A 72,089-nucleotide genomic window follows, 5' to 3' on the forward strand; every position below is an offset into this window, starting at 1 on the left:
CAGTTCCATGCTAAGCATTTCATTGGCTTCGGCGGGACTAGATACAACCACCGCTTACTCAAAGTTGTTTCCCTTCGCGCTTCCTTCATCCCATTTTCCTCTCTTCCCTGTATTGTCCACTTCCATAGCAATCACCTCATTATCTTCCATTTTCCTTTTCCCATATCCAGTGATTTGATTTTTGTACCCTCATTTACACCCCTCACTAGCTTCTTCCATTTGCCGGGAACTTGCACTTCTGGGTTACAAGAATGTTCTTTAGTTCCATTGTCCACCTCTTCATTGCCAGACCCCACCTGTAGCTGTTCTGCTGAATCAACCTGCTTTGAGGGGTCCTTAATTCCTTGTAAATGACCCAGCATGCTATTGAAAATTAACGTGCATTGGACTTCTTTACCGTGTGTGTTGGCCTTCGCATTTGGGCCTTGACCTGTGGGCTCACATATGATTTCTCCATGTTCCTTCTCATTGGGCGTTACTTGACACCCTCCCAACACTTGTTTCCCACCCGTAACCGCATCAACTTTTGACACCTCCCTTCAATCCTTTAATGAATCACGGGATTGATTGTCAATCTATTCTGGAGACGTAATCCCTGAAACATCGGTCTCTTGGTAAACTGAATGCCGAATATTATGCATGTTGTCGTGATCTTGATTCAACGCCAGATTCAGCTTCCGGGCCGCTCACGTGCCGGCCATCGGTGATGGTTGTTCATGACCATGGTGATATTCTCTCCCTTTTTCCTGGACTGCATGCCATGCATGTCCCTTTTCCCATGCCGTTGGTTTGTTCTTGAGTGGTGAAGCACGAAGCAAATCCCCATATTATCTTGTTGGTGACCCCAGGCCTTTTTCATTTCTCCCATATTCATCCTCCAGGTGCCCCAATTTTCCACAAACATAGCAAAAACTGGGTAATCTCTTATAACTCAATCTACCCCAGACCTCCTTCGCTTCACTACCAGTTGTGAGTAATACAGTCCTCAGCAGTTTTGTTATGCCCACCTCCACTCTGATGCGTAAGAACCGAGCCCAACCACCAGCTTCAAGTGTCGTATCCACTGCCTTGAGCGTGCCTAATTTTTCTCCAATCCGATTTGCGATTCCTGGTTTCTCATACCTAAAGGCTGTATTGAAACTATATTCCTCAGGCTTTTAATCCACCATCATAATCCTGAAACAGTATTAGTTGTTTGTCAAAGCTCCAGGGCGCTCCTTCATCAACTTTCTTCATGTCTGCATGCTACGAAAACTAAAGAGAAATAGGTTATCCTCCAAATCTAATATACCCACACCTCTTGCCAGCCTCCATATTAGTTTCATGGTACCCTTCAACGCTTCCTTATTGTATGAACGATTAGTCAACAATCTCCCAACCATCCATGCCTTTTTACCGTCGTACTCCTTACCTGGATAGGTTGTGTGTGCTTCAATTCCATCTTTCTCCTCTTCGATTAACACCGTCTCCACCATAGCCTCAATATCATCATCCATATCCCACAATCAACAAACGATAATCTTCGTAACCCTTACTATACCTCGTACTCAGATCTCGAAGGCCACCCTAGCTAGTGACAATCTTGAGACGACTTTCTTGTAAATCTACAAGACTTACTAAACTCCTAGAGAGATAGAACTCTCTGTACATATAGAATTTATTCCAAACGAAAGGTGTCCAAGTAAAAATGTCAAACTCACAAGTTTCTTAATATCGGGAACAGATACAAGAGAGATACTAAGGGAAAAAGACAAGTGAGCTACCAAAAATAAGTCATGAAATTCATTTAGATTATTATGGTATTAATAGCATAAAATCATGTTAAAATTTAATTTTCTTATTATATGTTAATTAAATAAAAGAATACAGTGACCAACGATAGCAAAGAAAACAAACCCTGTCGAAGGAAAGACCGGGATATAACTTATAAGTTATGATTGAAGAAATCATGAAGAAGAGAGATCAAGTCATTTGGCATGTTGAAATCAGGAACATTATTTAACCCAAAAGGAAGCCTGATAATATGTGACATGTAGTTTTGTAGCCTTTCGACATCAATACCTCAGTTAATATTGCCTCCCGGTTTGGTAATAACTTCACACGTTTATCCAGTAAAATCATTAAACATTTCTCAATGTTAATGTAAACAGTCCCTTTCTCTACAATTTCATGAAAGACAATAGAACATGCCCATATAATGTCCTAGAAAATACTAATATAGCCCACTAAATGGCCTTACTTCCTTGAGAAGAGCTACACTTATAATCTTTGATCTTCCTTGTGAAGAAAGAGTCTACACTTTCACAAGGCTCCACAACTTACTAAGTTGAATGTTTGATTAAAAAAGAGATGAGACTGGTGATGTCTGACAGGCTGCAAAACTACATGTCGCATATCATCATTATTAATGTAAGTTTAATTAAAAAAAATTAATTGAGATGGTGCTTTCACTAGGGAAAGTGGAGAGGTCGCAATTGGTGTCATAGCAAGAGATATATAGGTAATTCATTAGTTGAATTCATTGCTATACACATTTAGGCAAAAGCATTAATAGAGGGATTTCTATTGGCAAAAATGAAAGAATTCAAGGGTGATCTTTGAATCTGACTCGAAGTGCCTATTACTGAGTTGCAAGAGTAGAGTAACAGAAATCATATGTGGAGGTTGAATTTGAATAATAGCACAATGTAAATCTTTGCTACTCAAGTTCCAACTAATGTGTTTCAGGAAATACAGCAAATAACTATGTTATTTGCATGTTAATGAAATTCAATAAGCAACAAACTATAAAATCACTCGAAAAAACAATGATAAATTAGTATGCTTATAGAAACAATTGACAATTGACTCAAAAATAGAAAGAAAGGAACTTCGTCAAACTAATTTAATTCAATTGATAGATAAATTATCTAATTAATTTCGGTTAATTATTAAAAATGATTTTGAAAATATTCCAATTTTTTATTAATACAATTCAATAATTTGAATTAATCGAAATTTTAATTATAAACTAAAATACATGAAATTTTACAAGTTGCTAGAGTTTTGATATTAAATTATTTTGTTGGATAATTTTATTGTTAGAAATATAAGAAATTAAGAGTTTAAAATAAATTTAACTTAAATATATTTTATTTTTTAATGAATTTAAAAATTAATTGAAGTAATCAAATTAAATTCAATCGATTAGATTTTTGAAATTAATAAATTAGTTCAATTAACTAAAATAAAATTATATAATTCGATTAATTTAATTTTTAATAATTTAATTTGAAATTAACTAAATCAACAACCTAATAATAAGAATAAAGTTTTAAAACCTAATAATTTCATATTGGAGTTTATGAAAATAAAGTATATGAATTTCACTTAATTTTACGACATATTTTTTTATTTTTTTATTAAAAATAAAAAATAATAAAATCCCTACTCCTGGATATGAGAATCGAATAATTAGAAGATTTTTCAATGAGAAATATGCAAATAATACGTGGCAACAAATGTAAGTAGCTACCACCCACATAAGATTGCGTTAGAGAGGAGAAAGAGCTAGGAAATCCTGATAACGTTTGTCAGGTCGCAAACATTCATATCCAGAAACCAGCCACATACGCTTCTCCACGGGTCAACGTGACAATCACTATCATCAGATTTTCCACCCTTATTAACATAGGCAAACCATTTTTGAACCGCAGAAGAAATAAACCCTACATTCTGGTCAGTGTAGAAGCAGAAGCATTAAGTGCTAGCAACCAACCAAAAACAAAATGGCTGCCTCAGTTATCGCTTCTTCAGTTACCCTCAAACCATCTTTCAGTGTTGAGAAATTTCGAGTAAGAGGTGTCCCTTCCCTTGCCAGGGCTCCTCCTCCTTTTTTCAAGGTTAAAGCCTAGGGTGGCAAGATTAAGACTGACAAGCGTTATGGTTAATTACTATCTGTTTTCATTTACTATTATTATTATTATTTAAAACTGTCGAATATTAAACATTTTACAAATAAATAACGCAGACTATTAACAGTTACAACATATTTTTATTTACTTTCTATAACATTTTTATTACATGTAATTATAAAATATGAAGAACGAGAGAATATTCGAACCTTAAACTTTAATCTTCTTGATGAATGGTCAGAGTCTTTAGACAAATTTGGATTTTATTTACTTATAAAATGACTTAATTATATATAAATTTTAACAATGAATTATGAATGGCTTTGCAGGAATTAATGGTGGTATGAACTTGAGGGATGGTCTTGATGCTTCTGGAAGGAAGGCTAAGGTTGGTATTTTATTACTTTTCTTTGCGTGCAGAAAACCTAATTTGATTTTTTTTTCTTGTTATTGACTATTTAATCTTGAAATTTGGTGTAGGGAAAGGGTGTTTACCAGTTTGTTGACAAATATGGTGCTAACGTTGATGGGTACAGGTATCATATTTTCTCCTTTTAATGCTTATGCTTGTCATAATTCACATAACATGCATATACATGTTCATATGTGTGTGTATATATATATATATATATATACAATGTTTATATGTATATATGTATATATACCTGTTCATGTGGATATACATGTTCACAAGATTTTTATAAATTCATTAGATCTTGTATAAATAATCTCACTTAAATCGATTTGAAAAAGAGATATATTGAACAAAAATTTAAAAATTTCGCATTGCTTAGTAAAAAAAAAAAATCTATATTTAAATATTGAAATGTTGTAAAACCAGAGTACTCAAATTGCCATGGAAGTTCTAATATCTTTTTCTGGTGATTGGAACACAGCCCTATCTACGACACCAGAGACTGGTCTCCCAGCCGTGATGTTTATGTCGGCGGTACGTATCTTTAAACACCATACTTCAGTCACAAGGCTGTGATCTCATTTAATTCCCACACTCAAGAGTGAATTTGGTTTGTTTTTGGACCAAGTGTGCGATCTAAACATCGTTGCAGGAACAACTGGATTGGCAATCTGGGCAGTTACCTTAGCCAGACTTCTTGCCAGAGTGCTCCTCTCGTTTACAACACAAGTGCTTTGGCACAGTAGATTTCTCCATTGTAATCCTTTACCTTGTTGAATTATAGCCTGTCCAATGTAATTGTTGTAATCAAAATACCTTCAATACCAACTTTGCATATCTATGACGTTTATTATTAACTTTTTAATGCGCTTTGTTTTGCATTTTTCAGTTCTTTTCTTTACAAAAATAGAACTGTCTTTAACACATAAATGACCATCGAGAGTAACCGTAGATATTACAGTTGAAGAAGGTAAAGGCGAAAAAGCCCAGAAATAAAGAATTCCGCTCGTTCTTACAAGCATAAAAGAATAAAGGTGTATACAAACAAAAACATTCGATGAATAGTTCCTAACCATGTTGAATTTGTGTTTAGTTTGTTAAGTTAAAACATTCACCGAATAATTCCTAAATAAATTGAGTTTCTATTAGTTTATTAAATTTGACAAATGATCATTAATAATAGTTTAGGATTTGTTAATTAAATAAATAAATTACAAATATAATAAAATGTATTCATATTTAATTTATTTACATTCAAAATGTTGAAAAAAAAAACATATTGGACAAACAATTCGTAAACAAGCTTGATTTTTTTTATTAAGCTTAATAAATTATTATGAACAACATTTCAAAGTTAAACAAACATATTACAAACATAACAAAATTCAGTTATATTTATTTGTTTACCCCCTTAAAAAAAAAGTATAACCACTGATTGCATTGCAACTTTCTTTCATCAAACCCAACTCCAAAGATAATATGAAAACAAACTTCAAACAGAGGTATTTTTCACCATCAATGGTAATACACAACTCTATTCCTTAACAATTGTATTCAAGGGGCTAATTTAAGATCCAATTGAAGTAATTGAAGATGGACTTAAAATCCAATACAAGATCAACTATAGCAGATAATTGACGGACTCCAAGTTAATTTTAACTTCCAGTTAGATATAGTGATGAGAAGGTTATTTACGTCATTTCATAGTAAAATACATGAAAACTCCAAGTTTATAACACCAACAAATGAAAACTCTCCACCCTCAAATCTAATGAGCAAAGGCAAAACTAAAATTTGGTTACCTCTGTATTCAACTTCCATATACATTTCCCTGCTTTTCCGTTGAATATTAACCTTGATGGTAAAGATTGGTTCAATCCTATCATATCTCTTCATAAATATTTTCATCTTGAGGAGGCAGTGACAAGCTCTTTACATGAGTTGAGCTGAAATGTTCAGTTCCATCAGCCATCATCGACCGAACTATCTGCAGATATGAATAAAAGACTGTGGTGACTGTGTTAAAAGCAGCTGAAAGAATTGTTAGTAGCACTTAGTAGTCAACTATAATTTACAAAAGAACCGTACACCAAAAGAGTAAAACTACAAATAAATGGGGTAGAATTGAATAAACCGACAACCAAATCAATCTCCATTCTAGCACACATATGGAATCACCTATTTTGACTAGGCTATAGAATGCATTTGTCCCCATCAATTTTGGGTTGGCAGTGATGGTTCAAAATTCTACTTATTTAAGGAAATTAGTCTTACAATTTATTTGGATAAAGAGGAGTGAAGACAAAAGAAGTGAAATGGTGCACTGTTGCAGAAATTCTCTTGTTTTGATGGCAAACTCAGGAGAAAAGTCAAGTTAAGAGAAGAGACTGCAAACCTCTATCACTAACAAATCAAGGGAGGAGGGAAAGCTTAAAGAGAAGAGAAGCAAAGAAGAGAACTCAGATCTGAGAGAGTAAAGTGAAAGGGGAAAAGGGGGGGTCGAAGAAAAAGAAACCAGAAGAAAAAAAAATGTAAGAAAGGGATTATTCATTATATTTTAAACTCTATTTTACTATCTTCTGAATTTTGATAAAGGGGTTACCGGGTTAGCATGCTCCTCCTCAACTAGTCATATATCAAAGAATAAGCAGTTTGGAGCTTCATTTATTATCAATAGATTAAAGTGGACTAAGATTCAATTAATAGCATAACAGAATACATATATGTAGGGTGGAAGTAACCGAACCTTCTCTATTTCATCACGAAGAACAGGGTTGTCTCTCAAATATTGTAGTGCTCTGTCTCTTCCTTGCCCCAACCTTTACAAATATAAAGAAAAGAGGACCATAGTAAGTCTAGCTTCTCTAACTCTGAGACAGCACAGAACATTTATGATGCTAGTGCAAGAAACAAGTGTAGTCTTTGCAAAACTGTGAAACAATTGAACATGAAAAATTGCTGAGAGATTTTAAGACTGTTTGTAACACACCTGGCCCACTTATCAACCTAAAAATAGCCTCATAAAGTAGCTGAACCTACCAACCTGAAATTTCCAATTAAAACCCCAAGAAGCAAGAATTTTGGCTAGTAGACAATATTTAATGTGTATGCATACAAGTTTATCATATAGCATCAACTGAAAAATTGAACTAACCAGCCTAAAACAGATGCATAGCATGCAGTAACATAGGTTTTGTAGATGAGTGTCAGTTTCAGCAGTCCATGAATTAGATTTTGTAGAAAACGCAACATGGTACCAAGAACTCAAAATTAACTATTGCCAAGCATATTTCAAAAGGGATCTGGCCCAAATGTCTTTAGCAGAGTCCACCAGATGTAAGGAGTGAAAAACACATAAGAACAAATTGAGAAACTTTTTGATCGATATGAAACTGAGTGGCTATTTTTAATTTTAAAACTGTTAACCTCAAGTACTAATACTTGCTTTTCAAATTTAAGGAGCATAGTGCCAAGTTTACTGATTTCATTTTCACCATGACAGCTCAGACTATACAAAGATCCTGGTAGAACAGTTAACACTCAATGTACTTTTTGAAGGTCCCAGCTTGGGAAATCCGGAAGGTTCTCCTCCTATTCTGGGGCAGCACATTCCATTTTCACCATTGCCTTTTATGACAGAAAAGATGTGTTTTCCACAACATATAACCCTTGGCATGAGGTATGATAAATGATTCTTTCCTACTGGCTTCACAATGATATTAATTTCATTCTTTCTTCACTATCTCTCTCTGTTTCTCTTCTTTTTTTGGTGGGTGTGGGGTTGGGGGGGGGGGGGGGGGGTGGAGGGGGAGAAAATGGTCAAACTAAGTATTTTCGGTCACCAAGGCTACATTTTTTTCTATCCTTATACAGAAAGCCAAATAGATAAAAGTGTTGTGTAGTGGCACATATTTCTTAACAGTCTCGGTGAACAAAACTTTTGACAGCACCAATTTTTATACAAGGTAACTAATACTAATTATGCTCTGAAAAATTAAGTTAAAAGCAAAATGCATCAATTTAAAGAAACCAAGAGTACTCCACAACAATTGTATTTGCAATTTGCTTATGTTTAAGGCCTACAAACAACACTTGATGCCAACAGCTACACAGGCTAAATTACTAGCAAACATGCAAATACTTAAGAGTGGTTCAAATAATTTGATACAGTAATACTTAAAAATTTTGGAGCTTGAAGAAGACCAAAGATAGAAACAAAAAACCAAGTTAGTAATTATGAGGAAACATACTCAAATAATAACTACCCTACTGCCACCCGGTATTATAACAATGTTAATATCAAGTATATATTACTAAGTCTAACTCTTAGCGATCAGCTTTTGAAATTAAAAACAACAGAAAACAGAAAGAGAAAAAAAAAAAGAGATCTAAATTGCTCTTAACGGTTGAGGTAGCAAACACAAATTTGAAAGCAAACCTATGTTCCCCGTAGCTGTACCAAGAGCCCTTCTTTACAACAACATCCATCATTTCCGCACAATCCAAAATGCATCCCTGTAGATTCTTTTAATGTCAAAATAAAGAGAGTTTGCAAATTTGGATTAATGTATTATTTGATTGCATTACTAACCAGTTTGCTCACTCCCTCTCCAAATATGATTTCAAATTCTGCTTGCTTGTACGGCCTTGAGACCTGCAGCAACAATCAATTTGGGTAGAGCCATACATTTTCACCAGAAATATGCAGTGCTATCACATCATTATGACCACGGATATGATTTGGCTCCTATTCTAATGGTATAGCAAATATTTGTTAATAGTCCAAGATAAATTAAGTTTTTTTTTTTTTTTCAGAAAACTTTATTCCCACATGATTTGATAAATAACAACAAAAAGCATCAGATTTTATTATTTGTGTTCCTTTTTTTTCCCTCTTTTGGGGCTATTGCTTACAACCGCCTAGACTGTTGGTAAAGTGCTAGACTCTTAGTTCTACTGACCGAGGTTCAAATCCCGGCAGCCTAAAATGCCAAAAATAAATGTTTTTGGGCTATCCCATATCTCTTCCAATTTGCTTGGGATCAAAGGAGGTCTTTCTTGCATTTTGTGATGAAATTGGTACCATCAGGCCTACCAGAAAGTAATATAATAAATGCTTGCTTCAAAAACATAAAAGCAATGTAACAATTTCTATTGGTCTTTTGGCAGACATTATCAAATTCCAATTTAAGCCTAATAAGAAGAATCAAGTATATTACAACTTCCTAATATCTTCAAATTTGCTGATATAATTCTTATTTACCTTACTCTTCTGCACTCTTACACGAACATGAAGCCCAATATCCTCATCACCTTTAACCTAGAATAAGATGAATTATGTTATAATGATGATTAGGTATTGAGTAATAAAATGAAAATCTGTAGTGGACAATCAAGTAGCTACTGTGCTTACAGACTTTATCTTCCCGGTAGTTCGTATTTCAAGACGAACTGAGGCAAAGAACTTTAATGCAATTCCTCCACTAGTCACTTCTGGGTTCCCATAATATACTCCAATCTTGCAAAGTCAGCAAAAGCTATACTATCAATTGAAAGAAAGAAAAAATAAACAAAAAAAGAAAATTGAAAAGCACCATGTTATTCTAGTCTAGAAACATAGAGAGATGCAACAAAAGCAACATGCATATAAAGATGTTCCAAAAAAATAATTTGGATTAGACACACCAATGCCCTCTCTATTGCAGCTGCAATTGCTTTTACTTCATCTGTCACCAAGAAGACAACTTATGCTCAGTCAAAAGTACCTTATATCTTATTTGATTAAGAAAAATTAGTGTACAACCAGCTTTAGAGGCATTTCCTGACATCTTGCGTAGAGCCTGGCTCATAAGACGTGCTTGCAATCCCATTTGCTGCATCCCGATCTCACCCTATGCAATAAAATGTAACAAGAAAGAATGAAGACATGGAAGGGCCCATAGATCTGATCAAAGAACATACGAGCAAAGAAGTACACAAAAGGAAAAGAGAAGAAAAGAACAGGGTATATAACATACTTATTCCTGATGGTTTTTACCCAAAATAACAGTTCAGGATAATATATTTTACAAATGACATGTAGCCATTACCTATTACATCAAATTCAACAATCTGGTCTATAATGCTAATGTCCAATATAGACTCTAATATAGGTGGCAGTGTGCCATGAATTAGGAGTCTAGTATTCCTAAAATATTGCAAAGAAAAGATGGGTATATACTGGGAGTTAAATATTAGAAAAATAAAAAGAAAGGAATATCAGTCAGTTACAAGATATGCAGAAGCATAAGGCCAAGTAAATTCTCTTCTGCACTCACTAGCTTTTCACCTCTTGCTATCTATCTAGAAAATTAATCTTTTTCTTCACTGTTACAGCATTGCTGGTAAATCTCTATGCCAGCAATGATACTGTGATCATTTGTCCATCCTTCCTCTCTTTCTCTCTTCCTAATTTGTACCCTTTCTTACTCATTATGTCATTCAGATTACTAATTTGAGTTGACAAACTCTTTATCAACTGAAAGAAGTATCTAGAAACTCCAAAGAATTAAGGAACCAATTTCTAGAGGAAGATACAAAATGGAGAATCTTTTTTCCATTTTTATCCTCTTTCAAATCTATGCCATATTGATCGTTCATTCCAAACCCAAGAATTCAAGATTGGTCCTCACACAATTTACCACAAACCTTGCCTTCAGAATTCCAATGCTTTTTCAACATGTTTGATCCTCTTTCAAACCAAGGTCTCTCTAAATGTTTTGATTTTTCATCATAGTATTGTTGGTAGCAGTTATGATTTATTGGCTTGTTCTATTTATCTTTAGGTTATAGTTTTCATCTTCAACCAGTTGCACCCTAGGTGTTCAATCGCACTTGTTCTCGAGTTCCTTTTATGGTGCTCTGTTTGTTAGATAGGTGTTAGCCTCCCTTCCAGATATGTATTCTCCATTTATTACCCTACTTGATCTGAATGTCTCATTATTCTTCAATCAAATAATAGATTAATAGCAAAGAAAAAAATATTAAATAAATAAGATGTGCAGTTCCTAATGGGAGGAGAGTCTTTTGACTTGAAACTGATGGATTATAAGGAGTATGTGGGGGATCCTTATTGTAGTTTTTTGGCTGGAAAGTCACTCAGTAGCCCACAAGACTAGAAATGTAATTTACTTTCAAAAGGGAGGAAAGGAAAAAAAAGTAAGAAGTGAGCATACTTCAATCTCTGCTCGTGGGGTGAGAGCTGACACTGAATCAATGCAAATTAAATCTATGGCACCGGATCTGCACATACGATCTGCAACTGAAACATAACAACTTCATTAGTCTTATTTGTTGAGCTTATAAGTATAACAAAATTTTTATAAGCATCATAAATGTAAGTGCCGCATCAGTTACAGCCTTCATCAATCATATCCACTTCCCATACAATTGCATAAAAAAGGGACAGGATATATTACTTTCTAATGCCATTTCCCCATTATCCGGCTGGCAGACAATCAAATTCTCGACATCCACTCCCAATGCTTTTGAATATGCTGGATCAAAAGCATGCTCTGCATCAACAAGCATTGCATTGCCACCAAGTTTCTGCATGATTAAAATAAAAACACTGCATATCATTGACCTTCTTGTAACATAACAAATTAGATAACCAACTGCCTAAGAAAGGCCAGAAACTATCAACCTGCACTTCAGCAATGGCGTGGAGTGCTAGGGTGGTTTTTCCACTACTTTCAGGTCCATATACCTGCCAAGTAATACAGCAAATATTATGAGGCCATTCAAAGCAGATTTTAATATGATATTGAAATTAAAACATGGTGTGTCATGAAACACCACGCTGGAAGACCTAAGAAAGAACAGGGGTGTTAAAGGAAATAAATTTAGAACCATGATTTACCAAAACATTGTCATTTTTGGATGTTCTCTTATTTTCTATGTCAATAGAATTTTTTTTCTGTCATGAAAAACTTGTTTCCAAAATGTTTTATCATCATGTTAGTAAGTTTCGTTTTTCTAGACATCATAGTTATGGTTGAGTCTGAACTCTGAAGACTAGTTTACAACCTTGCTTAAAAGGTTTACACTTATTCTTTTAAGCTTTTACTCTCTGCACTAATATCCTAATTTGTGCACTGAATTAGCTGTTTTGCTACTTCAAGTCAACCACACTCCCTAATTTCAGATGTCCTAAGCAGTACTCAATCATAGGATAGATGTAAATTGACAAACAAAATTCAAAAGATGAGGGAAAATGAGAGGATGTGTTTCAATATCTATTTCCACTTAAAAATGTATCCAATATGAAAAATGAAAAGTTGCAGCAACATACTTATGGCCTAAGGGGCCTTCACTGCCATTAAATAAGATGATGAACAGAAACTTTTAGAAGTAATGTCTAACCATAGTTTGTCAATTATCATTCTATTTATTATTTTCTTAATGAAATACATGAGACTTTAACACTAAAATCTGATATCACTTAAAAGTTACATTTTCCTTTTCATTATCGTCGAAAGGTACATCAAACTGTTAAAAACTACCAAATAGACATTCAAAAGGCCAAAGAGCAAAACCAGATAATGTTCATTAAATAATTAACTAAAATCAAATAAATGAAGAAGCATGGGATAGAATGAGAAACTGATACCTCAACAATTCTTCCTTTGGGAAGGCCACCACCTAAGGCTAAATCTAGCGTCAAACAACCACTTGGAAAAGTTTCACTATAAGGACAAATTGTTACCAAATGAAGTCAAAACAACTACAATTCCAGTTCAAACTCTATAACAAAGTGCTCTTGTAGAATCTCAACATAATATTTAAACCAATAGCAAGCAGGAAAAAAAAAAAAATTCCCCATCTTAACAAGAACTTAAGGAACAAAATCCAAACTGAAAGTACTGAAGTAAATAACTAAGAGAGCTTGATAACCACGGATATAATGTTACAGTAAGTTAGAACACATACACCAGTGCTCCACCCGCGCTCCCCAGTCTTGTAACACTTCCTTTCCCAAAGGACCTATTTATATCATTCATTGCAGTCTCCAATGCTTTTTGCTGGAATGCAAAAATATGTAAATAACATTAAGCATCCAAAAAATAATAAATTTCGCAAAGCGGCTTTTGTGTATTTCATTGTAAACTTCGCTATATTATAGAAACCAACATCATAAGCGAGAAACAATGAACAAAGGGCTAAAATAAAAATACTATACAACTGCTCTATTACATTTTTTAACATTCAATTCTTCAAAAATCGCTTTTAAAGGTAAAAGGAACAAACCCAAACAGAAGAAAAGGAAATTACAGCCAAGTTTTGAAATGGGCAATTTTTAGATGCTAAGCGAAAACAACCCACAAAAAGGATTTGCTTCAAATAATCAGACTCCTTAAAATGTGAGTCTTCTTCAATGTAATCCCAGAAGCATAGCAATGAAAAAGAAGGCTTTCAAATCAGAAATAAAAGTTAAAAGAAAAAGCATAAAAGAGGGGTTACTCTGTCGAGGAAACGGGAGTCAGAGTCAGGAGAGAGAGTGCCATTAACTCTGGGTTCGAATTCACAGTGCACTTTTCTGAGTGGTTTCTTGGTGGCTGCTAAGGGGGAGCGGGAGGAAGAGAGAGGTTGGCGTCGTTGAAAATGGTTTAGGAGAGGCAAAGAGTGGTGGTGGTGGAGTCTCAGTTTTAATGGGAATACTAAAGAAGAAGAATCCAGGCAATTCATGGCTAACAAAGTTGAAAGATTGAAGAAGACGAAGCTGGCGGATTCTTCAGCTCCGGTTTTTGAAAACAATTATATGTTGTTTCCATCTACTACCTTCCAATGTGAGCAAGTTTTTTTTTCTTTTAAACATATAAGCGATAACCGGACCAGGGTTTGAATCTGCAGAATTGCCGATTTTCGGTCTAGATGCAAAGTTTTTTTTTTACAACTTTTTTTTTGATAAAAAATTTTAAATTTTTAATTAAGAAATTATCATAAAAAACAGTAATTTTTTTAAGAGGTTGTAATTTAAAAAAAATTATAAGTAGTGATGGCAACGGATCAGGGTAAGGCGAGTTTTTTGCTCACTCGAACTAAACTCGATTTTAAACATATAAAACATGTATCCGTATTCGATCCGATAATTTTTTTATTTTTTTAATATTCGAATCCAACTCGATCCGACATTATATAAATCGAATCCGATCCGATTTGAAATTAATAAAATATTTATTTTTAATATAAATATAAAATTAAAAAAAATAATTTTTTTATATATATATGGTCGGATAGGATCGGGTTTACCTAAAATCTGACCTCAATCCGAACTCGAAATTTTTTTATGTCACTCGACCCGATACCCGATTTAAAAAAAAATCAATCTTAAAGAGATCGAATTGGATCGAAACTCATCAATTTCGAATATTTTTACCTTTTCTAATTATAAACATTAAAATTTAAATTTCATTAATAAAGTTAAATTTTTAAAAAATAAAAAATATTTAAAATTATAATATTCAGTTTAAATCAATTTTTTTAGTTCTTTCCATTTAGATTCAAATATTAAATATTTTTTTGTTTGGATTGATTTTAAAATTTTTTATTTGTATTAAAGTCAAATTTTTAAAATCTATAATATTATGCATTAATCAAATATTTGTTTACTTGTACCAAAATTTATTAGATATAATATTTTAAATATAATTATATGAACTAATTAAATTATTGATATAATAAATTCTTTTGTCAATAAAAAAAGTAATTTTCTTTTGAATATATTCTACTCTATATAAAAAAAGATCCTGAAGGTTCCTTAAACTTCATATACACGTCTGGTTTTTCTTTCTTTTCCACAAGTTTTTTCCTTCCCACGGTATTGGTGACTAAGCAAAAGTGGAGACAAGATGTCACCAACGAAGTCTTACCTATTCCCCTAACTACATTCTCCCATTCACTTTTTTTCTTTCTCCTCTTTTTCTCTTTCTACATCTTCATTTTTACTTTGCAACCAGTTTTAAGATTTCTCGATTTCTTTTCTTGGATTCTCGATTTCATTTCCCAACCTCAATGGATCAAGATTTTTCTTTTTTTAAGCTTTTCACTGATCTAACTTTTTATTAGTTTGGTTCTTTTCCAGTCCGTTTCCTCAAAGAGTATCGCCTTTTCTAGCAAGGGCTTTAAGGGTTTCGAAGCCGAGGAGGTCACGAACTTTGTGAACACATTGTCATAAGTTCCTCTCCTTCAAACAACAACTTTAACAACAACGATGATGTCTTAGAGACCAAAATTTCTTCATGCCTACGTTGTTCCTTCTTCTTTTGGTAATCTTTCTTTCACTTTCTAAAACTGATTTTTTTCTTTTCTTTTGGTTTTTTAGGTTTACATGGAATGTGGTTTTCTTAAGTTTCTGTTGTTCAAGACACAAAACCAAAACCATCTTTTTTTTATTTTTTTGATGTTTTCTTGGTTTCTTAATAAGTATAAGCCACTTAATTGTGAAGGAAAAAAAGATTAAGAACACAAAATTCTTCTTTAAATGATAAGAAAATGAAAGAAAGGTTTGAAATTGTTCAAGATTCAAGAATTAAACTCAAAAAGCGATTTTCTTTTTCATTTTCCTTTGTATCAATTTTTTAAGAAAAGAGATGGTCAAGAATCAAGCTTTTCTATGATTTTCAAGTAACAGACAACTTCAGTTATAAATGGTTTTTACTTTTGGGTATTTGAAAGCAATTCTTTTTCACTTATTCCCCTATTTTTTAACAAAACACGAGCCATTTACTTAAAAACTATTTTAAATGTTTTCTTAATTTTTTTGGCTTTGTTTTTATCATCGGTTCTCAATGATGTAGAACTTCAGAAATATATGATAGGTTTTATACAAGCTATAGTTATTGTTGTTGATGTTACAGTTTTTGCAGCCAACAAACGAAGAGTTTTAGTTTTGTTGAAGTTCATTTCTCACACAACAAGGAATTTTTTTAGAGTTTTTACCATGGCAAGGCTAGTGTTATTCTGCCCGTGATTGGTTGGATATTGTCCTTTTTTATTGAACCTGCATTTTAGTCGATGATTTAATAACATTCCCTTACACAAAGCATTTTTTGCAATGTCTTTTTTATCTTGGGTTTGGGTTTTGTTAAATTTGTTTATTGCACATTTCAAAGCTTTTTATGTTTTTGTTGCATTTTCAAGAATTATCTATCATATTTCAACTTTCGACATGGAGTAATTTTTTATACAATTAGACCCATTTCTATCCTTGCTTCGTATTAAATATCGAGATGTATACTGAATGTTTTTCATTAATGTCAAGTCAGCTATTGAAGGTAAAAAGAGAGCTTTGTGAGAGTTTTGATTGATATGATTATGTTTTCACTGTTACATTATGTAATTGATTAATCTTAATTTTATGATTTGTGTTTGTTTTAATCCATAATGGCTCAATTATTCGAGCATCTGATTATAATGCATCTAAAAACATAAAAGAAAACTAACGTGCCTTTATATTCATCTAGATATTTTGTATATGGGATCCTTTTTTATGGAAAATTCAAGAATTGCAAAAGCCACTAAATTAACTTTAAAGTGTTTCCATAAGTCATTATTTGGAAATTTAAATGATTCAACATGTCTTTGTGATTTACCAACAAGCAATAAACCCATTAATGGCCCTAGCATCTTGATTAACCTCTTAGGCAAAAACAGGTGGCAGCCATTTGCAACTTGGATCATAAAGCTTCTTAGCAAATGCTTAACTAAAGGAACTCTATATGTGGAAGGGCTCATCAATACATTAATTGTATGTGCTGTATGCTATCTTTTATGCTATAGAGATGCTAATTTGCACATGATGGGTATATGTATATTTAATAATTAAATTCTTGAATGCATTTTTACATCTTGGTTCATTTAGATTTGGTCACATAGGTTTCTAATAACCTCTTGTCATAATGGCTGACAAATTAAATATTATGGAAGGCATGTTTTGACTTTGCATGTTTCATTGGGTCAACGATGAGCTATGACATTGTTCTTCATGAGAATTTAATCCAATCAATAACCACTATACTAAGTGAGGGCTAAAAGGGACTCCTTGCATTTAGGTGTGCATTTTGATTTTTTTTTACTAGAAATTTATTCCCAAAGAAGGAATAATCCAAATATGTAGGAACCAAGTGCAATAATTATAAAATTATGAGCTATAGAGTGACTTCTAATTCTTAGGACTATAACCTTATCTTGGTAAAGTTTTAATTAGGATTATTAAGATCCTTTTTAATGCTATTTAATTAGGTAAACATTTTAGTATTTTTCATGTCAATACAATATTTTCATGCATGTTTCTCTATAGTTACTTTTCCTAATGCTTCATTCAATGTTTCTTTTAATATAATTATAGTATTACATATTTAATTCTTGGACATTATATGTGGCTTTGATTTTCAGAGTAAATCTTGATAATATTAATTACAGTTCACCACTTTAGTAAGGATGTCCTTAAGTATTTTAGTTTCACCCACCAACTTTATCTTAGTGGAAACTTTTATTTGAATGATTAGTCATTCAAAAGATTACAATTATTTAGATTTTTATTTAAACTTGTGGCTTTGAATTCCTTGAAACAAGTTATCATAAAAACTACTAATTAATAGCAAGTTTTAATAAAGAACTTTTATCATGATTGAAGTTAAGGCATAAAAATGTTATGTCTTTTATTTTTTGAAGTAGTACATTATGTCATCGACTTCATGTTCATGTAGATTTGCCTTTGATCATATGAGATTTATCAATAAAATGTTTTTCTTTGTATTTCCTTTTTTTTAAGGGCTTCATTTTATTGCTTTAAAGAGATTAAAAGATCCTAAAATTTTTATGACTTTGTAAAGTACTAGATGGACTGGTATTAGAGGATTTGGTTATTATATTTTATTATGTGCTTTCTAGCAATTTGATGCAAGAAAACAAATTATTGTTTGAATTTGACTGTTAAACAAAAGAAATTTGTCACAGAGAATTGGCTACCTAAACTTAGAACTGTAGTTTGGAATGCTCAAAAGTGCTTAGAGGGTTGCAAATATATGAGGGGCTTGGTAAGTAATCACCCTTATTTTTTTACCAGCCATGTCCATATCTCTCTTACTATGCATTCTACTTTTCTGCAATTTTATATGCAATCTATCTAAACATTACTCATAAAAAAATGAAGAAAATGGTTGATTTGTTAGGGGTGTGAATTAGAATTATGGGTGGGGACATGAGATAAGGAGTTGTGATAGACTGCTAGTTTGATTAGAGAGTATGATTTTTTTTCCACAACTATGCTTTTTTATTCGTTTATATTCAGTTATTTTTTTTAGAAAGAATGAGAATGGATTGAACATTCTACCATAGCTTGAAGAAAAGTGAGAGTAACTTACATCAACTGTTGTAGATTGGGTCACAGTTGATGGACAAAATGTTGCTGCTAGGCATACTTTTATAAAGCAATTTCTTGCATTTTATGATAACTAGGTTTTGTGAACTAAATCTTTGAATCAATGATGCTGTGAAATCTATCTAGAGTTTTTTTTTTTAATGTAAAAACACCTATAAAGGCTTGTATGTAATATAGTTTGAAGTCAATGAATTTCTCGAAAAGAAAACTCTATAAAAAATTCAACAAACCTTTTTTTTATTGTAAAGTGATTTTGCCAATATTTGAAATGATTATTGACTTAAAACAGAATATATAGATAGTGTTGATTTGGGTTTATTATCTTTTCTTCTTTTATGCAATATTGTACCATACATCGTTAATGGAGCTTTTAAATTCTACAAGTAGAGTTAAAATATTGTCAAGTTTTGTTATTTATTATATTAATTTATCAATTATTTAATATATTTTAATGAAATATCTGACAATTCTCGAACTTTGTTGATAGAGTTTAAATTTAATATAAGTATTTATATTATTGATATGTATATGATTTATCTTATATTTTTGTTTTTGATTATTGAATTATGTGATTTAATGCAAAGATGGTTGAATTCTGATGAAATACCACTAAGTATGAAAATTAAGGTACCTTAATTGTCCATGGATTTCGAATTCATTTTCTGGGTTTTGGTTGAAATTTAGTGTTAGCTTCAGAGATTTGATTTAATTGTATATTTTGTACATTTCTTTTCTTCATTTTGGTCAAAGATACAAATTCTTTAACTTTGCTTATTGGATTAAGATAATTTGTTTTTTTTTTTTCTCTTTGATCCTTTACTCTTTATAGATTGATAGATGGTGTTTATATTCATTTGAATAAGGTATTTTCATATTTAGTTATAACTATTTAGTTCACTGAGTTGAACTTATTTAGTTATGATTAGACCTTTTTTTATCAAACAATCAGAAAGATTTGATTTAATTGTATATTTTGTACATTTCTTTTCTTCATTTTGGTCAAAGATACAAATTCTTTAACTTTGCTTATTGGATTAAGATAATTTGTTTTTTTTTTTTTTTTTTTATCTTTGATCCTTTACTCTTTATAGATTGATAGATGGTGTTTATATTCATTTGAATAAGGTATTTTCATATTTAGTTATAACTATTTAGTTCACTGAGTTGAACTTATTTAGTTATGATTAGACCTTTTTTATCAAACAATCAAAAATAGGAAATTTATCAAAAAAATGTTTTAATTTATTTTTATTAAGGCTAACTGATTAAGTTGTTATATTTTTTTGAGGTTTCTTGCATAAAAATATTTTAGTGCCTATGTTGTAACTTTTAACTCAAACTTGTATTTAATTTTAAAATAAGGGATTAGTTTAGGTTATATATATATATATATATATATATATATATATATATATATATATATATATATATGATGGTTAAGTTAGTTTGGTTTATAATGAGAAAAAGTCGATCTTCGCGTGTTGTTCAACGTGCTCCTTGGTTTTATTTGAATAATGATTTTGGTTACTACTTTTATTGCAGACAATTTTAAGTTTAACATCAAGTAAAAAAAAAGTAGTTTTGATTCAAAGGAGGGAATATCTGAGATATATAGTCATAAATGTTAATTTTCTCTTAAATTATTATTTTATATTAACTATACATATCACTCAAACTTTTAATTCAAACATTACCAATTCAATAAAATATAAAAAATTATTATAATAAACCGGGTGAAGCAGGGCCTTTTTACTAGTTCATTTAAAATAAAACATTTTTTGCCAAAAAAAAAAAACTTTTAAAGGGCATTTGGTTTGCGAAAAATAATTTTATCTCTCAAAATCTTACTTTTTATAATTTAATTTTTTAGTTTGTTTCACGGAAATGTGATTATCGAGGTTTTTCTAAAATTCTCAATAGTGTTAAGAAGTGAAAAAGTAAGAGAAAGAAGTGAAAAAGTAAGAGAATAAAAAACTCTCATTTCTCTAAGGTTTTTTAAGATTTCAATGGAAAAGTGAAAATTATTTTCATTTGCCTTTATTTAATTGTATTTTCAGAATATATAAACAACGTTATTTATTTCAAAATCATTGTAATTTTTTATAAAATAATATGAAAATAATTTTTTTCTTAATATATTTTAAATGATGATCACATTTTTAACATAATACTACTGAAATCTTCATAAAAGTCATAATGAAAAATACGATTTTTGTTGAAAAGATGAAAAATATATATTTTTCATAATTCAATAAAGATGATATTTTTAAAATAAAAACATGACCTTTGTCAAAATATGAAAAAAATTATTTTTTCAAATTTAGCAAAGATGACGTTATTAAGATAAAAAAAAAACATATTTTTTGTTGAAAAGACTACATTTTTAAGGTAAAAACGTAATTTTTTGTTGTAAATATGAAAAAAATTATATTTTTCAAAATCTAACAAAAATGACGTTTTTAAGATAGAAAATGCAATCTCTATTGAAAAGATAATGTTTTTAGATAAAAATACAGTTTTTGTTTGTTGAAAACATAAAAATGTATCTTTCAAAATTCAACAAAAACAATGTTTATAAGATAAAAGATGCAGTTTTTGTTGAAAATGAGAAAAATATGTTTTTCAAAATTAAAAAAGATGACATTTTTAAAATAAAAATGTAATTTTTGTTGAAAAGATGATTTTTCTAATATAAAAACACAATTTTATTGAAAAAAATAAAAAAATAAAACATAAAATATTTTTATTTAATATTATTACATATAACGTCAATCCTAGTGTTTTCTCTCCCTAAGACACTAACATTAGAATTGTAAGTTATATTTGTTAAAAATATTAAAAATTATTTTTTAGAATTATTTAGTTTAAATAAAGACAATATGTTATTTATATATTAGTATTATGAATGTCACGTGTTATTTACATATTATCAAGTATAATATAATATAACACTTTATTAAGTAATCTTACATTCTTTAAATTAAATACACAAATTTTATATTTCTATGAACCAAATACAAAAATTTTACATTTCATAAGTTAACAAAACTAAAAAATCACATGTATATTTCTCTTTAATATTACTTTCCTCTTAAATCACTTTTCCTCTCGACGTTGGCAAACCAAATACCCCATAGAGTTTTAATGTTACCTAAATGTCAATTGATTTTCTTACATACAAATATAAAACTATTAAGTTACTAAAAATGTTCTTTTTTGTTAAGAATAATTAATTAAAACAAAATTGGCCTATTGTATACATTTCGTTATTTGTAATTGCATTTAAAATAAAAACAAGTGTCTTTCAAAATATAAAATAAAGTAAAAAGTCAATGGATACAGCAGTAAATGAACTAGATGGGCATCTGAATTAATAAACAAAAACCATGTTTGATGCATAAGGTTATTCAACCATTTTAAAGTAGAAAAGATTATTTTTAATAAATAAGATTAAATTTATATGTCTTATTATATCTTCAAAAATTATATCAAGAATTTCAATTGTATAAATTTTGAAGAAAAAAAATTTTGATCGATAAATAAATTATTCTGTTATAATCTTTGCACACATCAAACACGATATAAGATAACATTATTTAATTTAATCATATTTATAATATCATCTTATCCTATCCTATTATAATCTTATATACCAAAAACATTCAAAAATCTCAATGGTTACAACTCTAATTCAACCATGTAGAGACTTAACGGAAAATTATGTTTCAAATATAAAAGCTTAATAGTTGCAGCTACAATTGAACCACATAGGAATTCACAAACAAAAAGCTCAATGGTTAGATCTCTAGCTGAACCAGCTAGATTTTCATCAGCAAAATACGTTAGAATTCACAAATACAAAAGCTTAATACTTGCAGCTATAATTGAACCAGTTAAGAGTTTCACTGGAAAGCTACATTAGAATTCACAAACAAAAAGCTCGATAGCTGCAGCTCTAACTGATCCAATTGGAGTTTCAACATAAAACTACATTAGAATTCATGCATTCTTTGAAAAGATCGAGTATCACATTGCGAATCTTGTTTTCCTTCTTAGAGCCAGGTTCAATTCTCTCCAGGACTCTTGCAGATTTCAGTATAGTCTTGACCACACTTACCTTATTCTTACAGCCAAGTTCAATTCTCTCCAGGACTCTTGCAGATTTGAGTATGGTCTTGACCACATTTACCTCATCTTCATCTCCGTGAAACAATTAAACTTTGAGTGTCTTCAGGTGGGTCAAGAAGCATGGAGGTACTGGATCGAGTTGCCAACCATCTCTCACACTTAAAGCAGACAAGCGGATTCCCTACAAAAACATCAAAAAACACTATTTTCATCTTTAATAACGAGAGTATAGTGATGCAGTAGCTTGGTGATCATTCAGAGGCAACATCAAAAAACACTATTTTCATCTTGAATAACGAAAGTATAGTGATGCAATAGCTTGGTGATCATTCAGACACTTACCATTGCAAAATAAATAGACTCAAGATGAGGTGAGTTTTGGAGTATCTCCAGCAGCGTTCCAGAAGCAAAATTCAACGTCCCCCCACTTACCTCAAGATGATTTAGATTATGAAACAATGGGAGACATGCAACTAATTCTTCTGCTACTAAGAGAACCTAGAAAAGAAATATAGGATAATTAATATATCAAAACTTTGTGTAAAAAAACTTAAATGAATGCCTATTCATATAAATAATTTGACAAAGCAAACAATGTAAAGACTGGTGACAGAAACTATTGCACAATGGTTTGCAAACATACATTGAGAGTACGAGGTGATACATGTAAATCTTTCACATTAGCAAGCCCCCTAAGAAGCTTATGTGCACGATAAGCAGCTTGTCTTTGTCCTCCAGTGTTCATATGGAATAATCTTAAATCCACATCAACATGTGCATCAACAAGCAAGGGTGAATCAAATATGCAGTAATCATTTTTGAGTTCTCCTGTATAATGAAAGAATTTAAGCCTTGGTCCAGCAATCATGAATTGACAATCAGGCTCAGTATCTAAATCAGCTGCAACTTCATATATTTCCAAATGTTCAAGCACTGGAGCAGAAACATCAACAGCCTTCACACTGCTCCACTCACACAGAAATAGATCTAACTTCTCCAATTTTGGGCAACTAGAGAATAGTTGCTGTACTGAATTATCATCCATAAAGAAAACTCTTGAGAGAGTCAAGATCTTTAGATTCGGAAAGTAGACAAAAGAAGGGAGCCTGAGATCAAAGAAGAAATCCAGTTCCAACTCTTTCAAGGATTCACAAGCAAAAAGGTGACGAGGCAACATAAATAATCCATGACAATGCTCAAAGTCAAGACGAAGCATCATCTTTTGCACATTGTGCCTCAGAGCAGCATTTATCCACGAGTTAATGCGAGGCAGAGACCCATCAGTTGGCACCTCACAGGTTAAGCTGAAAGTATTTATGCTAGAAGAGTCATGAAGCAAAAGTGCTCTTTCTACAAAATTCATGAATTCTGCCCTCTTTTCATCACTCTGTACAAAGTCATCCGTAAACTCAAGCTTGGTAATAGATGTCCATAGGAATTCCCATCTTTTTGATAATACACTTGTTTTAACAGCTTCTTCTATTTCAAGTAAAGATAAAATGTGCTGAGGAATTGAGTCTGGTAAACTGCATATTCTACTCATGCCCTCACCGAAATTCGGCTGCAAACCAAGCTTTAAGCGTTTGGCATTTTGCATTGCAAAGCTAGCGTCCATGATTATTCCAGTTTCCCCTGAAATACATCATTGTCAAATACCGGGTAACATTCAACTGCGCATTTGGTTCAATATTAAGTGCATATTTCCGCACTTGAAGAACAGGGTTGGAATGCCCTCTTCCCAAACAAAAAAAGAAAAGCTTACAACTTGAACCCATGAGCATGCCAACAAAGCAGCACTAATCCCACTCCATTTTTGACAATAAAATAAGAATATAAGTGAAATCCAGTAAATAGTTGGGTAAATCAATGTGAGGAGAATAGTAATATATTTTATTAAAAACAGCAAATCAATGAAAAAGGAGTATGAATGATTAACCACTAAATTTACAACAACTAAATTAATAAACAGCAAATCAAAGACTAAGTTTCGATTAAAATTTCATCTAAATGACCTAAAGAATAAAAAAAAGAGCATTCAAATTAAAATTTCACTAGCTTAAACACACGATGACAAAAAAACACTGACCTTAGTTTACCAGAGTAAAGCAAGTCTAGGATTCACTTTTCACAGTTAGCTTTCTCTCCCAATTCTCAACACTAATTCGAGACTCAGTAAAAACTAAAAAGTCATAGTTTAATATTGCAAGGAGTGCACTATAATAGCGTCCATCAAAACGACAATGATTGACTCGTTCTTCAGCGCGACGGTAATTTCTTTTATCGCATTAGATATCAATGCTGCTGAATGTAATAATACGAAAAAAAAAAAATATATATATATATATATATAAGAATATAAGAACATAAGAAAAAAAAATACTACATGATATATATAATACAAAAATATGTAAAAGAATATAAGAAAAATGTTTTAAAATTTTAATAAATTTTATATATGAATTTGATTAAAAATATAAAATATATTTTATATTTCATATATTAATACAAATTATAATATAATAATTTTTATATCTATAAATATTCAATATAAAATAAATAAACACAAATTTTCAAATCTATTTCTACTCAAGGTTGTTATTTCCTTTCCCATAATTAATTTTCCCAATTGAAACAGCCTTCCATTTAAATGCTTCAGATTCGGATATACTGTTGACACCAGACATCAGAAATCGATTTTTTTTTTGTTTTTTTATTTTTTTATTTTTATTATTTAAAAAAGTTTTTAATAGTTGGGGTTCACTTCTTTTATTGCTAGGATTTTTAATCGGTTTGTTTTTCATTTTATAATTTTTTTACTTTTTAATATATTTATTATAAAAAATTTATTTTTTTAGGGTGATTGTTTCTTACCCATTCTTTATTTTTAAAATTTTTTTATATATTTTATATTCAATGGAGCCTACCATTTTTAATTGAAACCTTTTTTTCGATTTTTTAATTTTTTTATAATTCATAAATTTTTTAAACGGGACCCACTTTTTATTATATTTCATATGAGATTCGTTGTTATTATTTTTTTTTGAACATTTTGTTTGGTGCCGTATTTTTTTAATGTTTAATAATTTTTTTTTTTAATTTGAATCCATTTGATATCAATATTTTCAAAAAGAATTTTATTTAATTTTTTATATATTTCTTTTAGATTTATTTGATATAAAGAATATGTCACGTCTTCTTTTTTGTTATAACCTTTTTCATTTTTTATTTTTTATATATTTAATAAATAATTTTTTGATTTTTTAATAACTTATTTGATATTAAAGATATATTTCATGTTAAATAATTTAATTTTTTTATTTTTACTTTTAATTTATAATTTTTTCTTTTTTTATTTAATAAATATTTTAAAATTTTAATGTTGGACCCATTTATTATCATTAAAAATATTTTTTAATTTTTTTATAAGTTTCAATTTATCTAAACCTAATATATTTGTTTTTTAAATTTTGGATCGTATCAAGTTTCTTTGAAAATCAAGATAAGGTAAAATGTGCTTTTAGGGTCTTCTTCCCGTCCAAGTATACATAAATATATTTTATTATTTATTAAAATTTATATTTATATATGTATTATATTAATAAAATAACTATTTAAAGATAATTATTTAATACCTTAATAAATTCAAATAGCCTCCTCATTTTGTTTTATTTTATTTTTATTTTTTACCACATTTTTAGTTTTATTAATTTTTTTACTTTTTTTAATCAAATAAATTTTATAAAAAAATAAGTTGATAGATGTAAAAATAACAAAATAATCAATATACCATGGGTTTCAAATTTCTCCAATAGAATATATGCGTGTTTTTAAGAAATTAAGATCAAGTTGAGGTTTTTTTTTTTTTTTTAAATTATAGTTTGGTTGGAGGTGAATTTAAGGTATTCTGTCTTACTTAAGTGTATTTATATATATAATTATATTTTTAATTATTTATTTAATTTAATATTTATATGTTATATTAATAAAATTATTATTTAATATCTTACTTTAATGAAAATATTATACTAATTTATAATTAAGATGTAATCCATCTATCTATCTATATATCTATTCATCTATTATACAAATTGAACTTATTTTAATTTTTGTTTAACTCTTATTTAAGGTGTCAATGTAGCACCTTATTTTTTTTATTGTTTAATTTTTCTTGGATTTTTAATTTTTTTATCTAGTTAAATCTTTGAAAAAAATGTTCAATAAAAAAAAGGAAATATCAAAGTACCACCTCAATTTGCTTTTTTCTTTCTTTCATTTTTTTATTAGATAAAATTAGCAACAAAATATACTAATAGATAAGGATGACAAAACAATTTGTATTCAATAGGTTTCAGACCTAATTTGATAGAGAGGCAATATTTTTTAATCAATACCAAATTGGCGCAAATTGAATTTTTTAAACAAAAACAAAGTCAGGTGGTGATGGGTTAATGGTGCTTTACCATGACCCACCTCGAGTATATATAAAAATATATATTTTAATATCCATAATATAAATTTTATAATATTTTTTGCCTCAATGTGTCACCATCTTTACCTAATTTTTTTTCTTTTTCTTCTCTCTATATTTAATAAATTTTTTAAAAGATTTATAGTGGGATTTATTTGATATTATTCATTAAAAACATTTTTTCTTCGTTCTTTTTTGTTTTTAGTTTTTTTTTTAAACTTAAAATAATTTTGTTTAAAAAAAAAACTCAAATGAGGTATCTATGTTACATTTGAATTTGGTTGTTTTTTTTTCCCTTTCATTTTTTTAGTTTTTTCTTTAACTTTTTTTAGTTTTTTTAAGTTAAAAAATAACAAAAGGGTTCATGTGAATGTTCATATAACATTCTATTTTGATTCTTTTCTTTTTTTGCTTGGTTTTTTTTTCTTTTTTTTACTTTTAGATTTTTTGTTTTTTAAAGTTTTTTAATATAAATCTTGCACATCCATCCATGCACTAAAGTTGTTCATACATCTATCTTTACATTAATGGTTATAAGATTTTGAGAGCAATTAGATGTTCATTTGGCACCTTCATTAGCTAATTTTTTTTTTTTTTACTTTTTGCTTTTTCCCTTTTTAATTTTTAAATTAGATAAAACTTTGTAAGAAAATCTTAACTTTTTAGGTGAGATGGTGATCTAAAGGGGGTGAATTAGATTTCGCTATATTACTCCCAAAAATAGATTTTAATATAATCGAATGAAAGAGTAAAACTAATATCAAAATATGATGCAAATAACAATAAATTGATAAACTTGAAGCAAATATAAACAATAATCAAAGTAAAGAGATAGGGATAGAGAAATCAAACATGAAAAATTATAGAAGTTCGATTCTTCTCCATAAAGCACTTAAGTCATCTCTCTTGGTTGTCCACACCAAGCTTCAATTCACTAACTTGAACTGAAAAATTACAACCCTATCTTTTTCTACCCTTTGTAATAGTCTACCCAATCTCACTATAAAGCTTTTAAAAGAATACTCCACCTATTGCTCTCTTTAAGGTCGGTAAATTAACCTAAAACTGTCGGGTTTCAACCTGACCTGATCATTTAAGGTCAGGTTTTTTTCTTGAAAAAATGGGTTTCGGGTCGGGTTAGGTCGGATTTATTTTTTGAAATATCGATTTCGGGTCGGGGTCAGGTTTATATGAAACCCGACCTAAGATATTTACTAAAATACCCTTAATATATATATGTAATTTTTTTAGGGTTTCTGAGTTTTGATTTCTTTCGATGTTCTTGTTTTTCATCCATCCAATCATCACATCTTTTTCATCTCTTCCGATCTCTTCAAAATTTCTCATCCACCTATCCAATTCCTGCCATCCCACCTGTTTTCATCCATTTAACTTTCATCTATTTAGCTTTCTTCTTCGAATCTTTCCTCTGTTTCAGCAAAAAAAGCCATCAAGCCAGAAAGAAGAAAGTCAATAGGGCAAAAAGACAGATGGGTCAGCCAACCATTTGTACCTATGAGCGATTGTTTCCTCTTCTGAGAAATAAAAATTGCAATAGTTGAGCCTTTTTTTAAGTAATTTCCATTAGTACCAGGCTATCAGCAGACAACAGTTTTGAGGTAAGCCAAAGTCATCTCCTTTATAGATTTTATTTACAAGTATCAATTTTTTTTTTACCGGTAAATCAGTCTCTTCATTTTCATTTAAAACCTTAGGAATAATCTCTGATGAATTAGAGAATCTAGAATTACCCTATACTGTTAAGGTTATGTCAAGCATGTTGAGTTTTTACAGAAACTTGGATTAACTGTTGATGATATCAAATTAATACCCTTTAATGAATGGTTGTAGTATGCGTAAAAACATGATACCTGTCTTAGGTTACTTGAAAAAAATTGGAATTCTTAAGTCGAAACTAGGGGAATTTGTTAAGAATTATCTGCAAGTGTTGCAGGCACGTGTGGTTGTTCAGCTTGCTTCTATTATCAAGTGTCTTAGGGCGCTTGATGTGGACTGTCCATGACTAAACACATGATATGGAACATATAACAAAGACCTATAAGAAGAATGCATAGACAGAAAACTTACTAGTTCTTCTTGTAAGATCTTTCTTTCTTAAATGCTTAACCTCTTCTCCTCTGTCAGTTTTGAAATGGTAGCTTTAGCCTAAAAAGGAAATTACCTATGGTGTTACTGAAACTTTATAGTATGGCATGACAACATATGTGAATTAATGATGGCAAAATATAATTCAACCTTATTTTTCAACTGTCAGTATTAAGCATCATTCTTTGTCATATAAATAAACTTACATCGGCTAGCTTAGATTCAAGGTATTTTAGTTTTGATTTCATTTCCTCCACATTTTTAGCGAACTTTATCTCCTCTATAGTCTTTAATGTTTTCACCTCGCCATCCTTCAATGCAATGAACTCCTTTTCCTTCACTAACTTCAATTCCTTAGTATCAAGAATATCCTCCACTGGCTTTGATTTTGCATTTGACTCATTGCTATTGAAATTATTATTCTTTAGCTTCAGTTCACTGTCTTTTGCTAATTTTAAGTCCTTAACATTAACATCATTATTCAGCTCAATGTCTTTTATTAATTTTAAGTCCTCAATATTAACATCATTCTTCAGCTTCAACTCTGCATCCTTCATTGGCTTTAAATCCTCCGCATAGAACATATCTTCCTTGGCTTCCATTCTATATCCTTTATAGGCTTTATCATATTTGACTCCTCAACCTTGGCATCCTGATGTAGTGAAGAGAACATTGATAATTTATTAATTTTCTTAGAGGTATTAGGTATAAAATTCGTCATTGGACTTGAAGTATATGTTTAAATCTCATACTCAAACAAAAAATCTCTTCAAGTTCACTTTTAGATTAAAAAAAATATATATTTTCCTTTAAAAGATAATGCAATCACACATACAAGTACATATATGTATAACTTGACTTTAAAGGCTAAAAAAATAGATAAAGTAGATCTAACCATCTGCAGTGGTGTAATAATCCCAACTTTATTTCAGTAACATGAAAACCTTATATTCCAGTAACATGAAATCAGTTCATCAATAATTTGGTGCAACCGAAATTTGACATAAGGCAAATAGAGTGGGTCAGCATTTCTCTAAATAAGATGAACTCTTATATTTATCAATTCTTTGAGAGCATGCTACAACTCAAGGTTACTCATATGATCTTTAAGTATAAAAGTGTGGTTTAAGTTATCCAACATTGCAATTAATCCATCTTTTCATCCAACTCTTTTTTCAAATTATCAAGCTATACAATCAGTGCTTAGTCACAATTCATAGAGCTTAGAGCTTTTGACTACAAGAGAGTTAATGCGTCAGTTTAACTTTTCACTAAGAAGAGGAAAAGAATAATCATAATTAAATAAAAATACTATGATTTGATGAGAAATAGATCATGTTGCATAGAATTTCAAGTATTTTCATTCCAAAGTGAGCAAATAATACAGTAGCTTGATTTCTTATCATTATATTTAATGTTAGCCTTTTTACCTTTTCCTTTTGAAGCGTTAGATTTTTAGCTCTTGGTCATGTTGAGCCTCTTACTTATCCAATTTTTAAATTGTCATCTCAAACTCATTCCTCAAAGACTCGAATTTCTGATGCAGCTTTTCACTATTTTGGCTAGCCAATTTGCTCTTCCTCTGTTCTGATAACACATAAAATTACATATAAACAAGATGTCTTAAATATCCAACCAATATGTAAAAGAACCTGAGTTAATATTAGAATTTCAATTCTCAACCACATAGAGTGAAGAATCAAAGGATGTGAAAAGGTACAGGTAGACTACATTAAAGTTAGAGTTTCACCACTAGTCTCATTTCATAAGTTGTATATGTTATGCACCAAGATTGGGCAGCTTGTTCCTAAGAGGCTTAGAATTAGATTACAAATTTGTGGTTTATCTAGACATGGTTTTACCATGATAATAGTTTAAAACAACATTCATAGATTTATAACTATCCCACTATCTTGACCCTATCATCCTCACATATGTTCATTACATGATTTTGTAACTATCAGCAGTCATAAATTGTTACAACCGAAAAGCAATTGAAATCCAAAACATGATTTATTAACCTTGAATCACACTGACTTTGGCCTACACATGCCATCACCCTAATGATAATCAACTATTTGAATAGACCCTTTTTACCATGAGCTCTTAAGATTCAACTTCAACCCTTAAGTCAAGTATACCATGCTAGCCAACTACTAAAAACACATGTCTCCTTCTGGTCATTACTTTTTGCTACTTGCCTTTTACATCCCAAAAAATCACTACATAGAAAAATAAAAAACATACCATCAACAACAACATAGTAATTAGAACATGTAAAAATAGAACCACACATTTTTTTTATTCGAAAAATTACATTTGAAACATTGAATTCTTGAAAAAAAAAAAATTTTTTTGCTTCTAGAAGCAATCCACAAAAATAGAAACCAAACTAAGTTAATGCATTGGGGCCAAACCAAATCTTAAAAACCAATTCATCACGAAGTATAAAATTGGGATACTGGGGACCCTTTACTCTAAAAAATGAATATTGGCTCTTTTGCAATTGAAACATCATAATCTATTCCTTGATTCATTGAATACTGGCTCTTTTGTAATTGATTTAAGCTTGTTCTCTTTAATATATCTTCCACTGTTTTTGACAAACTGTCAAGCAAAACAATGAGCAAAAGTCACTTACTATTATTATCAATTAAGCACAAGAAAAGCAAAAAAATCACTTACTGTGGTAGACATAATGTCTTCATTGGTTGCTTTTACTAGGACAACTGTGCTTTGAATTAAGAACTTATCTCTGCATATCATATCAGAAGGGGCTTCACGCTGAGCTTGTATGGTAACTAAATGAAAAAAAAAAGGTGAGAATATATAGCATAGCACAAGGGGGTAAAAAAAATGATAGAAACCATAATATGAGAAATTCAATACTATATTTTATTTCTAAGTTGCATCACTAGCTTTGATTCACTTGTCTAGCTAGGTAGCACAATGGGAGACTATCTAAGGATTAAGGCTGTCAGTTTTGTCAAGTATGTAATTTTTGTTTCCTCAATAAATTTGTACTCTCAAAAAATTAATCATGAATTATCAGATGCAATAGAAACCAACTATTTCAAAAGAACATGTCCTAAATATAAAGTAACTGAAAGGTTACGAAATTTACCCTTATCAGCTTATCCCAATTCTTTCCCTATCGTAGATAGCAAAATCATTGAAATGTGTAGGGTCCCTTGATCAGATGACCTCATATCTACTAACACTATCTTAATTTTCTTACATCATTAGTTACGAGCCATTACAAGGCCACTTAAGCTTTGAAATTCATTCATTACATGCACATATATCAATATACAATCCTAAACCATTTATGCCTTTGGAAATATCCTGCTTGTAGAAATCTGATTCTCCTACATTAGTGAAGACAAATGAAGATATTTTAACTTGTTTTATATGTTAATTAGCCTCCTTATTTTGGCTAAATTTGCATGCTAAGTGAACAACCTAAAGGTGCATGCTAAGTTACATGGTAGGATTATCTTTTACTTTTTTTTTATGGAATGAACTTTTCTAATTTTTTTATTACTTAGATTCTAAGTTTGTTTTTTAATTGTTTTAGTAGAATTAACTCTATTTTTTTTTTTTATGAATGAAGGTGAAATGTCTAATTTGGAAGATAATTCGTGTTCCCCAACACCTCTTACTTCTACCTCACATCAATCACCAATTCAGCAAACTCTCATTCCGACATATGATGAAAATACAACTCTATCACTAAGTGTGACTAATGATGGTACTAAAGTTGATGATAGTGGGTATGACTCAAGTAAGCTGAAATCAGAAGTATGGAAATATTTTAAAAAAGAGAAGATCAATAATGAATGGAAGGTAATATGTAATTGTTGTAAGAAAAAACTTGGTGGTGCTTCTAAGAATGGAATAAGTCATTTGCGTGATCAATCAGAGAGGTGCAGCAAGCGATTTCAAATGGATATTCATCAACAAGTGCTGCTAGCAAATAAAAAAAATACAGATGGAAAAATAACACTAAAAAACTTTTCCTTTGATCAAAATGTCACAAGAAGAGAGCTTGCCAACATGATAATCATGCACAAATATCCTTTATCAATGGTTGATCATGTGTAATTTAGAAAGTATTCTTACAGTCTCCAACCTTTGTTTGCTATGCCTTCTCAAAATACTATAAAGAATGATATTTTGAAGATTTTCAAAGAAGAAAAGGCAAAAACAATATCCAAATTAGAAGCTAATGAAGGGGGAATTGCTATTACCACTGATATGTGGACTGTTAATCACCAAAAAAGAGGATACATGGCTATCACTGCTCATTACATCGATAATCAATGGAACTTACAAAAATGCATCATCGGGTATATTTTATTAAATTATCTTATTTTGATAGTATTTATTTTTTATTAAGTAATTATTACTGTTGAATTAATTATTAAATTAGTGTAAATAATTGATTGTTTAATTAGGTTTGAATATGTGCCAACTCCACAGACGAAAGAGGTTATTGCTTCAAGTTTGATGAAATGTTTCTTGGATTGGAATATTGATAGAAAATTTTCATCTATTACAGTGGATAATTGAGTGTGAATGATGGTGTTATTGAGTTGTTAATTGATAAAATTGGTTGTGATGCACTTTTACTTAATGGGGTTTTTTTTCATATGCGTTGTTATGCACACATCTTGCATTTGATTGTGAAAGATGGATTGAGTATGATTGGAGATGGAATTGAAAGAATTCGTGATAGTGTCCTTTTTTGGGGTGCTACACCAAAGAGGTGGGAAAAGTTTGAAGAGGCAGCACATCAATTACGTATTCCAACTTTAAAAAAGTTGTGTGTTGATGTCAAAACACGATGGAACTCTACTTACTTGATGCTTCGAACAGCTTTGTTTTATAAAGATTTTTTTCCTCGTTGTGTGCAATTACATGGTGATCCTTTATATAAATATTTACCAACTGAAAATGATTGGATCATTGCAACTGAGGTTTGTGAGAAGTTGAAATTGTTTTATGATATCACTAAAGGGTTTCTGGCATAAAATATGCTACTGTAAATCTCTATTTTCTTAATATTTGCAAAATCATATTGGCATTGAATGAATGGATTATGCATTCTAATAGAATTATTTCATGTATGACTGTAAGCATGTTAGGCAAATTTAAAAAATATTGGAATGATGTGCATGGGATGATGGGTGTTGCCACAATTTTAGATCCAAGGTACAAAACAGAGTTATTGGAGTATTACTTTGAAAAGATTTATGAATAAAATGCCGAATTTGAAATTGAAAGGATTGTGCAAGTATGTCGGGATTTGCTTAAGAAGTATGAGGAGAAATTGGCTTTGGAAAAGGAAGAAGGACCTTCTATTTCAAGCTTTTCATCTTTAGATTGTGTTGGTGCTACTGAATTGGGAAATCTGGGATACTATGATGATTTTGTTTCAAGGAAAAAAAAAAGAAGAAATCAAAAGTAAAATCAAAGTTAGATCGTTACTTAGATGAAGAAGTCATACCAAGAAAAGGAAATTTTGATATATTGAATTGATGGAAACTAATTGGACCTCAATTTTTAATCTTACAACTTATTGTTAGAGATATTTATGCCATATCAATTTCTACTGTTGCTTCAGAGTCTACTTTTAGTACTAGAAGGAGGTTGGTGAGTGTGCAACATAATAGACTTCATCCATCAACTATAGAAGCTTTAACATGTTGTCAAAATTGATTATGGGCTAAAAAAAGGTACAGTAATGCATATTATGTAATTTTATTTTTTATTTTAACATATTGTTAGTTATTATATTTTGTTGTTATATATTATTTGTTAATATTTTATTATTTCATTTGTAGGGTCAATTTCATTAGAAGAAAAGTCTTTTTATGAAGATATTGATGAGAGTGAGATTGAGAAAAAGATAACTAGTTTGGTAAATAATATTATCCTTTTTGACTAATTTATTTTTTATGTTATTATTTTAAATATATTATTTTATGAGATTTATTTATTCATCTTATTGTTTTATTTTATAGGACTAGTATGGTTAAAGGAGAATGATGATATGGAGCTTAGTGATGATGAAATAATTTATTGTGATATGAAAAAAAGGTACATGACACTTCTATTGCTATTGGTCATGCCGATGAACTAGGTGAATATTATATAGTGTATCATATCCAGCTTTACTGCTTTAGCCTTTTTCTCATTATTTATTGGTAATCTAAAAACTGATCATGCATTTCTATTATTTAGGGGACAATAAATGGTGTGCATTCTCTTTTTGATAATGTTTAAGATGAGCTTCATTTATTTTCATATTTTTTAAGAATAATACAATATTTTTAATAATAATATTCTCAAAATGGTTAGTTTATTACAGAGAAGGTGTTCTTTAGAAGATTGGATAGAAAAACTTTTATCAGATATTAATATTTCCAGAAGTGCCTTAGTGACAATATTTTTTGAGCTGAAAGCTATTGTGATTGAGCTGGAAGTTGTTGTGTTTGAATTGGAAGCTATTGTGTTTGAACTGGAAGCTGTTATGTTTGAACTGGAAGCTGTTGTGACGTCTTGTAGGTGTTTACTTGATGCCTCTTGTAATTGGATGAATATACACTTGTATCTTTAACTGCAAGCTATTTTTATAGTTAGAATTTGACTATAAATTCATATTAAATTATGCTTCATGGTCTAAATGTGTTTGTCTATTACAGCATTTGAAAATTTAAATTTGACTATTTTTATAGTTAGAATTTGACTTAAATCCACATTAAATTATGCTTTATGGTCTAAATGTGTTTGTCTGTTACAAATGCTATTTCATGTGAAAATTTAAATTGGTAATAAACTGAATTCGGGTCGGGTCGGGTTTTATTCTGGTAAATAATATTTGTAACGGGTTGTGGTCAGGTTTTTCCACTAAAACCTTCGAACGGGGACGGGTTGGGTATCGGGTAAAAGCACTAAGGCTTCGAGTCGAAGGCGAGGAAAGTAAAAATTCGACCCGCCCCGACCCGATGCTAACTCTAGCTCTCTTCCCCTTTATATATCAAAAGTAATTTTACAAACAATAAAAACAAATTATCTAAGTCTAAGTGTTTGCTAAGTTTAAGTACAAGAATGATAAATGAACTACAACAAATATTTTGTATGTAATCAAATACAATGATATGAATTATAAAGCTCCAAAACTTTTTATTTCTTTGAAAGAATGAAAATATGACTTGTTTGATCTTATTCTCTTGATTCATCCACCTTCTTGGTGTGTCAAAATGATTAATTTATAAAAGAATTAAAGAACTAACCATTGGGGATGGTTTGGAGTTGAAAATACTTATTGAAAGCTTGAAAAACTAGCCATTGGAACATTTTTGGGCATAGGGATCAATCCTTTCTTAAAAGGAATTTATTGGTTCATGTTTTGAAAGCCTAGAACATATTGTGAAACCAAGACCCAATAAATTGGGTAAAACACCCAATTGATCATGTTGCTAAAGTGATCGATCTCCTATGTAGGGTAATCGATCTTTTTTTACTTTTTGGAAGCCCATTTTGCTTCTATTAAAAAAATCAATCGATCCATTTACCAAAGGAATCAATATTGTCCACAAACCTTGACCAATCAATCCTATACCATAGGAGATTGATTGGTTTTGCTAAAATTTCAACTCAAAAACTTTTTTCCAAGAAGATCAATTGATTTATTAAAGTAAAGGATTGATCCATTGCATGAGGGGATCGATCCTGTCCCTTAGGGGATTGATACCTTTCTTTCAATTTTGTAAAACATTTTTGAATCATGAAAAAAAAGTTTGTTTAAGGTCTAAATCAAATTTTCATTTGATAAAACAAGTAATAACATTTTCTTTTTTATTTCAAAACATATTTCCAAGTTTTCCAAATTTTAGCATACCAAAAAAAATTGATAAACATATTTTGTATTTAGTACGATGAAACATAAGAACATAAGAACAATGTACTATTTTTATTTTTTTTTGCAAAACCACAATCAAAATTATTTAACTTAATATTTTGTCATTTCAAAATAAGGATAAATTCAAGAGTAACAATTTCCCCATTTTAAATATTTATTAGTAGCATCAAGAATGCCAATTGATTAAAATTATACTAGTTGTTAGAAAATGAATTTTATATTTTAAGTCATTATAGGCAAAAAATTTTTTGATCATCTAGCACAAATTACCAATTGCAAGAGAGATATATTCAAAAATAATTTACAAACTTAAGCTCAAGGATGACACAAAAGCTAAAGTTCTCCATGTAATGTGCCAAAAAAAAAAAAACAATAATGAACACAAAAAAGACATTCAATATTCAAGTTTATTCAAGAAATAACAAAAGAATATTTCAAAACAAATTTTAGGCCATATAGAATTCAAAAACTTAAGAAAGATATATTTATCATCCAAACAAATTTAAGAACATTTTTAGCACCAAAGTATAAATATATTTACATAAATTATTAGCCATAAACAACAATAATTTAAGCTAAAAATAAGCATCATAAGAAAATCATTTACTTAAGTCATGTTGCACCCTTGTCAAGTCAAGCTAAATAATATTTGTCACATAAGCACACACATTTGACAAAAACAATAGATGAACCAATAATATATATCATTTAAAAACAAGTTGTTCATCAATTTAAAATCGAGAAAAAAAATTAAGAGATAGAGCAATTAAGCACAAGAAGTTCATCATTCATTAATTTAAGATCACAAATCAAAAGATAAAACGTTTAAACACAAAAGCAAGCATATCACAAAAATATTTGACAAAAATTTAATAAATCATTTAAGCACAAAGAATAGATATATTTCCAAAATATTTTTCAAAAAGAAGATATAAGCAATTGAAGCATTTTAAACTACAAGCATTAGAGTTAAGTTTAATCAATCATCATGGAAGCACATGTCTTGACCAAAACCATAAATGAACAAAGAATCAATATATAACTTTTGAGTACAAAAGGTTCATCAATTCACTAATATAAGAAATAAATCTTGAATTAATAATTAAGAACAATCATAAAATATATTTTAAGATTATTTCATACGAAATCAAGAGATAAAACAATTAAGTATAACACAAATCAAGTTTTTTGTTAAAAAGATATTTCATAGGATCCAAGCATTATAAACAAGTTGAGCAATTTTAAATATCATGGTCATATAAGCATTTTCAACAATTACAAATCAATGTATATCATACAAAATGCATAAAAATCATATCTATCATGCTAAGATTCATTCAATCAAATATATTTATACAAAGCACAATAGGATAAATCATTCAAAACTTAATATATCTAAAATTTTGATCTTTAAAAATTTAAAAGCTCATTTTTGCTTAAAAAAGACCTTAATAAAATTTAAAACTAGTCAAACTCCTTTTTAACCATCTTGAACCATTCCAACAAGTTTCAAATGACAAAACAAAATTGTTCAACTGGTGCTTTGGCCTTAGAAACAAAGGAAATAAAAAAATCAACTCTTAAACCTCTTATTTCCTTGAAAAGGCTTTCTAAAATGGGCAAATATATTAGAACTCACATTTAAGCTTTTTAAATCATTTGGAAAAGCGTAGTATCATAATATGAAAATGTCCAAATGGTTTCTTATACCCATAAATGTTTAAAAATAAGGTTTGATTTTTTAAGCTCCAAAATCCTTTGAAACTTGCATGTAACAATATGAAAAATTAAAACCAATGTAAGTTAATCAAGTTTCTTTGTTTAAGCAAGTTTAAAACATATAACTCAAGGTTTTCAAATTCATTTTGCACCTAAAAACTTGCCAAAAGAAATTTTCATATTTTAAGACTTGACTTTAGTAAAAATCATTTTCAAGACAAAACATAAAATTTCAAATTCATTAAACCTTGTATGCTCCATCTAAGTTTGTGCATAAATATAAAAATAATCAAGTACACAATTAATCAATCCAAGCATATATAAAATATATCTCAAGCATTCATGTTCAATATTAAAATATACGAAAATTATCTATCATTTTAGAGTATTTACATGTAATCTCACAAATTCGTTAGAGCTTTCATGAATTCTTCTAAAAATATATCTCAAGTAAATAAGCATTAAAAACAATTTCAATAAGCATGAGAATATATCTATATTATGCATTTAGAGTAAAAAATAAATGCATACACAATCAAGATCATATATATCAAATAAAATTGGTCTATTTAAGAAACAACGATAAAACATATACCAATAACCATTAAGCACTCAACATTTAGCAATAATAGGCAATCAATTTCAAATTCATAAAAGTTTAGAGGTTACTCATCTCTATTGTGTATTTAGAGTTTGTAGCTCCTTGCTCTAACATTCCTACAAGTAGACCTGACAATTTGTATCATCGTATCGTGTTTCATGTCAAATTACAATTTCAAACACAATACGAATAACCCTGACACAAATACAAATAAATACTTAAATAACATAAATAGCGTGAACACAACACATTTATTATATATGTTATATGCGATACGACCCGACTAACACATTTTTAATTTGTTTTAAGAATAACACAACACGACACAACACAATTATACATAATTAACATGATTAAATATGATTAATACTAAAATATCTAACCAACAATTCAACATTAAATTAAAAAAATAATATAATAAAAATACTAAAACCCTAAACACAATTTAACACTTTATTTAAATGATTTCCATGGAAAAAGAAACATAAATATAATAATCCTAATAAAAACAATTCCCATAAACTTGATAATAAATAATAAGTAACCACAATCATAATCATAAATCTATAAGCAATTAACCACAACCACTATCACATCCACATAAGCCATCAGTCAACTACAACCAATAGGTAGTAAGCAGTAACCACTAACCAATCCATATCATAAGACATTAACAATAGAACTACATAATAAAAGTCAACATTCAAATATAGCAACAATTGAATCCTTTGACACATTGCATCTCCATTCACCCATGCACTATCAATTGAACATGTCCATACTCTCATGTGCTAAGTACTATTACTTGCCACCTACTTATAAAGTAAAAAACATATATTAATAAAATTGAACAAAAATAAAAAATCTAAAGGAAAAGTTAAACGAATTGAAGGAATTACTTTTTGCATTACTAAACTCTCATTCTTGATTCTTTGGGTAGAATACTGATGCTAAATCTTCTTTGCTAATATCCATTTGGATAATAGTTTGTGTAATTTTCATTTAACTTTAACTTTATATCTTCTACATTGATAAAATTATATTTACAATTATACTAGTGCTAGTGATGACATAAAGAAAACTAAACATTCAATAAAAAAAAAGTAAATATCATTACCAATTTTTCCAAAAAAAGCCAATCCTTGCAACAAATAATTCCTTTCATAGTATCTAGCTTGAGTGAGCTACGATATTGGTTAAGAACTTTACCACCAATACTAAAAGCAGATTCGGATGCCACTATAGAGACAAGAATGCTAAAGATATCTCGTGCCATAGAAGCAAGATCAAGATATCAAAACTGATTTGCCTTCCAAAATTGTAAAATATCTAATTCATATTTTCTATTAACCCTTTGTTCATCCAAATAAAACTCCAATTGAGATTTTTGTACAGCATTTTCAAACTCAATATCATAAGCATCAAATTCCTAATTAAGAAAAAAAAAGTATAAAAATATTAAAATAAAAAAGAATTATAATGAAATAATAGAAAAGATATTAAAATTGAATTACCTTGAAAACATCATTTGCACCTATGCTATTGGATCCTTCATCAAAAGTTTTATTGTTGAAAACATTAGAGGATGAACCACAAATAAAAAGTTTGACAGCATATTCACCATAAAAAGAAAACAAACTCTCTCTAATGTTTTTGAAGTCCATTGAATCATTCCATAGAGCTTTTTATAACTCTAGTCAACAAACTGAAGCTTGTAATGGGGATATACTATCACAACTATAGCTAAAATCAAGCTAAATTCAAACTTATACTTATCAAACTTAACAAGCATTTTAGTAGCCATGTTTTCACATACACATCATCATCATTCAAGTGTTCATTCAAGGTTATGCATGCCTTGAAAACTAAAGGGAAGTATAAGTTAGTTGTTGGATACTTTGTTCCAGAAAATTCAAAAGTAATATCATAAAAAACACAAAAAAATTTGCAAAGTTTCTCAACTTCATCCCACTCATCCTTTGATGGATAATTCTTATAATGCAAATCATTAATTCCCAAGTGAGTAAAAATCATGTGAAAGTAAAGGGCACTTTGAATCATACGAAATGTGGAGTTCCACCTAGTTAGAACATCTTGTCTTAATCTTTTTTTTACATTTAGGCTTACTAGGTTAACACACTTTAAAAATTTTTATTTTCTCACTTGAAAACCATTCATATATTTAATATTTTTTCTCATTTTTTTGATAGCCTCTGTAACCTCTTTCAAACCATCTTGCATTATCAAATTAAGAATGTGATCATAAAATCTTAAATGAAAAAATCAACCATATTCCAAAAGTGTTTTCCTTACATTCAATAGTGCTTTCAAAAAATCAACAAATTTATCACTAGTAGAAGTATTATCCAATGTCATAGAAAATAATTTACTTTCAAATCCCCATTTAGCTAGCAATGCATATACCTTTTCATTCAATGCACACCATTGTGTGGAGGTCGTATATAGAAAAAATTTAAGATCATTTTTTGTAAAACCTAATTTTGATCAATAAAGTGAGTAGTAAGACACATATACCCATATTTAGTGACAAATGTCCACAAATTAGAATTCAAATAAATCTTACTAGATGTTTCCTTAAGCATGCATCTTATCTTCGTTCTTTATTATACATATTAATCAAATAAGATTTAGCAATGTTCTTACAGATCAAAGTCACATTATCACACTGATAAGAAAACACAACTCTAATGTCCTTGGAGTCTACAAATGATAATGGCAAACTATGCATGACAATTGCAACTGTTAACAAATTACAAAACTTTTCAAAATCAAATTTTGAAGACCTCATTACGATAAACCTATGTTCTAAAGAAAAGATCATTTGACTAACATCATGTCTATCCATCCTAACAAAATTGCTAATATGGCATTTTAGATTACTAGTTTCATAGTTGTTTTCATAATTTTTAACAACACCATAATACTTACACTTTGCAATTAGAATACCACTAATTGTTTTTTCATGTAATAACTGAAAGACTGACCAAACAGTTAAAGTGTGCTTCTTTTTGCAGCTATTTGTTACTTTCTTTTTCTTTCCTTTCTCTTTCTCTTACTCTTGGATATCCTTTACCTCTATAATATCATCATCATTTTCTTCCAACTTCATATTTACAGCTTTTGATTGAAAGTTAATGTTGATATAATTAGATTTCACCTAAAAAAATTATCATTCGTTAGTAAAATATGATATTAATCTTAATAAAGATATGTAGTTATTAGTTTCTAATGGTAGATAACTCAAATTTTGTCGTCATTGTCATTTTCAAATAGGATAAAACAATTTGAATGTAGACCCAAGCTTAGTCTATCTATTACAATATAAGAAACAAGAATAAATTCAAACTGACTTTAAAAAAATTAGGGTCCTTCTGATTAATGAATGATGATAGTAAGGTAAATGATTGAAAGGTTTTAAATATTATGCTTTAATAAGAAAACAACATCCTTTAATCAAACAAAATTTATATAAAACAGAGAAAATGTTAGATGAGAGTGTGGGCTTATGCCTAACCTTTGCCTTTCAAAAATGTCCCTCATGATATATATAAAATTAAGTTGCTAGCTAAATATGAAATTAAGTGATGTTAATGGGCAAAAGAATTTTTAGTTGAGGTTTTCTTAATTACAATAGTTTTTTTTTTTTAAATTGAAATAGTTACTTGCCCTATCAAAACTTATAGGATAATTAGAAGTTCCTTCCATATAAAATTGGTGGCTATGAACTTTCCTATTAGTTTTGGTAATAATATTGTAAATTAAATCATGAGTTACTTTTTTATTCCTATTTTTGGTTGAGTTAAGGAAATATGTAGGCCTAAATTTCATAATTCAAGTATGTAATAAGTTTAATTTGAATAATGATTAGTTTTTTTTTTTATTTGGTTAAGTTTATTTTAGTAGTATTGTTAATTTGAATAATAGTAGTTTAGTTGTTATTTTTGCATTTCATAAACAAATTTTGGTCATTATTATGAAATTCCTTGTGTCCTACTGGTTATGGGAGACTTGATAACATTGATTTTTTTTTCTAGGCAGAAGTATTTGATAAGAATTCTAAAATACAAACTAGTTAAAACTTTAAAGCTTTAACTTTGATCATTTGACGAGCTCTTCAACTTTGCTACACAATTACTTGTGAATAGATGTTGTAGTATTACTTAAGGAATGTTGTTGAAGCTATTTTTGGTTTACCTATTACTTTTCAAGAACTACATTTACATATAATTATGAAATCTTTTTTTTTTGTTCAATTCTAATGTGTGTGTGTGTGTTTAGTTAAGAATTAATTAAACACCATTACAAACGCAATGGTAGAAATAACAAAGATAAAAATCACTTCAAAATTAAGCAAAAAATTTTTAAAAAAATGAAAACAAACCTAGTACTATTAGGCTAAGTAGTAAATGATCGATGCTTCATGCTCAATTGCTAAAGGTGCAATCAACTCTTATTACTATTGGGCTTGCTTTGGACTTTGGTAGATGAAATAGTGAAAGATAAATAAAAAGTGAAAAGACAAGAATTTGTTATAAAAGAGTTTGGTGGAATCGTAGAGGTGGCTGCAGTAAGGGAAGATGAGTGAAAAATTTAAGAAGAATAAAGGAGTGGCTACGACAAGGGAAGAATGAAGATGAAGGGGATGAGGCCAATTAGGGGAATTTTCAAGAATGAGAGGAAAGACAAAACTACAAAAGTGTCTTACATTACATACTAGGGTTTTACCATGTTAGTTAAAATGATGTAGATTTGTTTAATAGTTGGGTTAATTGGATATCACTTGTAAGTGTCATAAATGTGTCACTTATACATGTTGACACAATAACATAATTAAAAAATGATTCATTAATTAGTCATATCTTAAACGTGTCAACACGATTAAGACATGAAATACAATTATAATAAATACATACATGATTTATTACATGTTGTTTTCATATCATTTCATTGTGTCATATCTAAAATTGTTAGGTCTACCTACAAGAGACATTCTCATTTGATTTTTAATACCTAAATTATTTTGGTTCCTTAAGTATCTTTTATTCCTTCACAAACCCATACTTGTCTAATTCTAAATGGGACTTTTCTTTTAATAAGACAAGCAAGTGAAGTATGACCATAAAATTTACAAAAATTATATTTAATTATTTTAGCACTTCAACTTTTGTTTAAAAGCTCTTGTTTTTCATTTATCAAAACTTCAAATTTTTTTTGTCAAATCAACATTTTCTTTTTCTAAAAGATTATTTCTCTTTTAAAAGGCTTCAAAATCCATTTTCAGTTTTTCATTCACTTTTTCCAATACATTTTTAGTATTCATCAAAAATTTATTCTCAACATTCAACTTTGAAATAATTTTCTTAAATTTCTTTCTCATCGATTTAAATTTCATAACTAAATCATCAAATGCATCCTGTAATTTATCAAAAGTATATGAAGTTAAATCAATTGAGTTAAAGGTTACCTTAGACTCTTAAAGAATTATGAGACATGATATATTTTGGTTGGATTGTTGTCTTTCATGTAATTCATCCAACTTTCTTCATATCTCATTTGAAGTTAAGCAATTTGAGAACAAGTTGAAGTTGTGAGACTTAAGAGCTCCATAGAGTAAGCACTTAACTTTTGTATCATATATTATTTGCCTTATGTAGTTAGCATCATTTAAAGGAGTACCAAATCCTTTCTCTATCATTGTTCATGCTCCAAATTTTGTGACATGATGAACACATTCATTCTCATTTTTCATTCATAAAATTAAAATATTTCGATCATAGGAGATTTAAGAATTTTTTAACCATCTTGGAACCTGAATTGAGCTATAAGATCTTTAGTCAAGGTGGTTAAACCTATAAAAAGAGTCAAAGCTTTGATACTAATTATTAGGTTTTTAGGTGAAATGGCGATCCAAAAAGAAGGTGAATTGGATTTATCTAAATTTTTTCTAAAAATATATTTCAATATAATTGAATAAAAGATTAAAATCAATATCAAAATGTGATGCAAATAACAATAAATCAATGAACTTGAAGGAAATATAAACAATAATCAAAATAAAGAGATAGCGATAGAGAATCAAACACAAAAATTATAGAAGTTCGGTCCTCCTCCACAAAACACCTATGTCCTCTCTCTTAGTTGTCCACACCAAGCTTCAATTCACTAACTTAAATTGAAAAATTACAACCCTATCTTTTTCTTAAGGCTTAAGATAGAAACCTCTACCCTTTGTAATAGTTTACCCAATCTCATTACAAAACTCTTAAAAGGATAGCTTACCTCTTGCTTTCTTCCCCCTTTGTATATCAAAAGTAATTTTGTTAACAATAAAGATAACCTCTCTAAGGCTAAGTGTTTGCTAAGTTTAATTACAAGAATTATGAATGAAATATAACAAAAACTTTGGATACAATCAAATACAAAGATATGAACTTCAAAGCTCTAAAACTCTTGATTTTTTTAAGATAATAAAAATATGACTTGTTTGATCTTACTTTCTTGATTCATCAACCTTTTCGTGTGTTGAAATGTCCAATTTATAAAAGAATTAAAGAACTAGCCATTGGGGATGGTTTGGAGTTGAAAATACCTATTGGAAGCTTGAAAAACTAGTCGTTGGACCATTTCTAGGCATAAGGGATCGATCATTTCTTAGAAAGGATCGATTGGTTCATATTTTGAAAGCCCAGAACATAACATGAAACCAAGACCCAATCAATCCTATAGCCAAGGTGGTTGATCTCTTACGTAGGGTGATCAATCTTTTCTTGCTTTTTGAAAAGCCATTTTGCTAGTAAGAAAAATCAATCAATCTTTTCATTAAAAGGATCGATCATATCCAATCAAATCCTAACCAATCAATCTTATACCGTAAGGGATCGATTGGTTTTGCTAAAATTTTAACTTGGATGCTTTTTGCTGAGAAAATCAAACAATCCTTCCATTTTTGTGTAAAACATTTTTAAAGCATGGAAAAAAGTTTGTTTAAGCTCTAAATCAATTTTTCATTGTTAAAACAAGTAAAAACATTTTCTTTTTTATTTCAAAACATACTTGCAAGTTTTCCAAATTTTAACACATCAAAAATTTTTTGATAAACATATTTTGTATTTAGTACAATAATGGTAAAACATAATAACATAAGAACAATGTACTAAATAATTCTTTTTGCAAAATCACAATCAAGCTTATTTAGCTTAATATTTTGTCATTTCAAAATAAGGATCAATTCAAGGCTAATAGAAAATAATGTCAGTTACGGTGTCCACATAATACCTTCATTTATATTTTTTTCCTTTCATTTTTTTTTGGGTGTATTTGAATTTGATAAATTTTATAACAAAATTAGTCAATTGATATGAGTGGCAAAACCATAGAATACTATAGATGTAAATCTATCCCAATTTAATCTTGAGTCGATTAAAATGTCAACCAAATTAAACTTAATTAAGCTTAAGCAAGTTCTATTATACATATAGATAATTTAAAAGAACAAGCTTTCAATGTATACTTTCAAATTTCTAATTCTCAATCGTGAATGCATTTATGTGTTCAATTTAAATATATATATATATATATATATTTTACTTGTTTTTATAACAAAAATTATTATTATTAGATCGGATTAATTATATAATTGGTACTTGAACTATTACAAAATTTTCCATATAAAATCAATGGATATATTATATAATGGATTCAAGAGCTTTACCCTTCATTAGATTCTAATGAGATCTTTAGGTTTCTTAATTCTCTTTGCAAATATTGATTTGAAGATTAAATTTTAGTACAATATTTTTAAAATTCAAATTTCAATACCTGTAAACTCTTTTTCTATTCTAAATTATGATTTTTTTTATAAAAAAAAATAATAATAACTTTTAGAACTTGAATATTGTATCATATTTTCTTCAACGGGGAAATCACCAGTAAACTAAACTGGAGACTCAATGGAAAAAATTAATAGATACCTAAAGGTTAAAAGTAAATTAAAGAAAAACTTTTGAGTAGGAGGATTATTATTGCTAACAATCATTATATCTATTTTTTATAAATAATGTAAATAAAACAATGTTTTAATTCAATCTTTTCTTTGTAATTTTTATATTCCATTCTTCAAATAATGCAAGATTTGCAATATAAAAATTACAAGTTACAATGTTTATTGAAAATTGATAAACAATGTTCATACAAAAACTTGTGTCTTATTATTGTTCTATAAACTTTTTTTATTGAATGAATAACTCCATTCTTTAGGGAGAGGGTGAAACACTCTTATTGATTAGAGCGCATTTGTTCCAAGTCTGAACACTCTTTGTCACAATCGTCGATTCTTCAATATTCTTAAATTGAGGAAGTTGAAGAGTCCTCTTTACTAATGCAGCATGGCAAATTTTACCTAATACCATAAGTTCTCCACAACATTTATCAGTAACACTTCCGGTTTTGAAGATACTCGTGAAAACCTCCATAATACAATTTAGACTCATTTTGGTTTTATTTTCACAATCATATTTCTTGATAATGTCAGCCTCCTCGGTAGCTATGATTACTCCGCCCATTACGAACAAAACCATCAAGCCAAAATAATCATTGAAGCTTGCCATAAGGGTTGATGAGGATCTGTCTACTTTACTTTTGGCTGGAAAAATGTTTTTTCCCACGACATTTCCTGGCAAGAAAAGGATTTATTTATAGGTGATCACAACAAAGAAGGAATGAGATTGAAAGATAAAACTAATTCGTTACATTTCTGTTTCAAAAATTGATTGTAATCAGTTTATAACCACAAATTTTTTAATGATGTGAGTTTTTTTATTTATTAGCATTAACTTCTTCTCGTAAAGATCCAATTAACTCTTTTTATTTTTGCCCAAGGAAAGTCAGTGAAATTTTGACTTGTCCAAAATAAGAAATTTTGAATTAAAAATATTGAAAATTTTGAAAAATAATTAAGACTTCATTTGCTTGCTGCTTTTTTATTATTATTATTTTGAATTGGAATAAATAAAAAAAGAGATTGCTGTTTATAAAAAAAAAAAATAGAAGCTTTTTACTAAAAAAATTAGAACTTCAATTTAAGTTTATTCAAATTAGTAACTAACATAAGAAAAAACTCAACCTTCATCTAGTAGTTGTTATTGATAAAAAAAAAAAAAAAAATTGATCTTGAGCCGATTTTGAGTTGAATTGGGTCGATTTTTTTAGGAAAATGGAGATGAGTGTGAAATGGATTTAAGATGATCTATCCAAGTTACCTTGGTGTATATGTCATAACGTCTAGATTCGGGGATCTATCGCTAGATATTGACTTAAAGGAGTCTCCACCAATCTTTTTTTATCTAGGTGCGATTGGCCACTTAAGGAATCTATCTTTTTGAAAAACACCTAAGCCTAAGGGTCCCTAAAAGAATATATCCTTTTGAGAAACAATTAAGCCTAAGGGTCCCTAAAAGAATAGGTTATGTCTACAAATCAGAACAGGGTTCGAGTTACAGTTATGTGTGAGGAAGGTTGTAGCACCCTCACAACGACCATCGAAAGATGGTACCAGCTTAATTTTGTGTTATCCAATATGCCTTAAAAATTTACCAAGTAATTAATTATTGAAAATTATTTTCAATTGACTCTAATACTTTTAGCAGAAAATTGAAAAAATTTCTTCACCTCAAGAGTATGCAAGGAGACTACTGTTTCACTTGCAGAGGCTCTATCGTGGGATTATTTATCATTAAAGAAAATTCAAGAAACAAAAAGGAAAAGAAATAAAACGAAAAAAGGAAAGAAAAAAATGATTCAGCTTTAGGTATAAATATTTTTCTCTTCAAAAAAACTCATTGCTTTCGTACAAGAAAAATTGATACTTTCAACTTTTCTCCAAAATATTTTTCTGAAACTTTAACTTCGAGAAAAATTGATACTTTCAACTTTCAATTTTTTCTAAAAAATATTTTTTAGAAAATTATTTTCAAGGAAAATTGAAACTTTTAACTTTTCCTTAAAAATATATATTTTTAAAATTTTTATTTTTGAAAAGATCATTGAAAATTTTAAAAAAATTTAATTGAGTGAATAAATTATTTCAATTTAATTAATAAATAAGAATAAATAAATACATAAATAATAAACTAATAAAAAAAAAACCTTTAGTGTAACTCGGCTCAATGGCTCAACAAGGATGCAGCTCCAAAGACAAATGCAGCTAAAAAGTGTGGCTCGGTGTGCACGACTCAGTTTTTCTGGTGCAGAGAATCGGAAGAGAGCCTCAGCAATTTCAACACTATTACTCTGGGCAAATGCCTTTTGACCAGCTACTGCTCCTACTGATCCATGTGGTTGTTTTCATTTATTGTTTCCTCAGAAGCTCCAGCAGCAAGCTCATTCAACTCTGATAAGGACAAGATAGCCCAAAGATGCTTGTTGTTCTGGAGTTCGATCATAGAATTTGATGCTGAATGACGGGTCAGGAGATGGAGGAAATCTGATCACAATGTAGACATTCAAACACTGAGAGCAAGATCTTCCTAACGTGTGGAATTGAAGTCAATAGAAGCCTTGTTGTTCCATTTTGGGTGCAGCATATGCAGAGGCTTTCTATTTGATGAAAGGGAGTAGCATCTTCATCATCAGTGGATATAGCTTCGACTACCGATCCGACGTCATCCACTGTTTTCTCTTTATTGCTGGATAGAGATGCTGGACATTCCCTGACTTTGGGATAGAATTTAATTTCTCTAGAACAAGTTGATGCTTGACTTTGTGTTTTTTTAGATCAAGATATGCGACATCCCCTGATTTGATAATAGAATTTAGCTCCTCAAAGAACACGGCAATACTTGTGTTTCTCAGGTGAATCACTTTGTTTCATCATAGATGTCTTGAGCCATAATGCATTTTAGTCCAATCAGTTCGTTGTCATCACTAGCGGCATCCATTTGGTCAATGGATCCCACAACAGAAAGAAACACAGCTTTGGAAAATCTTCGTCAGCAAAACCAGCTTTGTAAGTGTGAGACCTTAGGTCTATCACTATAGCTGATACTTCATCCTTTTCGTACATGGCTGCAACTCACAGTGAAAGAAAGAGACATTGGAGGGAATAGAGACACGTGGAGAAAAAAGAAGAGAGGAGTGTGGCAGCGCCAACACCAGATGTGGTCACTAGGTAAGAGGAGAGGCGGTTGTCGGCAGCTTGGGGCAGAAAGGCCCAGCGAAGTGGGAAGCCGGGAAGAAAGTTTTCTCTTTTTTCTTCCTTCCCCCCACTCTCTCTAGAATTCCAGATTTTCGGTTGAATGCTTCACCGAAAACTAGGAAAGACTACCGGAAACATTCCTGGAAGGTAATCTGAACCATCAAGTGCTCTAGACCATTGCTTGGCCTTGTCAAATTGTTCAACTTGTTCTCTGGAAAACCCTGGGTTAAGAACATGGCGTACATCATCTAATGATGGGTCATTAATTTCATACCCATCAGAGAAACAATACACCTTCTCTGTTCGAAGATTGATGTGGACATGATGTCCTGCTTCTAGACTATGAGTGTAAGCACGGAACTTGTTCCCTTTTCCTTGGTAATACTTCTCACAGACCAGACGCACATGCACATTCAAATTCGACAAAGAGACCGAACAAGACTTCTCAAAATCAAAATCCAGCACCTGGTGATTAATAGTATCATGGTAAGGGCAGTCTTTTCGTACTTTAACCTGGCGATTTGTTTCTTCTAGAACTGACCTTTGCCCACATGAATCATCATCATCATCGTCATTTTCTTCAATTTCAAATCTGTGACCATCTTCTTCTCCACCACCGATGTGACTCAGTGCCCTCCTTTCATCATCTTCATCATCATTGTAAGGCACCAATGGCTCTTCAGAAAGTGAAGATGGCGAATCCACAATCCTCTGCCCTTTTTTGAGTGCCCCCCTTGTCCTTTATGGCTATGAATTGTAATGATATATAAAACCAAGTGATTGTGTTTCAGTTCAATTTTGATTATCATCCAAAGCTAAAGATTAGCATCTCTAATATTTTTTGATAACAATCGTCGTCATCAAGTCCAATCTCATTCTTTCAGTTTTTTTTTAAAAAAAAAAAAAAAATTAATCTGATAATGGAGAAAGGAAAAGAAAATAAACAATAGATAGACCATAAAATAAAAATAAAAAATGATAAATATGAAATAAAAAATCTAAAATAAAAATGAATAAAAATTCTTACAACCGAGCTTAAATTAATCTCGATTGACAAAGAACTCCAGACAAAATAGGATGTCTATAGTATATATGAAAATATATTTTTTATTATTTATTTAATTGTATATATGTATTTTTTTAATAAAATTATTATTTGATTTCTTAACATAAGATATTAATATTTAAATTTAATTTCATACTCTTAAAAGAAGCAAGAGTGAAATTCCCACTTCATATAAAACTTTATATATACAACAATATGAACTTTCCACAATTATACATTAATTGACCCAAAGAAACTTTAATGTTTTGATACTCCACTTTAATCAATTACAATTTTACACTTTATAAGAGTTACCCTAATCCTAATGTTGGAAAATGGAAACAAGTGCATGATGCTATAAGGAAGGGGAAATTGATGATCATATAACCCCAAATTTGCATATATTTTACAACAATAATATTTCTGAAGGACTTAGATTTGAAAATCCTAACTATATATTTATTATTAATTATGATTAATTCCAAATGTTGGGCATGCCCACTTCAGATAAGTAGCTCTGATCTGAGCTTCCTTCTCCAAAACTTGGTGATTCCTTCACGTTAAGATAAGTATCCAGCTTCGTAAGATGATTCAGCACAGCTTTTATCACATTCTTGTCACAAGGGAAAGAATCCAAACAAGCAACATTCATTGGTATTTGTCCAACAGCTGTTTGGGTTTTGATAGGTGCGTTTGGTTCCATGTGGGTGATGTCTGGGAAAATTGGGTTGGTTTGGTTTTGGGACAGCATGGAGAAGCAGGACACTTGCTCATCATAATCATCTAAATTTGGTTGATTTTGGTCAAAAATAATGTAAGAATCCATCAATGGTGGAAGAGATGAAGAGCCTGTGTCATCATAACAGCTTCCCATGCTATTTTGTTTGGCAGTAATTTCTCTGTTTTTGTGGAGCACTCGACATAAAACCCAATCCTCCTACATGCTCCAAAATGATAAAAAATATTGTATCATCAAATTTAAACAATAAATTATCGTAAATATAAGAACATAACTTGGATGAAAATATTTAAATTTGTTTCTTTAACTCAAATTTGATCCAAAATAAAAGTTTGATGACAAAATTAAAAGTATAATTGAAGTTCAACATATTAATTTGACATCTTAATATAATATAGTTACAAATTTAATACTATATAAGTACCTTTCTAATAAATTTACTCATGTGCTAGAGTTATTTTATTTGAAGTTGAAACACAAAGGGCAATTTTTTTTTAGCCACCTAAAAGACAAAATCAAATAAAAAAGTGAGCCGGCTTGTGGCAATATTTAAAAATTCTTATACTAATACGCGGTATAGGATAGATGACAAATGTAATTTGTCTATGGATTACAGAAAATCATATAGAGATCTGACTTTGAATATTTTTATCATCAATACTTTTATATTGCAACATGTCCCAAGATTCATGCAAAAACTTAAGGACTTTATAGAAAACGACTTGAAAGTTGAAAATGATTCTTTCATTTTAAATTTGATTAATTTATTTTATTTAAGATTATTAGAAAATAAATTTGATCATTAAATTAAGAATCTAATATTCTATTAATAAATTATATAATTGTTGATAATTTTTTTAAACGATCATATTTATTGATCCTAAATTTGATTCAATGTAAAAACGATTTTGTAAAAATTGAATTTAGATTTTCTTCATGGAATAAAAAGTGGTGATATATAAAATATACCTTGAGAGTAGAAAGCTTGGGAGGGGAAAGGGGTCCTTCAAGCCTGAATTCATGCATGACCCAATCAGTTTTTCTTCCTTTGGGAGCCCTACCTTGGTAGAACACCAAGGTTTTCCTCATCCCAACAAGGGTGCCTTTGCTAAGGACAGCCCTGTCTTTCCCCGTGGCCTTCCAGTACCCAGAGGCTGTTGCTCTATTTGTTCTTAATCCTGTTGCATATTTTCGGTCTCTTTGACTGTAAAAATACCATTCTTTGCCTCCCACTCGAGCCGTTTCTACCATATATTTTCAAAAACATATAAATATAGAGTTAGGTATATCCTAAGAATTATTAACAAAATGCTTATAAATGATAAAAATATGAAACAAAGTCAATATAGAAAATTTTAGCATTATTATATATAATATAAATTTGCCAGTCAGCTTTATCTTTTGTTTTGTGTGTAAAATTTGTGGACTTTCATGATTCACATGGATAGAAATTGAAACTAATATAACCTCTTGACTTCATATTTTTATCTTTATATGCAATAATACTTGGTCATCACTCACTTTCTTTGAAGCCCTTTTTTGGTTTGAATAATTTCACTCAAATGGATAATTTTGAAGTTGGATGATCATAAAAAATATCACTTTGAATTTTATTTTGTTGGACCTAAATAAAATGAAGTAATAAAAAGGACTTATTCATAACATAATCCCTTTTGGTCAAGTTAGAAAAATAATACCCAAAAAAGAAAGTGAATATGTATCCAAAGCCTAATAATTCTAACTTCTAATTTTCTTTTTCTAGTAATGATTTAACCATGGAAATATATTAATATATCTTTAATGGAACAGTTGTGATCATTAGTTAATGACATTTGATGATTAATATTTATGATATTTTCTTTTCGTTTACCTTTTCAATTGGATTACTTAAAGAAATTTCCTTGGTATATTTTTTTTTTGGTCTCATTGAAATTTAAATATTCTTTAGGTTTATAATACGTGTATAAAATCCATCATTAGTGAACTGCTGTTAAAGTAGCAAATTCTTTGTCACAGGAATTAAAGTTCAAAATTTAATAACTTTATATATAAAAAGAAATAACTGTATAAAATAAAAAATATATAAATAACAATGGTGACGTCGAAATATTTATCAAGGCTAATTGGGTCATAAACACGTGGCAGTCCAAATTATAAGGGTCAAAAGAGTTTGTTGCTTACCAACTGTAGCTTAGCTGACCCTATCAAATAATTTTGCAGTTGAGAGGTCAATTTCTGTCCCTTAATGGAGAATTATTGAAGATAATAATGGTAATTTGCCAAAAGACAAAATGGTTGCTTTGCTTACACGTGTGGTATGTGTGAAGTGAAATGCCAAAGTTTTGAACATTTAGGAAAAAAAATTGAAAATTAATTTCCACCACTGTTTTCTATTTATTTATAAAATAAAATAATATTAGTTTGAAAAAAGAAATGGGATTCTGAACAATTGATGAGATTGAAACAGGGTGTGTTGGATTTGGTCAGAAGAAAAGGAAGTAATCCAATTCCTTGAAAGACCTTATAGGAACTAGGGGATGAGATTACTTCTTTTGTGAGTTTTAGAGTTTTTCATTGTTATTATCTCAATCACTGTCACTGCTTTTGGTTGAGACAACGCCAAGACTGTCAATTTCATTAAAAAAGCCTTAGAATAAGAAATTGTTGGATAACATTTTATAAATAATAATAATTTTAGAATATTAATTAATTTATAAATTCCAGCCCTTTCAAAACAGCTCAATATGAATTGGATTTAGACCCTAAGGTTTGTACATATTCATTTTTCAGGTCAGACATATACCAATCTATTATTATTATTATTATTATTAAAGTAAGGTTATGGATGAGCTATCAGTACAATAATGTTGGATTCAATTCCAAAACTAAAGATATTGAGTTTAAACTTCAATTGTAAAAAAAAAAATTGCTTAGAGGTGCTAATTGCTTTACACTTGTGTATAATTATTTGTCTTCATAATCCTAGCCATTTTCAATACATATATATATATATATATATATATTTCAAGCATGTAGTAAAAGCTGGATATATATGGGAAAAAGATTATCAAAAGTATGAAATTTAGGGTTCAGAGTAAAACCGTTATCAGAGTAAATTAAGCAAGTTGACAATTTTTTAATTAGAAGTCATGCAAGTAATTATAGTATTTAGTTTACCATTATATGGTATATCATTTTACACAAAAAAAAAGGTGTATTTGAAAAGAAACTTGTAAAATCTTGATAATTAGAGGGCTAATTTAAAAGTGAAGGTAATTCTTAGCGGTCATTAATATGCTTTGACCGATTGGTATTTGTAGTAGGAAAAAAGTCATGAATTATATGTAGAAAATGCCAAAAAATTCATAATAATAGTAAATATCTTTCAAAAATATCTACTTCATAGCTATCAAGAATTTTAATTTCTGTTCTCTGCAGATTAGAGAATTATACTCCGAATTAAACATTTTTCCCACCACAAAAGTTGAAAACATGCACATCATCTTAATTATATATCCATTCATAGCCTGTCCAGTTGCTATCACCTCACCTCATCTCTATTCTCTCTTTGCTTTAGGACAAAGCAAATGCAAGAAAGCATAGAATGCAGGAAACTAAAATATCATCTAAAACTCATGAACAAAATTATGTATAATATGCACCAGAATATTTGATTCAATGAAATTGTTGCATGTATTTCGTGCTGGAAGAGCTAAGTTTGAATCCCGACTCTGAAATTTAAAAACGAGAATTGTATGGTAAACGTACCGGGAATATCCCATGGCTCGCACTTGTTAAGGTCAACTACAATCATGAGTTGCAAAGTATCAGTTGAAGCCACCTTCCTCATCAAATAATCACAAACAAGCTCTTCATCTCTAGGGTGGAACCTGAAACCTGGGGGCAGCTCGGCCTCTACCAAGCTTATGTTACTCATTTTTTTTTTTAAGCTTTAAAGAGAAGAAAACTGAGAAAGAAAAAGTGAGGTTTCTGAGAAGAAAGAGTCTCTTCTAGTTAAGGAGAAGGGAAATAAGAATGGGTGGGGAGAATAAATAAAGGGAAAGGAACGTAATGGGATGATTAAAGTCAACTTGGTAAAATGAATCCTAATGCATAGGTGTTATTTGGGTGAATTAGACCTCACCAATTGTTGCCAACCTGCCGATTTGTATGTGCCTGTAATTCGACATACTGTCTTTCGTCATTGCGTCTTTTTCATTCCTTTAAAATTCTAAAATTTTCTAATAAAGTTGGCCCATACAAAAATTAAAGGGGAAAAATATTTTGTTTGCTGGCCTCATGAAATCCAGTACAGTTGATTTTGTTTTACCTATCAATATATATAAGCTTAGATAGGTTTGATTTTTGTCGCTTGTAGATATTAAATTGAAATATTTTAATATGATTAACTCAGACTCATTTGAAGTCCTTTAAAAAAATTTTTAAAAAATTTATAAAATACATCGATATTTAAGCTTAATAAACAAAAAAAAAAAAGAGACTCGTATGGTTAATATCAAATTCTTTCACATGAAATTTATATAAATTATATTTTTTTCGCGTGAATGTATGAAAAATAAAAAATAAATGAAATAAATAAACTTTAAAATCAGCTCTAATTAAAATTACATAAAATATGATCAAAATAAATAAAACTGGAGTCAATCTTCAAATTTTATAATTTAATTAAAATTAAAGTGGTTTAAAATTAAATTTGATAATTTTAAAAATACTAAAATTTTTTATTGTACTAGAGAAAGTGTAAAATTATCAAAATATCTTTATAAAAATATTTTTATTACTGTTAACTTTGATATTTAATTGAATTAGAGTTTTTTAGCCTAATTCAAGTATATTTCAGCTCTACGTCAATTCCACTTTTGGAATTGTTTAGTGGGTTTTTGACATAGGCTTTTAAAAAGGCTTCTCCCCTCCATTGCCGGAGTAAGGTGTTGAAGTCCATTTTTACCTGTTAGAAATTTTAAAAAGCGAAAGCCACAAAATTGAAATTTAAAAACTGTAATTCTTTTTTTTCTAAAATTTGTTTGTTAGGACGTGGCGGGTATGTCATCTAATCAAAGAATGTTGATATAAAAAAATGTTAGGTAAAAAGATTTGTTATCTTTTAACAGAAGATTGTACATAATTGATATCAAAATGTTTTTTTTTTTTAAATTGAATGATGAAAATAAAAAAAGTCAAAAAATTAAGTGATCAAAAGTTAATTTACAGAAATTTTCATATTGAATTTTTGACGGGGCACTTCAGCAATTAAAATATGATACTTCTACTTCTAAAATTTTAACACAAATCAAGGTATGGGAGTATTTAGGGATTGGGAGAAATTATGTACATAAATGATAATATTGAAAAACAAAGGTCAGAAAGCCAAAATGCAAGCCTTAAACACATCAACAGCAATGGCTTCATGATCGATCATGTATGTAATTAAAGATGGTTAGACAAAAGAAGCTTGAAGATGAACATTTGACAAAAGAAATCTCCATCTATCCATGAGCAAAGAGCTAAAGGTAAATATGGCAAATTAAGAAGAACAGTTGTTTTCCAAGACCACCAAAAAAGATATAAAGGAAGAGTGTCGATCGGACCAAAACTTTGCTTGGTTGATGTGACAAAATAAAAATGCTTTTATTAAAGCAACTAGTGAAGGAGGTTCACACATCCCAATTGAATCAAAGGGAAGTTTTTATGATTTTGTTTAATTAAAAAAACTCGTTAAATGTTTAATTTTCTAGGTTTTTTGGCATGTGATTCGTACTATTAGTTTTTTTATTTTTCAAAAACTTAAAAAATATATGTATATATATATATATATGTATACACATAAGTTTTCTAAATTGTAAATGGTTCTCTTTAAAAAAATTTATATTCATATTATTTAATTAAAATAAAAATTAAAATAGAAACAAATTCACTAAATTAAAAAAAAGAAGTAAACCAAAAAAATTAAAATAATAATAACATTGAAGAAAAAATTATTATGAAAGATAAAAAAAAAAAAAAACAGAAGTGAAATATTAGTAAAATCTATTTAATTTTTAAATCATCAATTCAGGGAATACAGGATTGAAATTAATGTAATAATGAATTGTGATTTTTCTTTTCTCTACCATTAATTAAATTTAAGTGATTAGTTTAAGATGAAATTTTTTTCAAATAAGGTTGAGTTATATTTTTTTTTTGCAAAAATTTATTTTTAAATTATTAAATAATGAAATATGAAAACCTAAAATGTAAAGGGATCCACTTAGACATGTTTGAAACTAAATCAGTTTCACATCTTTTCATATATTTTTATGTGATTTATATTTTGTTAATCCAATCTTTAAAATTTATGCTATATTCAAGTAGATCATGCTTACCAAATTTCAAGTAAATTTAAAATGTATAACTATTCATTTGATAATAATAAAATTTTAACAGTTAATATATATTGAAAAATATATTATTTTCTATTGAAATGATAGAAAATTGAATTAACTTAAAATTTTGAGGAGTTATATTTACACCCTTGTTTTTTTCTCTTCACCTCCTTTTTTTCTTAATTTTTTAAGTAAAATTACTTAATTACCCTTTCTCAGAAATTTCCAAATATCAATATCTAGTAAATTTATAACTTACTGGAAATAGATTTTTAAAAAGTTGAAAAACTTTCTGAAAATAGATTTATGCAATAGGAGAGAATGAAATTTTAAGAAAAATTACAAAAAATGGATTTTATTAAAAAATTTTAGTAATTATAGTGATGAAAATAGTTATCATTAAAAAATCATAAATTTTAGAATTAATAAAAAAATAATTTTACTATTTTTATTTTAGAAAAAGAATGAAACCTTATGAGGCTCTAATTAAATATTTCATCTCTTGATATTAAAAATGATGACAAAAGAATTATTAGGTCTAATCAATATATAAGAGTTGAAACTCTTTGAAGCTGACAAGTAATGCTATTGAATACTACACAATTTTGTCAAATTCTAATATGCTAACTAAACAAATCCATTGTGGTAAAATTGATTGTGTATGCATCTTATTATATTTTCTTTCCATTTGATGAATAAAAACTTGAAAAGTGTAATGAAGGTTTCAATTCAATCTCATTCTTTTTGGAATTGGAATAAATTAAGTTTAGTTACACAATGGAAAAAGTTGTATGGTTATTAATATACTAAAAGGTTAATAGCACTTGTAGTCCCTAACTTTTATTCGAATTCTATTTTGATTCCCAAGCTTTAAAAAGTTATAATCGAATATTTAATTGTCCAAAGTTATCCTATTTTGATCTTTCATTTATAGAACCTTCTAAATTAACGACAAATGTCAGCTGGTACTATATGATGATGTCAGTTAGCATTTTACATGACAGATAAGGGATCAAAATAAAATTTTTTCAAAATTTAGGAACGAAAGCCGAAACTATTTCAAAATTTTTTATATTTCATTCACGTCTTATAAAAATATTAAATTTAAAATTATATATGTTTATTTTTTGTTATAATATAACTTATTAGATAGATTTTTGTTTCAAATACAAAATAAATCTTCAAAACTTAAAATCAAGTTAAAATTTTCAAATTCTTTTTTTTTTAATTTAATATTTTTTACATACAAAAAAATTTATTAAAAATATTATTTTATTAATAAGCCATAATAAAAAATCTTATTTTTATCCAAAAATTTTATTTTTTAAAATATTAAATATCTTTTAATTTTTTCTTTTTAAATATATTTTATAAAATATGTTTTATAAAAATAAAAAATAAAAAATATTTTAAATTATATTTTTGAAAAGATTAATAAAATCTATTTTTGAAAATGATTTGAAATTTCTACAAAATATTTTAACATGATATAGAGTTTTTATTTAATTTCTTAAGCCAATATAAAAAATTTTACTTAATTTTTTAAAATGATATGTAATTTTAACAAATTTATTTTGAAATTTTTAGTTAATTTTAATTCTTTAAAAATCTATTTTCTATGAAAAATATTATTTTATTGATAAATCATATCATAATAAAAAATTAAAAAAATTTAAATTATAATATTTTATAAAATATATTTAAAAAATATATAATTCAATTTTTCTTGAATTATTCTTATCTTTTCCTTTATTTATTTTTTTTAAAATATATTTGAAAAAGGATAAAAGATATTTAATATTTTAAAATATATTTTATGTATAGAAAATAATATTTTTATTATGATTTTGAGTAAAATAATATTTTTATTATGATTTATGAGTAAAATAATATTTTTAATAGAAAATAATTTTTAGTTTTAAAAAAAATTTTGAATTTTCAAATTAATTTTAATTTTTAAAAACTATTTTCTATTAAAAATAAAAATATTACAAAAAAAATATAAAAATATAATTTTAAATTTAATATTTTATAAAACATATATGAAATATATAAAATTTTGAAATAGTTTCATCTTTGGTCCCTAAATTTTGAGCGATTATATTTTGATCTCCTATCTACCATGTGAGATGTTAGATGACATCATCACGTGGTGCCTGCTAACATTTGCCATCGATTTAGATAGTTTTATATATGAAAGGACCAAAATATGATAACTTTCGACAATTAGAGATCTTATTAGAAGTTTTTAAAGTTTAAAGACTAAAATAGAATTTAAATCAAAATTTAAAGACTGCTGGTGCTATTAACCCTATACTAAATTTTGAAATATATGTATTATTTTATTTGACAAAATAAAAAAAGTTAAAGAAAAGAGATATTAGAAAATTAGTTGTATTTGAATTAAAAATGGTAAATAAAAAAACTCATTATTCAAAATCACCTAATTATCACCAAACAATCATGTAAATATGTATAAATGTTGAAAAAGTTCTAAATGAAAACTTTTAGAAGTATTTATTAAAATATCCTTTCAATTATATTATTTATTTATTTCCATTAATATTTTAATGTTATTATATGAAAAAAATTAGAATTTTAGTGAAACTCAATAAAAATGATGAGCAAATATTAAGGAACCATAAAACATTATTATTTCTTCAACTTTCATAAAATATTTATTTTTTAATACCAGGTAGCATAAACATATAAAAAAAAATGTATATTAGTTATAACTCCTTATTTAAATGTAACCTATTTATTTTATAGAGTCTTTAAAGAAAATAAAAAAAGAAATAAATTTTTTTAAGTATTATATTATTTACTACTAATTCGAAACTATTCGTGCTTAACCTTTTTTTTGTAATTAAAATATACAAAACTTAATCATAAAAAATATGAGTTATTTACATGAGTAACACCTATTATTTAAGTTTTCATTTTTGAATATCTTTATTTGAATCAATGTCAACTATTTACTTTTATTTTTTAAAATATAAATAGTATTAATCATAAATGATTATGATAATGAAACTTTTTCTTTTGGCATTATAAAAGTTTGCATAATGAAATTGAAAGATCATTGCATCTTCTTCAAAATAAATCATTTTTTGTGTCAAATAAATTATTTAATTAAAAACTTTATTAAAAATTATAACCAGTGGATTTTTTTTCTCATTTTCATATCTACATGAAATTTGACAAAATATAATTAAAAAATCATTATCTTATACGATATATATTCTAATATAATATTTCTTATAACGTACCCTTTATATTTATATTAGAAATGGTTTAGAAAGGTATACGTTATGATTTTTTTTAGTGAAATTATTAAATAAGAAGAAAATAAATTAAACTAATATCTTATTTCTATACGAAACTAAATTGACTTGTAAATAAAATGGTTGGAAACCAAGTCGTATGCACCATTGACAAATAACACTACTCAAACCCTCAATAACGAGTTAATATATCCAACAAACAAATAACTTCAAAAAAGTAAAAAACAATAATTACAATTTAAAAATTATATAACCAATGGTAAATAGAAGGAACCTCAAACATCACCAACATTTTAATTATAAATTGATAATAATAATGATAAAATTAACAAAATAAAAATAAATTTTATATTTTATCATTACTACAAATAAATAAAATTTATTACCAAGAAGTGTGAATTTCAATTTTGTTATAATTTTATTTTCTTTTCATGAATTGATTAAAACTACTAAAAATCTATCAATACTACATTATAAAAATAAAAAAGATGAATAACATAATATCAAGCAATAGCTTCAACATGAAACTTGTAAAATATGAGTCAAAATGTACTTTTTCCTTTCTAATAAAATTAATGTATAAATTTACTTATCTAATGTAATTCATTCAAAATTTTATTGAATAAAAAAATTTAAAAATTAATACAAAATAATACCACATGTGTTAGTCTTGAATTTATCCTTATTTTGAAATAATAAAACTTAAAGCTAAATAAGTTTGAACAAAATTTTGAAAAAGATTTATTAAGTGCACGTTCTTGAGTTTTATTATTTTGGTACTAAATAAATAATATGATTTTCAAAGTTTAAACAAACTTTTCTTTATGTTTTCTTATTTCTCAAATCAAAATTATCTTTAAACATTATTTATTTTAGCTTAAATAAAAGTCCAATTGTTGTTTTTAAAGTGAACTTATATATTTTGGATTCAATACAATTTTGATAATATTGGTTTTGAGAAATAAATTAACTTAAAAAAGTTGTTTTACAAGAACAAAGTTTTTCAACATTGAAATTGTTTTATTTTTAGGTAATAATTCACAAAGTTTTAATATTTAAATTTTATATGGTTGGAAAGTTCTTTGAGTCTACTTTCTAATGGGTCAAACAAAATCAAAATCCAAATTTTTTAAGAAAAGATTTTGAATTTTTACTAGATACTATGCAATTATCCAAAAACTACATAAGGGATAGATTTGAAAATTCACTATAATCCGAATACAATGAGTTAGATGATGAATTTTATATAGATAAATAGCAAGCTTTTTAAGTCTAGTTTCTAAATCTTTAAACAGTTTTTAATCTGGAGTTGTGTAACTCAAAATATGATCAAATTAATGAGTAGAGTACAAAATAAAAGACAACTAGTGGCACTATTCATCCATAATATTTCAATATCTAAAATTTGGCTTACCCAATCGATTGAGTACCAAAACCAATCGATTCTCTCAGTTGTAACGATTAAAATTGAGTGAAATTCAAGAACCAATCGATTCCCTATCAAAACCAATTGATCCCTTCATCTCAAACAAGTTCCAATAGCTAGTTTCAAAGGAAAAAATCATGTGTTTTCATTTTCCAAGCTTCTCCAATGGCTAATTCCTTAATTCCTCTATAAATTGGACATTCCAACACACTAAAAAGGTTGAAAAAATTAGAGAGCAAGCATCAATAAGTCATATTTTCATTCTCTCAAAGAAATCAAGAGTTTTAGAGTCAAAATTCCATATTTGTTGTATCCAAGCAATCTTTGTTGTATCAATTCATCAATATCCTTATACTTCATTAGGCAAACACTTAGCCTTTGAGAAGTATTCTAGTTTGCATTTCAATTGAGTGATTTTGTAATCAAAAGGTGAGGTATCCTTTTATATTTATAAGATTGGGAGGTTGGTATTTAGCCTAAAAAGTAGAGAGTGTTAGGTTGCTATTTAAGCCTTAGAAAAAATATAGAGTTGTAATTTTCTTCAATTAGTGGATTAAAACCTTAATGAGGACAATCAGGAGAGAAGACGTAGGTACTTTGAAGAGAATGATCGAATCTCTATAAATCTTTGTGTTTAATCTTTCTATCCCTACATTTTTTACATTTATTCTTGTTTATATTTGTTTCTAGGCTTATTAATTGTTGTTGTTGTTTGCAACATACTTTTCATTAAGAAGCTTATTGTTTTAATTCTTCATTCTTTTATTTTGAAATCATTATTTGGGAAGTATTTGAAAAAATCTAATTCACCCTCATCTTGGATCACCATTTCATCTAAAAAGCTAACAACATGGACTTTATAAGAAACCAATAAAAAATATATAATCTTTAATATTTTTCACCAATTCATCCATATACAAGAACATGTAATTAATAGATTTTTAAGAAGAAAACAAACAATAAAGAAGAGATTACATGAAAATTATACTTTTAACTTTAAGATTAAAAATACTTAAAGATGAAAATAAAAAAAACTAAAAAGTTCAAGAGATTAAAAATATATTTTATAAGAAACAAAAAAAAATATTTAATCTTTTTCACTTTTTTATTCATTGAAATGAACAGATCGTTATCAGTTTCATTAGAAAGATATCTTCATACAAAACTTATATACATAATTATTTAAATTAAAATCCCAAAAATCACTCTAAAAATCTTTCAAATCAAAACAAAAATAATAAAATATGAATCTTATAAGGAATCAAAAAGTAAATTAAATATTTAATCTTTCTCACATTTTCACCCACAAAAAGGTAATTGTAGGCACCAATTTTGTTCTTTTTTTATTATTATTATATAATTTTGTTTATTATTATTATTAATCTTTAAAACAAAAGGAAAAAAGTAACAAAAAAAGTCTTTGATTTCAACTCTGACAGTTGAAATCAAGCTGCCAGAGTGATCCAAATTTCTTCCTAACACTGTCTAACATGGCAGCATGAAATCCAGTGATCAAAAGTCACCGAATAGACACCCAAATTTTCTACAAAAAGATCCTAGAAGATGTGGGACCTTGAATCTCATAAGATATATAAATAGAGCTAATCTCTGCAAGGAACCCATAACAAAAAAGAATAACAATAAGAGGGAACACACACAATAAAAAAAAACAACAGAAAATATACAAAAAAAATTTCGAGATTGAAATTCTCGATCTAGGAAGTTTAAGATTTTTTTTGAAAAATCTAGGCTTGAAAAAATGTTTAGATAGCAAAAAGGATCATTGGGAGAATTTTTTAGAATTTTCAAAAAAAATTTTGGGTCATCGGAAACTAGAAATGTTTGAATTTTTCGACGATCGTTAAATTTTTCGACATCGAAATCTGGAAAAGTTCAAATTTTTTGGTGACCGTTGAATTTTTCAACCATCGAAATCAGGGATCTTTGAATTTTTCGATGCCGTTGCAGTTTTCAGCCATTGCTGCATGACGGCAACTGACCAAAAACTGGGTTCCACGACGGTCAGCATAAAGGCTGGGTTTTCTAAAGAGAGGAGCTCTGGGTAGAGAGAGAAAAAAGGAAGAAGAAAATAAAAAAAAAAACCAAAACAGGCCTTTTATAAGCCTTTCAAAACAATGTCGTTTTGGATGTCTGGACCGAACCCGACCCGTACAGAATCCACGTGCCAACCCGACCTGTTTCGCAGGTTTTTCCTTTTCTTTTTGTTTTTATTTTTTATTTTGATTTTGATTTTTATTTTTTTATGTTGATTTTTATGTTATTTTTTATGATATTATTATTGTTATTTTTTATTATTACTGGTAATAATTTTCTAAAAACAAATAAATAAATAGAATAAAAAATGAAACTGAAATAAAATAAAATAAAAGACCTAAAAAAATATAAATAATAATTTTTAATAATAATAATTATTTAATGGAAATAATTTTATTGTAAAGTAAAAATATTATTTAAATTTCACCAAAGTGTTGGGATAATTTAAAATATAATAATAATTTTTGCTAAATAAAATATATAAAAATTGATAAATAAAAAAATAAATTGTTTAAATGAATCTTTTAAATGTAATTTTTAGAGAAAGCTAAAGGATTTTAATTTTCTTTAATTATTGTAAGTAAAAATAAATTTTTGGATTTCACCATGAAGTTGGATAATCTAAAATTATTTTTGCTAGAATAAAGATTCATTTAAACAATATAAAACAATAATAAAAAATAATAATAATAATAATAATTGATATTTTGAATATTTAAAAATATAAAAATTGAAAGAGTTCGATTTTCTTCAATACAAATAAGATATTAATATTTAGATTTCACCGGTGAGTCGGGATAATTTAAATTTCTTTTTTTTTATAAAAAATAGAAAATAAAAAATAATATAAAATTTTAAAATAACCCTAATATTTAGATTTCACCAAAAAGTCAGGATAATATTAAAATTTGTTCAAAATTTTGGGAACTCACCAAAGAGTTGGGATGTTCTTAAAATCCTTTTTAAAATAAATAATTAAAAATCTTATGACGAAGTTTCAAGAATTTTGTGAATGGTCAATTTTCTTGAAACATTTTTTAAATAATGACTTTTTATAAATTTCACCAAAGCGTTGGAGAATTTATAGAATAAGAAATAGTAATAATAATGATAATTTCATAATAGAAAAAAATGTTTTAAAATAAATTTTAGGAAATTAAACTTAAATAAAAGATCACGTTATCAAAATTATAAGATTACGCATGTTTAAATGGTACCGTTCTTTGAACTGGCAATGTGAGGGTGCTAATACCTTTCTCACTCGTAACTAGGGGTGTAATCGAACTGAGTCGAGTCGATACAGCTCGAGCTCGAGCTCGACTACCAACTTGAGGCTTGATACTCGGTTCAAACTCAATTGAGTTTCATTTTCCTAGCTCGAGCGAGTTCGAGTTCGTGATCGAAATTGAACTACTCGAACTCGCTCGATTAATATGTTAAAATAAGCTCGATTCTTATACTCGACAAGAGCTCGATTATTTATGCTCGAGCTCAAACTTGAATTTGAGATATTTTATTAATTAAAATAATAAAAAAATTAAATATAAAAGCTCAATTAGGCTCACAAGCTACTCGAATCGGGTATAAGAATACTCGAACTCGACTTAATTGATAAGTCGAGCTACTCGAACTCGAGCTCGACTCGATAATAATCGAACCGAATTTGAGTTTTATTCAAATCGAACCTAAGTCGCTTGCGAGTACTAATGTATCATTTACACCCATACTTGTAACCGTACTCCTGGATCTGGTCCTGATTTCGCAAACCTAAACTTTTTTTAGTGAGTTTTAATTAATTTTAAAATTTTTACTAAAAGATGATATTTTAGGTGGCCAATCACACCCTCTGAAAAGATTGGTGGTGACTCCAAAAATTTTCACCAAGTTTAATGATTGAGTCCCCCGGATGAAAAATTGTTATGACAGCTTGGTGACTCCACTGGGGATGCCTGAGAGTTAAGCCAAAAAATTAAACATACGTCATCCAAATTTTGATTTCATGGTCTTCTCGATATTTAATTTTAATTTCTTATCTCATCTTAGAATAAATTTTTGGTTTCATTTAGTTTTGATATGTTATTGTTCTTATTTTTATATTATTGCTAATTATATTGTTAATTTTATTTGTTACATTCCTTCACACACATGCACATTTGCATTCATGCATGAGCTCTATACCTGGGTTCCCAAATATATTTCTTTTTAGGAAGGAATAGAGTACCTATGCTTTCATGAGGTTATAATGCCTCCGCTTGGGCTAGTGAAATACTTCCACTCAAGTTGAACCCTTTTTGTCGACCGCCCGTTATGGGTGAGGATTTGGGGCCTTACTAGTTTAGAGTAGACGACAGTGAGGATCAATTTGAAAACCTTTTTAACCTATGTTAATTACCAAACCATGCATATAGTGAACCTTAAGAAACCAACCGTAGATAGGGTCATACCATTTTTGTAGATTATACCCTAAATTAGGACACATGAGGGAATATTTATTTTAATGTGATTACTAACCTTATTTTGTTTTGATCTCTTTTTGTTTCATGATCATGCATCATCATAAACACTTGCATATGGGATGTGCTTATCAATATGCCAATATCAGTAAGAAGATTTTCAATCTTGCTTCAAAAACACTATCATGATGTTCTCAGCTTCAAAGCTCGTCGTGTATGAAAAGACCAATGTGGTGATAACTCTATCATTAGAAGCCTAAAGTAGAATGAGAAATTATTTGAAAGAATCTGAATAAGAAATTTTACCAGAAGAAATCAAGTTAGGACTTTAACAAAATGACATCTCTGAGTTAGCCGAGATCTGGCGCAGTGTAACAACTTCTAAAAAGATGGCTTTCGAGGAAAAATACAGTCATATTGCTTCACTACTTGAGGTACCTACGAAAATCAGTTGATAAGAGCTTTAGTTCAGTTTTAAGATCCTGCATACAGATGCTTCATATTCAACGAAATAGATATGACCTTGACGATCGAAAAGTATACTATATTGTTATGGTTGCATCTTTTCAATCCAAATAAAATCTATTGGCAAGGTTAAAAACTTGGATCTCGAAAGAAACTCACCTATATGATGGAGGTCCCCACTCAGAATGTGAACTCGTATATCCAAACAAAAGGCAAAAGTGATTGCATCCCATGGGAAATCTTATATGATTACATCATCAAACACTTAGAGGATGAACAAGGCATGAAAATGATACCTTTGGAAATTTATGGCTTGATCATCTTTTTGAAGGTCCTGGGGCACATTAAGGTATCACTAATTGACTTTCTCAAGCAAGTGGATAATAAAATCAATCATGTTCCTTCTATACTGGTAGAAACCTTTAGATCATTGAGTTATTATCGAAAAAGAGAGGGATGCTTCATAAGGTATACACAGTTACTCCACATTTGGGCAAAAAGTCATATTTAACATCCTATGGATAAATTTTATCCTACTTATAGTAATAAAAGTAGGCCAATTAAAGAATGCTGCAATGTTGAGTGGCCAGAATTAAAGACCAAAAAAGAGTGGGTATTGATTTTGTAAAATCTCACTAGTGCTCAGATTATATGGAGAGCTCCATGGATGCCATGAGAAGTCATGTTATACAGGTATGGTGACAAGCCATGGGTTCCACTCTTAGAATCGTGGGGAGGTATAAGCTATGCTCCAGTACAGTTCATTGACAATTAGGGTCAGAGCAATCTATCCCAATGACTCATGGGTTTCAAGAATTGGAATTCTCTTTTGAGGAATCAAAATTTTTGAAAAAGATAAAAGAGATTATCAGATAGTGGAAGTAGACTCGAAGAGTAGATCGTGGGGGATATACAGACAAAGCCACACCTAAATATTTGATATGGAAAAGTCAACAGGTCACAAGCAAAGTTGATCCCAAAGAAAACAAACTATGCCACCAAAAAGACACCCATTGTGAAAAGATTCTTGAGGATATGAAAATTATAAAGCACAAATTTGAAGATGAAAAAAAATATGAGAGCTTGAAAAGAAGAAGCTTCAGCATAAGATTAACGAATGGAAAGATAAAACTGACAAGAGTGAAGCAAAATCTCAAAGGCTTAAAGGAGAACAAGAAAAAATCTTTGAAAGCTAGCATAAGTCCATTGCCACAATGACTACAGAGCTTGAAAAATTCAAAAACAATGCAGAACAGCTTCAGTCTAATTTATTATCTAAGGAAGAAAAGTTTAGTCAATTTGTGGAAGAAAAAAAGATACTACAAGGTCTCGTAGATGACTTGAAATAGTAAATGCATTATCAATGTAAAGCCATTCAAGTTTTGAGAGAGGAACGAGATCAATTTGAACATAGAGCATAGTATTAGAATGAAGAATTTCAAGCCACTCGCCTAGTAAAACAAATAAGAGAAGTCAGCTTCAAAGCAAGAGACATGGCCCAAGAAGCTAAACAAGTGAAATAAGAGGTTTACTCTAGACAGCACAGCCAACACTTGACCAATTTTCTAGAGAATGCTTATGAGCAATACAAGCCTGTAGGGCACGTTTTTTGAAAATTTTACTATTGTAATGAAAGAAGTATTTAGTAAAGATAATGTGAAGTTATGATATGGTGGTTCAAGTTCACACTTAAAATCTTTTACAAATATTGGATATATAATAAGCACATACTTTGCATTCATGCATTCATGCATCATATGTGTGTTTCATTTTTTTAAAAAAAAAAATACATCGTGACTAAAAGAAAGAGACCTTAAAATAACAAATCTCAAAGAGTTTTCTTTAACTCAATCAGGTGTAAAGATAGTTAAGCCATCAAAGAAATATAGATCAGACCATTCGTCATCATTACAACACTCGCTCACAAGTTAGAATCATGGAAAGCGAGCAAGCATCTAGAATAAAAAGGATAAAAAAAAGCTCAATTTGATATGTAAAAGCAAATGATTAGGTCTCAACAAGAGTTGATAGAACAAATGACTAGGATTCAAGAAGAGACTCGAAAAGAAATGGCTGCAATGATGGACATGATAAGGAAAATGACCAAAGGAAAAGGGGTGATCGAATAAGTAACCACTGAGAAAGAGCCTCAAACACAAGAAAATACCAGTGATAGGGAAGATCCATTGTATCTACTAGGGTTTACTCCACCCTATGCTCAAACTTCTCATCAAATGCATCCATAAATGACACAGCCTGAAAGGTAGCCACATGCTCTGTTTAATTTACCATCATTCATAGTTCAACCACGTAGTCAAGGACATGTTGGTTTAAAATTAGGGCAAGTCATGTTGAACCCATTATGGTCTCAGATTTAGACGACCCAAGAGAACATGAGAAACTAAAGAAAGACATGTCTAAACAATTTGAAAATACAAAGGCATAACAGAAATTAGATCTCTTAGAAGAAAGGCTACGAGTTGTGAAAGGTGTAAATATTTTTGGCATAATTAATGCTAATGAACTCACTTGGTTCTAGATTTGGTAATCCCACCAAAGTTTAAAGTACCAAAATTTAAAAAATATAATGGAACCAAATGCCCTTAGACACATATCACTATGTTCTGTTGAAAAATGACTGGGCATACAAACAATGACAAGTTGCTTATCCATTGTTTTCATGATAATCTTATTGGGTTTACTACCATATGGTATATTCAATTAGACAAGAGTCATATTCATTCATGAAAAGATCTGACCAAAGAATTTATTACTCAATACAAGCATGTCACAAACATGGCTCCAGATAGATTATCTTTGTAAAACATGAAAAAGAAAGCTAATGAAAATTTTAAAGAATATGCCCAGAGATGGCGAGATGTTGTTGTTCAGGTTGAACCTCCTCTCACTGAGAAAGAAATAACTATTCTATTCATCAATACTCTTCGAGCACCATACTATGATAGGCTTATTGGTCATGCCATGAAAAACTTTGCTAATATGGTGATTACGGGAGAGATAATAGAAAATACAATTAAAAATGGAAATATTGATGGAGGTGATGTTTCTGGATCAAAGAAAAAAGGACCATCCAAGAAAAAAAAAGTAGAAGTGCAAGCTGTCACCATTGAAAAACCAAAACCAAGACCTTTTATCCCATACCATTCATATCCTATATACCAACCTTCTTACCTAGCCATTTCTAACATTTTTCAAAACCCGTACCATTACCAACCAATGTAAACCCAGACACCTACTTTTTAAGCCAATGTTCACCTCCGAGCACCTTCACCATGACATTCCCCTCAAACAAATACCACAGACTTTAATCGAAGGAAACCTTAAAAT

At 28.9% G+C, this 72,089-nt stretch overlaps 5 protein-coding genes and 1 pseudogene across 13 annotated transcripts; 1 reads left to right on the forward strand and 5 right to left on the reverse strand.

Moving 5' to 3' along the window:
- Nucleotides 1-3,565: 3,565 nt before the first annotated feature.
- On the forward strand, nucleotides 3,566-5,173 carry LOC111276049 (photosystem II 10 kDa polypeptide, chloroplastic-like). 2 transcript variants are annotated; one of them, XM_089754052.1, is made up of 5 exons: nucleotides 3,566-3,840; nucleotides 4,223-4,281; nucleotides 4,374-4,429; nucleotides 4,790-4,842; nucleotides 4,937-5,173. In XM_089754052.1, the coding sequence occupies exons 1-5, from the start codon at nucleotides 3,768-3,770 to the stop codon at nucleotides 5,083-5,085; spliced, it is 390 nt and encodes a 129-aa protein (XP_089610178.1). In that variant the 5' UTR covers nucleotides 3,566-3,767; the 3' UTR covers nucleotides 5,086-5,173. The 2 variants fall into 2 exon arrangements, with proteins under 2 accessions (XP_089610178.1, XP_089610179.1); XM_089754053.1 differs by lacking the exon at nucleotides 3,566-3,840 and adding an exon at nucleotides 3,961-4,129.
- On the reverse strand, nucleotides 4,691-14,137 carry LOC111276047 (DNA repair protein recA homolog 1, chloroplastic-like). 8 transcript variants are annotated; one of them, XR_002688467.2, is made up of 15 exons: nucleotides 13,810-14,137; nucleotides 13,279-13,370; nucleotides 12,959-13,034; nucleotides 11,993-12,055; nucleotides 11,766-11,895; nucleotides 11,523-11,608; nucleotides 10,112-10,199; nucleotides 9,994-10,034; nucleotides 9,722-9,826; nucleotides 9,572-9,628; nucleotides 8,900-8,962; nucleotides 8,747-8,823; nucleotides 7,055-7,127; nucleotides 6,111-6,295; nucleotides 4,691-5,093 (listed from the first exon to the last, which is right to left on the reverse strand). XR_002688467.2 is itself a non-coding variant. In XM_022861780.2 (14 exons), the coding sequence occupies exons 1-14, from the start codon at nucleotides 14,032-14,034 to the stop codon at nucleotides 6,191-6,193; spliced, it is 1,263 nt and encodes a 420-aa protein (XP_022717515.2). In that variant the 5' UTR covers nucleotides 14,035-14,137; the 3' UTR covers nucleotides 5,958-6,190. The 8 variants fall into 8 exon arrangements, 5 of the variants coding, with proteins under 5 accessions (XP_022717515.2, XP_022717513.2, XP_022717516.2 ...); XR_002688468.2 differs by lacking the exon at nucleotides 4,691-5,093 and adding an exon at nucleotides 7,298-7,351 and having other exon boundaries at nucleotides 5,958-6,295; XR_016333467.1 differs by lacking the exons at nucleotides 4,691-5,093; nucleotides 9,994-10,034 and adding an exon at nucleotides 7,298-7,351 and having other exon boundaries at nucleotides 5,958-6,295; nucleotides 10,074-10,199.
- A 1,357-nt stretch (nucleotides 14,138-15,494) lies between these two features.
- LOC111276359 (F-box/LRR-repeat protein At4g14103-like) lies at nucleotides 15,495-24,401 on the reverse strand. Its single transcript, XM_089754353.1, has 5 exons — nucleotides 23,502-24,401; nucleotides 23,201-23,356; nucleotides 22,989-23,039; nucleotides 22,848-22,904; nucleotides 15,495-15,623 (listed from the first exon to the last, which is right to left on the reverse strand). The coding sequence occupies exons 1-5, from the start codon at nucleotides 24,399-24,401 to the stop codon at nucleotides 15,495-15,497; spliced, it is 1,293 nt and encodes a 430-aa protein (XP_089610479.1).
- A 4,840-nt stretch (nucleotides 24,402-29,241) lies between these two features.
- On the reverse strand, nucleotides 29,242-30,105 carry LOC149511593 (uncharacterized; annotated as a pseudogene).
- A 19,676-nt stretch (nucleotides 30,106-49,781) lies between these two features.
- On the reverse strand, nucleotides 49,782-51,967 carry LOC149511594 (uncharacterized). Its single transcript, XM_089754509.1, has 2 exons — nucleotides 51,433-51,967; nucleotides 49,782-51,356 (listed from the first exon to the last, which is right to left on the reverse strand). The coding sequence occupies exons 1-2, from the start codon at nucleotides 51,442-51,444 to the stop codon at nucleotides 50,997-50,999; spliced, it is 372 nt and encodes a 123-aa protein (XP_089610635.1). The 5' UTR covers nucleotides 51,445-51,967; the 3' UTR covers nucleotides 49,782-50,996.
- Nucleotides 51,968-52,103: 136 nt separating this feature from the next.
- Nucleotides 52,104-56,796, reverse strand: NAC1 (NAC domain containing protein 1). The gene is made up of 3 exons (XM_022861777.2): nucleotides 56,444-56,796; nucleotides 53,645-53,919; nucleotides 52,104-52,873 (listed from the first exon to the last, which is right to left on the reverse strand). The coding sequence occupies exons 1-3, from the start codon at nucleotides 56,610-56,612 to the stop codon at nucleotides 52,412-52,414; spliced, it is 906 nt and encodes a 301-aa protein (XP_022717512.2). The 5' UTR covers nucleotides 56,613-56,796; the 3' UTR covers nucleotides 52,104-52,411.
- Nucleotides 56,797-72,089: the final 15,293 nt, after the last annotated feature.

Source organism: Durio zibethinus, chromosome 25 (genome assembly GCF_047325235.1).
Source record: "Durio zibethinus cultivar Kanyao isolate XHJ-2024 chromosome 25, ASM4732523v1, whole genome shotgun sequence".
Classification (NCBI taxonomy): Eukaryota; Viridiplantae; Streptophyta; class Magnoliopsida; order Malvales; family Malvaceae; genus Durio; species Durio zibethinus.

What these genes read in the sequence shown, in the direction of transcription:
- LOC111276049 (XM_089754052.1), top strand. Translation starts at nt 3,768, where the DNA reads ATGGCTGCCTCAGTTATCGCTTCTTCAGTTACCCTCAAACCATCTTTC. An exon ending in CTTCTGGAAGGAAGGCTAAG is followed by an intron (nt 4,282 to 4,373) that starts GTTGGTATTTTA and finishes AATTTGGTGTAG; the next exon opens with GGAAAGGGTGTTTACCAGTT. An exon ending in CCGTGATGTTTATGTCGGCG is followed by an intron (nt 4,843 to 4,936) that starts GTACGTATCTTT and finishes TTTTGGACCAAG; the next exon opens with TGTGCGATCTAAACATCGTT.
- LOC111276047 (XM_022861778.2), bottom strand. Translation starts at nt 14,034, where the DNA reads ATGAATTGCCTGGATTCTTCTTCTTTAGTATTCCCATTAAAACTGAGA. An exon ending in TAAGAGTGCAGAAGAGTAAG is followed by an intron (nt 8,963 to 9,571) that starts GTAAATAAGAAT and finishes TTGTTGCTGCAG; the next exon opens with GTCTCAAGGCCGTACAAGCA. An exon ending in GAGAGGGAGTGAGCAAACTG is followed by an intron (nt 8,824 to 8,899) that starts GTTAGTAATGCA and finishes AAGAATCTACAG; the next exon opens with GGATGCATTTTGGATTGTGC.
- NAC1 (XM_022861777.2), bottom strand. Translation starts at nt 56,612, where the DNA reads ATGAGTAACATAAGCTTGGTAGAGGCCGAGCTGCCCCCAGGTTTCAGG. An exon ending in CGAGCCATGGGATATTCCCG is followed by an intron (nt 53,920 to 56,443) that starts GTACGTTTACCA and finishes AATATATGGTAG; the next exon opens with AAACGGCTCGAGTGGGAGGC. An exon ending in CCAAGCTTTCTACTCTCAAG is followed by an intron (nt 52,874 to 53,644) that starts GTATATTTTATA and finishes TGGAGCATGTAG; the next exon opens with GAGGATTGGGTTTTATGTCG.
- LOC111276359 (XM_089754353.1), bottom strand. Translation starts at nt 24,401, where the DNA reads ATGAGTAGAATATGCAGTTTACCAGACTCAATTCCTCAGCACATTTTA. An exon ending in TATCACCTCGTACTCTCAAT is followed by an intron (nt 23,357 to 23,501) that starts GTATGTTTGCAA and finishes TTTCTTTTCTAG; the next exon opens with GTTCTCTTAGTAGCAGAAGA. An exon ending in AGTCTATTTATTTTGCAATG is followed by an intron (nt 23,040 to 23,200) that starts GTAAGTGTCTGA and finishes ATGTTTTTGTAG; the next exon opens with GGAATCCGCTTGTCTGCTTT.